Below are 60,948 nucleotides of genomic sequence, written 5' to 3'. Positions count from 1 at the left end.
TGCATGTTCAGGCCCCGATCACACAAAATCTTTTTCACTCCATCTTTCCACCTCCAATTTGGTCTCCCACTTCTCCTCGTTCCCTCCACCTCCGACACATATATCCTCTTGGTCAATCTTTCCTCACTCATTCTCTCCATGTGCCCAAACCATTGCAAAACACCCTCTTCTGCTCTCTCAACCACGCTCTTTTTATTTCCACACATCTCTCTTACCCTCACGTTACTTACTCGATCAAACCACCTCACACCACACATTGTCCTCAAACATCTCATTTCCAGCACATCCATCCTCCTGTGCACAACTCTATCCATAGCCCATGCCTCGCAACCATACAACATTGTTGGAACCACTATTCCTTTAAACATACCCATTTTTGCTTTCCGAGATAATGTTCTCGACTTCCACACATTCTGCAAGGCTGCCAGGATTTTCGCCCCCTCCCCCACCCTATGATCTACTTCCACTTCCATGGTTCCATCCGCTGCCAGATCCACTCCAAGATATCTAAAACACTTTACTTCCTCCAGTTTTTCTCCATTCAAACTTACCTCCCAATTGACTTGACCCTCAACCCTACTGTACCTAATAACCTTGCTCTTATTCACATTTACTCTTAACTTTCTTCTTTCACACACTTAACCAAACTCAGTCACCAGCTTCTGCAGTTTCTCCCATGAATCAGCCACCAGTGCTGTATCATCAGCGAACAACAACTGACTCACTTCTAAAGCTCTCTCATCCCCAACAGACTTCATACTTGCCCCTCTTTCCAAAACTCTTGCATTTACCTCCCTAACATCCCCATCCATAAACAAATTAAACAGCCATGGAGACATCACACACCCCTGCCGCAAACCTACATTCACTGAGAACCAATCACTTTCCTCTCTTCCTACACGTACACATGCCTTACATCCTCGATAAAAACTTTTCACTGCTTCTAACAACTTGCCTCCCACACCATATATTCTTAATACCTCCCACAGAGCATCTCTATCAACTCTATCATATGCCTTCTCCAGATCCATAAATGCTACATACAAATCCATTTGCTTTTCTAAGTATTTCTCACATACATTCTTCAAAGCAAACACCTGATCCACACATCCTCTACCACTTCTGAAAATATTTGGACGATTTTTGCAGGGAAAAAATGCAATTGAGTGGGAGATGTATAAAAGAAAGAGACAGGAGGTCAAGAGAAAGGTGCAAGAGGTGAAAAAGAGGGCAAATGAGAGTTGGGGTGAGAGAGTATCATTAAATTTTAGGGAGAATAAAAAGATGTTCTGGAAGGAAGTAAATAAAGTGCATAAGACAAGGGAGCAAATAGGAACTTCAGTGAAGGGCGCAAATGGGGAGGTGATAACAAGTAGTGGTGATGTGAGAAGGAGATGGGGTGAGTATTTTGAAGGTTTGTTGAATGTGTTTGATGATAGAGTGGCAGATATAGGGTGTTTTGGTCGAGGTGGTGTGCAAAGTGAGAGGGTTAGGGAAAATGATTTGGTAAACAGAGAAGAGGTAGTAAAAGCTTTGCAGAAGATGAAAGCCAGCAAGGCAGCAGGTTTGGATGGTATTGCAGTGGAATTTATTAAAAAAGGGGGTGACTGTATTGTTGACTGGTTGGTAAGGTTATTTAATGTATGTATGACTCATGGTGAGGTGCCTGAGGATTGGCGGAATGCGTGCATAGTGCCATTGTTCAAAGGCAAAGGGGATAAGAGTGAGTGCTCAAATTACAGAGGTATAAGTTTGTTGAGTATTCCTGGTAAATTATATGGGAGGGTATTGATTGAGAGGGTGAAGGCATGTACAAAGCATCAGATTGGGGAAGAGCAGTGTGGTTTCAGAAGTGGTAGAGGATGTGTGGATCAGGTGTTTGCTTTGAAGAATGTATGTGAGAAATACTTAGAAAAGCAAATGGATTTGTATGGAGCATTTATGGATCTGGAGAAGGCATATGATAGAGTTGATAGAGATGCTCTGTGGAAGGTATTAAGAATATATGGTGTGGGAGGAAAGTTGTTAGAAGCAGTGAAAAGTTTTTATCGAGGATGTAAGGCATGTGTACGTGTAGGAAGAGAGGAAAGTGATTGGTTCTCAGTGAATGTAGGTTTGTGGCAGGGGTGTGTGATGTCTCCATGGTTGTTTAATTTGTTTATGGATGGGGTTGTTAGGGAGGTAAATGCAAGAGTTTTGGAAAGAGGGGCAAGTATGAAGTCTTTTGGGGATGAGAGAGCTTGGGAAGTGAGTCAGTTGTTGTTCGCTGATGATACAGCGCTGGTGGCTGATTCATGTGAGAAACTGCAGAAGCTGGTGACTGAGTTTGGTAAAGTGTGTGAAAGAAGAAAGTTAAGAGTAAATGTGAATAAGAGCAAGGTTATTAGGTACAGTAGGGTTGAGGGTCAAGTCAACTGGGAGGTAAGTTTGAATGGAGAAAAATTGGAGGAAGTAAAGTGTTTTAGATATCTGGGAGTGGATCTGGCAGTGGATGGAACCATGGAAGCGGAAGTGAATCATAGGGTGGGGGAGGGGGCGAAAATCCTGGGAGCATTGAAGAATGTGTGGAAGTCGAGAACATTATCTCGGAAAGCAAAAATGGGTATGTTTGAAGGAATGGTGGTTCTAACAATGTTGTATGGTTGCGAGGCGTGGGCTATGGATAGAGTTGTGCGCAGGAGGGTGGATGTGCTGGAAATGAGATGTTTGAGGACAATGTGTGGTGTGAGGTGGTTTGATCGAGTAAGTAATGCAAGGGTAAGAGAGATGTGTGGAAACAAAAAGAGCGTGGTTGAGAGAGCAGAAGAGGGTGTTTTGAAATGGTTTGGGCACATGGAGAGAATGAGTGAGGAAAGATTGACCAAGAGAATGTATGTGTCGGAGGTGGAGGGAACGAGGAGAAGTGGGAGACCAAATTGGAGGTGGAAAGATGGAGTGAAAAAGATTTTGAGTGATCGGGGCCTGAACATGCAGGAGGGTGAAAGGCGGGCAAGGAATAGAGTGAATTGGATCGATGTGGTATACCGGGGTTGACGTGCTGTCAGTGGATTGAATCAGGGCATGTGAAGTGTCTGGGGTAAACCATGGAAAGTTGTGTGGGGCCTGGATGTGGAAAGGGAGCTGTGGTTTCGGGCATTACTGCATGACAGCTGGAGACTGAGTGTGAACGAATGGGGCCTTTGTTATCTTTTCCTAGCGCTACCTCGCTCACATGAGGGGGAGGGGGATGGTATTCCATGTGTGGCGAGGTGGCGATGGGAATGAATAAAGGCAGGCAGTGTGAATTGTGTGCATGGGTATATATGTATGTGTCTGTGTGTGTATATATACGTGTACATTGAGATGTATGGGTGTGTAGGTTTGCGTGTGTGGACGTGTGTGTATATACATGTGTATGGGGGTGGGTTGGGCCATTTCTTTCTTCTGTTTCCTTGCGCTACCTCGCAAATGCTGGAGACAGCGACAAAGCAAAATAATAATAAAAAAAAATAAAGTGATTGGTTCTCAGTGAATGTACTTTTGCGGCTGGGGTGTGTGATGTCTCCATGGTTGTTTAATTTGTTTATGGATGGAGTTGTTAGGGAGGTGAATGCAAGAGTTTTGGAAAGAGGGGCAAGTATGAAGTCTGTTGTGGATGAGAGAGCTTGGGAAGTGAGTCAGTTGTTGTTCGCTGATGATACAGCGCTGGTGGCTGATTCATGTGAGAAACAGCAGAAGCTGGTGACTGAGTTTGGTAAAGTGTGTGAAAGAAGAAAGTTAAGAGTAAATGTGAATAAGAGCAAGTTTATTAGGTACAGTAGGGTTGAGGGTCAAGTCAATTGGGAGGTAAGTTTGAATGGAGAAAAACTGGAGGAAGTAAAGTGTTTTAGATATCTGGGAGTGGATCTGGCAGCGGATGGAACCATGGAAGAGGAAGTGAATCATAGGGTGGGGGAGGGGGCGAAAATCCTGGGAGCCTTGAAGAATGTGTGGAAGTCGAGAACATTATCTCGGAAAGCAAAAATGGGTATGTTTGAAGGAATAGTGGTTCTAACAATGTTGTATGGTTGCGAGGCGTGGGCTATGGATAGAGTTGTGCGCAGGAGGGTGGATGTGCTGGAAATGAGATGTTTGAGGACAATGTGTGGTGTGAGGTGGTTTGATCGAGTAAGTAATGTAAGGGTAAGAGAGATGTGTGGAAATAAAAAGAGCGTGGTTGAGAGAGCAGAAGAGGGTGTTTTGAAATGGTTTGGGCACATGGAGAGAATGAGTGAGGAAAGATTGACCAAGAGGATATATGTGTCGGAGGTGGAGGGAACGAGGAGAAGTGGGAGACCAAATTGGAGGTGGAAAGATGAAGTGAAAAAGATTTTGTGTGATCGCGGCCTGAACATGCAGGAGGGTGAAAGGAGGGCAAGGAATAGAGTACATTGGATTGATGTGGTATACCGGGGTTGACGTGCTGTCAGTGGATTGAATCAGGGCATGTGAAGCGTCTGGGGTAAACCATGGAAAGTTGTGTGGGGCCTGGATGTGGAAAGGGAACTGTGGTTTCGGGCATTATTGCACGACAGCTAGAGACTGAGTGTGAATGAATGGGGCCTTTGTTGTCTTTTCCTAGTGCTACCTCACACACATGAGGGGGGAGGGGGATGGTATTCCATGTGTGGCGAGGTGGCGATGGGAATGAATAAGGGCGGACAGTGTGAACTGTGTGCATGGGTATATATGTATGTGTCTGTGTGTGTATATATATGTGTACACTGAGATGTATAGGTATGTATATTTGCGTGTATGGACGTGTATGTATATACATTGTGTATGAGGGTGGGTTGGGCCATTTCTTTTGTCTGTTTCCTTGTGCTACCTCGCTAATGCGGAAGACAGCGACAAAGCAAAATAGAAAATAAATAATAATAAATATATATGTTATCCCAGGGGATGGGGAGAAAGAATACTTCCCATGTATTTCCTACATGTCAAAGAAGGCGACTAAATGGAGAGCGAGTGGGGAGCTGGAAATCCTCCCCTCCTGTCTTTTAAATTTCCAAAAGAAGGAACAGAGAAGGGGGATAAGTGAGGATATTCCCCTCCTAAGGCCAGTCCTCTGTTGTTAATGCTACCTCGCTAATGTGGGAAATGGTGAATATGTATGAAAAAAATATATATCTAAAGGATAATAAAAAATTCTAAATACATAACATTTCTCTTGCAATGAGGCAGAGGCCAGGACAACAAACATCCATTTTATTTACTTTACCAACACTGTGGAAGGCTTCGTAGGAACCTTCTCTTTATATCCTTATTTTCTTGCAAATAGCCTTCCCTTGCTCTTGCTTGTCTCTATGCCCTTTTCCATTATTAATGTTTGCTTTACTCTTCCCCTTAATATCAATAACATAAATTCCAAAATCATGGTTATTTTCTTCATTATTTCCATCATACATCTATTCCTCACACTGTACTTTCTTGTCATGAACATATTTCCTCTCTCTGTTTGAAACTGTGTAGCATCTTGAAGTAAGGAAGCAGTAACCTTAATAAATCTAACCCTCAAGGGACAAGTTATAGTATCTAACCTCTACCTATGACTTCAATGCCCATTCCCTAATGGACCTCCCACAAAGAGGATGGCTACTTGAATGATTTACAGTGTTGGTACTCAAGCCATACTTACATAATTTACCTCTTTTTGCCCTCATTTACATTGAAGAGTGCACTTTATAAGTATGCAGAGATGCTTAATGTCACAAGCAACTACAATTAACACCAGAATTAAATCTAGAAGTGTCAGTTACTCATCTAACACAATGGAACAGTGCTGGTGCTTATATGGTTTACTTTTTCCTGCCCTCATGTAAACAGGAAGGTATGCTTTACTGGTATGTAGAGCTGCCTTAAGTCACAAAGAACTATACCTGGCACAGGGAAAGAATCCTTGAAAGTCAGTTATCCATGTAACACGATGGGGGAAGGTATGACCCTGCTGTATGTGCTTTGTATGCCCTAAGCAAAATGGTGATGTCTTTTGGGCACAACTGATAATGACAATTTAGATGATCAAATATCAGTTGTTGGAAAATTACCATTTTGGAATTCCACCTATTTGTGATAGAAATGAAAGTATGAATCATTCAAAAGACATCACGAACCACTGGTAAACAATTTCAACCAAATCCTAATCTAACAAAATTCGCTTGATATCTGAAATGGTAATATACCAAGTTGTCTGTGTATCAGCTACCTCTTGAAGAAGAAATGAAGATGAAAGTGTCACCAAACCACCAATGATCCGAGCAGATGTACAAGACTAGGGAAATACTTTCACAGCTTCAATATAGCCCATTAGGATTAAAAATTAAATCTTTATTACAAAGCTTTCAATGTTCCACTGCAATTAGAGACATTACATGTATTTACAAAACGTACAAGAGCACTAAAGTAACCACAATTGTACCCTAAAGTAAACATGAGGTGTGGCAAAGCTAAATGAAATTATCTAAACTCTGTTCTAAGAAGGAATATTACTGATACTAAACTCACAAAAGTTGCTTACATCTCTTTTGTTAGCTGATTCAATGAATCAATATATCTTTTATACCTATGGAGTTCAGACACCAGAAATATTGCAACTAAAACATTTTACTTTCTCAAAAATTTCATGGCCTTTTCATTTATCTTGAAACTCATAAAGGATTCCAATCTACTTTAAGCAATAAAAAATTCTGCTACTGGCTATGATAACAGCTCTTTACACTCTAATCTAATAATAATGCAGCCTTCTATCAGTATACATCTTAATAGGTTTTCTTGGATACATTTTTACAAAGTTTAGGATCGCTACAAGTTAACTACACTGAATTAGCCATGATATGTCAGGGATAAGTGGAGACCCTTTGGCTTTGGCCACCCCCTTGATGGGAGTTCCTGGACGGAACAGGCATCAAAGACAGACGTAGACAAAACCACCTAAAGAATCCATTCCTAATATTCATCAGATAGGATGGCATCCAATGGCAAATGCTTTTCAGAAAATGGGGTTAATATATCCAAATCATATTCTAAGACTATTCAATAGTCCCAATTTATATGGATTATAATTACCACTATGAATTTGGAATTCAATGTGGCAGTGTCATAAAATTCATATTCCACTGGAACGAAAAAGAGTATTGAGAAAAAAAAATCTTTCCTTTTCAACTTTTTACAAATTTCTAGTAGCGTATACCTCTGAACCCCTGGAAGAGTGTATGCCTTCAGCATGCACTAATGGGATGAAAAAAAAGTTGATTTCACTTGCACAAAAATTTTGAAAAACAGCTGCTTGTGTCTTGGTGAAGTGAAATTCTGTGAAGCTATGGATTTTCCTCCAGTTGAAGTTGAGGTATACATGTTGCTATTTGACATCCCACCATGCACAAGATGATCACACTGAGGTTACACCATACTGGAATGGGCTGAGTCTACTGGAAAGATGGCTGAGGAAGGCAATTGAAAAATTACACTATATTCACATCAAATATGTATGCAAGACTATAGTAAAAAAACATACAAGTATATGAGAATAAAAAAAAAATCAGAAACTAGACTCCTCATCAGTTCCACAAGCAATGCTTACACTTATTATCAAACGTTTGTAAACATTTTATAGTCTTTTTACAGTAACTAACTGCTTTTGAGATTTCTTTTTTATTTCTCGACTTATCAAATATGACTGCAATCATATATATCTGGGAAAATGTTGGATTAACTTACAAGACGGTAATACACTTACAAATATCAAAAGAACCTCTATAAACCTCACCTAGTTGCTGACATGATAGTATAAATATATCATTAAATTCTTCTAGGCATCGTATGGCTGCTAGCTGTTCGTAGATTGGGATAAATGTGACTATAAAACTAAAACTTACGATAAATCTTGACTACCAGGTAGATAGATGAAATTTTCAAAGGCTCTGTGTTTAACTTCAATGCCTACTCTTACCTTAATAACCACAATTGTTTTTCCTGATCTTCGCTGTAAAAATGGAACAGTGCTGAAATGAGTGGACTAGTACTATCGCCTTATTTATCTTTATTAATGATATATAATGATTCACATTATGCTCCACATGTTACTGTATCTGTAGAAAAATCATGGAATATAAGACCTTCATTAGCGCTGCGGAGTCATTGTAAACAATGTAATTAACGTTAATCTTATTATTTCTTACCTTTCCAATACAGGTCCTTTGCTGCCCACCCTTACTTAACTCAAGATCTGTCAAAGTTTAACAATGCAATCTAAATATCAAAGACTTTAAAATAATAATACCTCCAAACGCCAAAATGTTCAAACACTAACAACTCATCACATATATATAGTTTTCAGATTGGTTTACCATCCACTACATCATTAATCACATATTGTTGCTATGCTGAATTATACAATGGAAGTAGATAACTATACCCTCAACAAATAGAACTGTAGTCAACTAAAAGCTGGACTTAGCTGGTGAAGAAGTTGAAGGAGACAACCCTATAAATGCATTTCCTAGGAAGAATCAACATTTATTTAGCTCCTTCTACTTCATTTTGTCAACAAACAAAGTATAGTAAGAAGTCGTATTCAAGGGCAATCGTGATCAAACGCAATGCATATACACCAAAGAGATGTAACTACTTTATATTTTCTTTATGTTTGATATGATGTCATTTGGGCAATAAATGCCATTTACCATGTTACACCAAGATTGGAATACTTAAGAACTCATCACAGAAAATGGCAGAGATTTTCTACTGACAAAAAACGGTCTTAGTCTAGGGGTAACTATACCTAAAGCATGCATTTACAGTGGTGATTAGATTTTAGCATGTGTAAGCAGTAATAGCTAAATATATGATAATTTCAAATACTATAGTTCATTATGATGTACAGATTAATTCTATCACGGGTAATCTACAAATCTTGTCGCAGTCCCTGTAGTTCTTATTGAGGTAATATATGGAACAGCAAGGCATAGCCCGAAGCGGCAGAATGGGAAAATATTAAGTATAAAAATACACAAAAATTACGTATTGTGAAGCTTACAATGGCTTACTGCTTCTTTCATTATGATTATTTTTGACTCGCTTGGGCAAAGAAAACCTTTTTATCATTTCAATATTTTACAAAGCTAAAGCTAAGGAGACAACCCTCAGATCCCACCTTTAAGACTCTCTCTGGGGTCTAAATAACACTTAGTAATATGTATCAGTTTTACTCAACTGAGGCTCACAGAGCCAGATCCTCCGGGTAGAATTGTCAATAATGCTATTTAGCGCTCAGAACATAACCTTTACACTGAGATATGTGGATTTTCTCTCGTCTTTATTGCGGTGATTACACCCGCGTAGTTCCCTACTTACTGATCATCTATGATCGTCCAGTGGCTTCAGAAAACCTGACACAGCAACATGAGCTATTCTTCGACCCGTCTTTGACAGTGGCTGTGTATCAGAAGACAAACCCTGGTTGGTGGCAACATTATTAAATGGATTTTGCTTGTTGTCTTGCCTACTACATCACCATCATAGGTTGTTTGTGAGCACAAAACTGACAAGAACAAGTCATCGGGACGACTCAAATCATCTTTGCTATTCATTGCACTAACAATATCATTAAAACATAAACGTGATTTCATAAGTTACATCATATCTGAGCTGCTTTTCACTGGGTGAAAAGGTGAGATGGTCCATCCTGACAGAAGGGACCCACACACACATGTGCTAGTTCGTCCAGTCCCCAAACTACACAACACAAACAATTCGAAATTCACAATGTCAAAGGATGCTGAGGCGGGGTGCCTAGTAGGCTACCCGGATGCTGTCCTCAGTTTGTTTTTCTTCCTCCTGTGTGTGTGTGTGTGTGTGTGTGTGTGTGTGTGTGTGTGTGTATGTGTGTGTGTGTGTGTGTGTGTATGTGTGTGTGTGTGTTAGATTCTGATAAGTTCTGGTAATAAGCCTTCGCCACAGTGGATCAAAACCATAAACATGGTCGAGTGGTTTGAAAAACTATCTTAAGTTAGTGATTGATGAGTGTAAGAGGTGACCTTACTTATATGATGGCGCTCAGTTCTTCATTTGTAATACAAACACAAACTTGGATTTCATTACGTTATGTATCAATCCAACTTAATATATTGTTCAATATACATAACATTATATTCCTTTATAACAATTTTTGTTATAATGGCAAATTCATTAATTGGAAGGCTCAAAGGAATACTTCAGCATTATTGATATCATTTAGGAAATTTATGTTTTATATTATTATTGCAAATATGTGCCTCCATATTTGGTATAGTTTGTGTACCAGTTAGTCGTGATAAAACATTTGACAGTTTCAGTTTTTCAAAATTCCTTTACTAGTTGATGGCTCCCAGGACTACATGTGTTGACATCCTATTGTACCAGGATTGTGAGCTGCGTGATATCGACCAGTCCTAGTTGTAGTGAGGAAATGGTGAGTCCAGGACAAAAGTATCATACTCTATCACCATCATCATCATCACCATCATCATCACCATCATCATCATCATCATCACCATCATCATCATCATCATCATCATCATCGTCATCATCGTCATCATCATCTCACTTTATGAGACTGGTGTCAGGTGTTGTTAATCCTTTGCTGCTTCAAGATGTTCTTCGTCGAAGGTCATCACTCGTTTAGCAACCTTGTGTTTGGTCGTTTATATGTACATTCTTCTCTTGCTATTCCTCACTACTCGGTTTCTTTAGCTTCTAGTTACTCTTTTCATCCATGCTTTTTATGCTTCTAGTTACTCTTTTCATCCATGCTTTTATTATGTGACTTTCTCAGACTCAGTCTATGATTATTGTGATTATTCTGTCTTCGTCCATCATCTCTACCTTGTGACTCTCTATATGTCGTACAACATGATTTCTTACACAAATGTTAGGGCACACAGCGACCCCGTCCTTACCTCCTGTTTCTCTTCAGTTCTGCTTCTCCTTCCGACCATGTCTCGACCCTTCCTTCCTCTCCGCCAGCTTGGGTGCACCAGAGCATTGTGTGGTGGCCGCCTGCACCCTGGGGTAACATGAAATTAGAGCAGTTTACGAGCTCCAGGGAGGACGGTATAGTACGTGTTGCGCGGCCCCTGGGGTGCCTAAGTCCGGGCAGGTAAATTGCTCCCCTATACCTTGTACACCCCTGCTGGGTGGGTGTTTGGGTAGGTAAGCTGCTGGGTGGGTGTTTGGGTAGGTGAGCTGCTGGGTGGGTGTTTGGGTGGGTGGGTGAGTGGCTGCAAGCTTGGCTGTCTCTCTGCTGGCGGGTTGTCGGTTTGTCTGCATGTTTACATCTTCTTTTCACTCTCCCTTCTTGCCGATGTATATTTTGCTCTTACCTTCATTCTCATTGTTTCCATGTATACGTCATAATGTCGGGATTTTCTGTTACCTTTTTATTCACATTTCGTTATCTGTTGCTTTATTCTTTGTATTCAACACTCGTCTCGTCCAGGTACTTTCACCTCCTAACGTTACGTCAGCGGGTTTCTGATGTTTCCCCTGTGGCTTTACAATACATTGTCACTATATTCTTATTCATTTTCGAGGACTTTATCTACCGCAGAAGATTATAAGCAACAGTAAAGGACTTAAAGATCTGGAGAGATTGTACAAATATGGAAATAGAGGTCTTAGCGATGATATTCGTGATGACGGATATGGAGCTGTGTTTGTACCAATACATACGGGATGGTATGGCTTCAATGATTGTAATGGTGATATGCAACTCAGGGACGAGGGATTTCGGAAGGTAGGAGGTGAAGATGGCGAGGAAGTAGCTCAGCTCTTGATGATAACGGAGTGCCTGGACCAGTGAATGTTTGCTGGTCCAAAATTTGACATGACAGAGTAATTGGTTGTGTGAGGATTAGCTGGTCTGAGCCTTGATGTAACAGAGTGTTTGACAATGTGCGATAACTGGTTCAGGGCTTGGCATGGCAGAGTGTCTGGTTCCGTGTCTGCCGCAGCGAACAATAGTTTTGTTTGTCTGGTCCACTTGAGGGGTTGAGACGGGCATAATCCGTAGAGAGACTCCTGTATTATGTTGAACTGAACTTAAGGTCACTCAAGGTCTAACAAGGTGGGTTTGCAGACGGCAGAAGACACAGTTGCTGGAAAAATGTGAAATATATTTATTCCCAGAAGGCAGTGGTCAACATCTCTGCTGCTGTGAGTTTACAAGACAGTCAACCATCCAGTGGTATGAGCTTAGTTCCCAGTAAAACTCTCAAATTCTGTGAGACGTTTGTCAAGTGCTTTGTTCTTGTGACGTACGACAAGCATATCCCCTTTACTTGTGAGCTTAGGGAACCAAATTCCGCTTCCCTCCAATATTGCAGACTTACTACACAGATGATCCCTTCAATGTTGTGTCAGCTGGCGACACAACACGTCCCACTCCAGTCCCATTCTGTGCGGCCCCTCAGCACAGCGGCGGGCGGAATGCAGATGAAGACTGTGTCCACAGATAAACATTTCTACACACCCCTCAGACTCCAGTCTACACGATGGCACGACGGTACGACCCTTGACCACGACGGTACGTTCATTAAGCACGACGGTACGACCCTTGAGCACGACGGTGCAACCCTTGAGCACGAAGGTACGACCCTTGAGCACGAAGGTACGACACTCAAGCACGAGGGTATAACCTTTTGGATATAACGGCCTGGCCTTTGACCAAACCCTTCTAGGTTAAGGCGTAGGCCGGGCTATCATATACAAGGATGGTACCATCGTGCTCCAGGTTTGTACTGTTGTTCTCAAAGGCTTCAACTGGTTCTGTCTCTCATGCCAGTGGATCATAACGCACGACCAAACCACGTGAGAACACTGGAAACTTAACCATAAAGTAAAATACAAGCACATGACTGGCATCACAACATAAGACCACATATAACACCAACATTACCCTCAACCTGTGTTCACAACCTGAGGATACAAATTGTTTGTTCCTTCAGCAATTCATCATCAAGTATTACCAGTCATTCATTAAAGCATTTCACAGTGACTTCTCAAATTTGCTGACACTGTACCACAATTGTATCGTACTAAGAGATTGATTGGTTCCATGTTAGACAGAGGGAAAGAGAGAGAGAGAGAGAGAGAGAGAGAGAGAGAGAGAGAGAGAGAGAGAGAGAGAGAGAGAGAGAGAGAGATGTTTCTTGTCATCTAGATAATCATATCACTTCAAATATAACTCCACCAACGTTCTTCCCATTGACACCCGCAGTAAAGTTTTGATTTATAGAGGCTTGCCTCCTCGACACCCTCATCTCAGCGGCGCTCCTGCTGGGCACGACGTGTGTGTGTGTGTGTGTGTGTGTGTGTGTGTGTGTGTCCTGAGGAACAATACCTGAGCCTTAGCCATAACCTCACATTATAATCTCATTTTCAGAACTTTTCTTCTCGACCAGTAGTTTCCTACCCTCATAACACCTAAGTCGTTCCAAAATCAGCAAAAGTTTTCCATTGCATTACGTGACCCAAGTGCCCACCCGAGCTCTGCCTTAGGTCATGGAGTTTGTCGTCAAATTGTCTGTTACATCTTGAGAGGAGAGGTTACCTGCCCGCTCACAGTATGGGTCACACTCCAAACATTCCGCTGCAGATCTTCCTTCCCTCACTCACAACTTGCACTCTGCTCTTGACAACTTTGTCGAATCTTTTCTTGTTGCTCGGGATATCCCCAAGACCCCTCGACAAAGTTTGACATCAGGGTTCTCTTCAAGTTTCCTTCGTATGGCCTTAAAACTTTTCTCATCTCCCGAATTTCCTTCTGGTTATCCAGGTGCGACCTTTATCAGGTACGGGACCTGCCGCTCTCCACCGTCTTTTTCCATCGGTGTTGAAGTGTCTCGGGTCCTTGTTGTTGTCTCTCCGCTCTTTCTTTTGCGTATTGTTAACCTTTTCCATACTTCCACCATGCACGAAGGCTCGAACATAGCCGACAGATCAAAAGATGAGGAGTAACTTCAGAAATTGAATCCTTTCCCTTGAGAGACCCAGCGTCCATAGACAACAAATCGTGCGAGGGTTGCGCCATATGGATGATCAAAGAAAATGATTTCACAAAGTGTAACAGAAAATGAGCGCTGGGGTAACTTAAGTAAATGGTGTATAAGGTTACATGCAGGATAATCATAGTTCTACAAATACGTTAAGAAAAAGGAAAAAATAAAGATACTCTAGCCTCATTATTTGAATTAAGAAACATCATCATTATGCTGCAGCAAAACTGTATGCATTAACTGTATCTTATATTCTAGTACACAAAAACGAATCAAGATAAGTCCGAAAGTCAAACCCAAACATAACTTATGCACAAAATACCTGATGTACGGTTCGAGAAGGACTTAGGTGACACTGAGTCGTACAACGAGGGTCTTCTGCCACCAACCACATCGTCAGGTGCACGGAACCAATCTTGTTGTGAGCATGTGTGAAGCTGAAGCAGTAGTGACTGGCGTTGTGTTTGCCTGCCTCTGACCGAAGTGATCGACCCCACGAATGAAGCTCGCGATGAAACACTGAACAAATCACTCGAACCGTGTACGGCAGTGGGAGGGTGGAGTCTTTACTGCATGTCAACTGTCACCTATTTTCGTCAAAAGTTCCCTCTCTTAGCTATTCATCCTTATGAAAGCCACGTCCTTCATATATTTAATTGTTTGTAACTTTGTAAACGTGCGTTCCAGTCTCCCATGTAATCCAGCCAGAAGCTTTCTGTCCTGCTAGTGAAGCAGGTCTCATTTCCAGCCTTTTAACAGCTCGTTAGTTGTTCGGTATCGTGTCTTTCCTTCGCCGTGTTACTACAGTAGTTGGTCTTGTCAGGAGAGTGATTCCTTCACTCCATTTCTGTGACCCCAGAATCTACTTCAGGTTTCCCAGAGTATAACTCCAGAAATGACTTCAGATCTCCACACATGTGACCCCCAAAGCTGTATCATGTCTTCACCGCCTCTTTCCAGAAGTATTCAGATCCCAGATATTCCTACATTCTTCTCCTTTCAAACTTTATTCGTCGCACCGTCCGTCAGTGGAACACCTTTTCGTGAACGTTTTTTTCTTTTCTACATTATAACCATCATTGTTTTGGTTGCAGACTATACACACACTCGTCATCTTCAAGGAAAGATGATCCTATGATTGGCGAACGATGATCATGTATATGAGATGATGAGGACACATTACATCGTGGTAAACTGGAGGAACCTTCTGAACGGGAAGTTTCACAAGGGGAAGGTGACCATCCCTTCACTAGTGACTGGTGGAGGTCCAGTGGTTAGCTGGACGATATTATTACGGGAGAAAGTCATTGATTTCATCTGTATTCTGCTGCTTCTGATACATACATTCTCCTCATATTTACATACATCACTCTAGTTCACGAAGAAAAGTGTAGAAGTAAGAGATAGTGTGTGTGTGTATATGTGTGTGTGTGTGTGTGTGGACATCGTCACTAGCACTTCCCGGGGTATATTCACGTGAGGCTCACTAAATCTTGGCTTCGTTAAGGAAATTTATCTTTTATTCTTGTATGTTCCAGAAGGACATGGCAGAGGCGCTCTGGTGCACATACACAGGAGGCTCACAGTATATAACCGGATGTGATACATAGAAAGCACTTTGTAAGACTCCTCTCCTCTTTGCGCACCAGACTGCAAACTGAATAGCACTCCACAACTTTGATTTATGATTTTTGGAATTTCTCCACCCAGCCTGACCTTGCTGGTGTGACCAATAAAGATGTAAAGGTCACGTCAACAGACAGACACACGGACGGTCCTCCGCGTCCTGCCTCTGGCGGATCGTGTGGGACGTCCTCCCACTTAAAATTTTGTGTCACATGTTCTATATCTCATCTGTCTTGATAACAACACACGTCACAATTTTCAAAATTTGAAATTACTTACATGTTATGTGACCAACTCTAACAAACCGTTCAAAAATATATGAAACGTTAATGGAACATTGATGTAGATGGATGTAAAATTCATAAAACAAATTTTCTTTTGACTTTGCCTACCGTCACGTAACTGGTGCGTCTCAGCTGGCGTTCCAATACTCCGCCAAGATGAGATGAATATCCAATCTTTTTCGGAGACTGGCGAGGTTGACGTTGACTGAGGAAGGAAATAAATAATCCAAAAATTTTGCCCACGTATGTTTTGCATCAGAGTTTAGCGGGATGGGATTTGAGAATCATTATATTATCCGAGAATATTCCATAAAATGACGTTTCCCTTCTCGAAATCCATATTTTGAGAAGCTGGGCCTAGGAGACTAGATGGAGGCGCTGAGGTACAGAATGGTCACCTTGACGAGTGTGGTCCGTCCGGTACTGCAAAAAAAGATGGTCAGAAAGCAAGTGGATGATTACCTGCAGAGACGAAGCTATCTGGGAGAGAGATAGAGACAGTACGGTGTTAAGGCAAGGACATCATGCATTGCGAACCTCAAAGATTTCTACGAAAGAGTGAGCTCTGTTGTAGAGACAAGAGAAGGCTGGCTGGATGGTCTATACAGACTTTGAACAGCCAGAAAACACTCGACGCTGTACCACACAGGAGGCTGGCGAAGAAACTGGATCTTCAAGCAGGAATAACAGGGAAGGTTTGGCCACCACAGTGACGTAAGGCACTGCATGAACCACCCCGGAAAGTTATGTCTCGACGTCTCAAAAAATGACGTAGGAAATTCTGGGTTATTTAAGGTCAGGTCAGAGGTCGCGGGGAAGTTTGGGAATACCAAAATATTTGCGAAATACTTGATACCTGGTAGTGTTCAACCTCTCCTTCTTTTTCGTTTTATAGTGTGTACAGTATTGTGCTTGCTACAGACTTAGGTCAGAATACTGATGAAATTTTAATTTTTGTTTGAAAATGTTCTGTGGTACGCGAGGTTGTTCACAGTTTTGTTGATGTGGCTCAAACGATTTTCAACCTTCTTTACAAATGATTCTGAATTTTCTTTTTTTACAGATAATTTCAACCGATTTACAAATCATTTTCAAACGTCTTTACATAATATTCTTAACCTTCTTTAAAGTTAGTCATCCGGAACGTCAAAGCCAGCACCTCGCCCGTGATGTCCTCAGACATCAGTCCTGCTACACAGCACATTAAGCCAGGCACAAACACCCTAACAAGGAGGACCGAGCCAGCTGTGGGCCAGCCTTTTGAGAAGACTTTAATGATGTCTCAAAAAATAAACAGGGAACAGAAACCATTTTCTTTGGAATACTTTACCTCTATCTCTCAAAAGAAATTTAAAAAGAATCCTTTTTTTCAGTCATTGTAAAATGGATGTCAGGAATACTGGTTAAAAAAAAAAAACGTATAGAAGTACATGAGAAGTATGGCCAACAGGAGGATTGATTGTGTATGACAGGGTTGTATGGAGGAGAGCAGTTCTAAGTCCCTATCATGTACATGTAGAGACGGGATAGAGAAGCAGAAATAGTGATATAGAATAAATGCTTTCCCGATGTCCTTCAGTTATAGAACTGATGTGGGTGGGTGCAGTGAAGCTCTCGATGGTGAAGGAAGGTCTTAGTAGGTGAGGAGCGAGAAGGCGTACCTAAGGTTATGATGAATAAGTGGGTAACTGATGAATAAGAAATTAGCAGTGAGGCTCATGTTCCCCCTAGAGGTCTAGAGCTCCAGGCCGGTGTGGGGTTGTGGTTACCAGTGACTAAAACCATCAGCAGTGAAGGTGAGGATTGTTGTATACAACATGGTGGATGTTAAGCAAGGACTCGGATTTTCATATCATCAGTGATACAAACTTTTATGAAATGTCAAACATAAACATAACGAGAATCATACTTTGTTGAGGGCTATGCTGGTCAGCTTGAGGCAGAATCCTTGCTGCTCAAGCTTAACTGAGGCAGACAATAACGCACCAGCTACTCAAGCTTTCCTGAGGCAGACCTGACGCACAAACTGCTCAAATCAAGCTCGCCAATAAATGCATGTGCCACTCGAGCCGGCCACTGAACACATGTTGCTGCTCAAGTTGGTCAACGAACATGTCTGCAGCTCAACTTACCTACAGTTTCTCCTCCACCTCGACCATGTAACGCAGGGCAGAATGTGAAACTGATTTAGTGTGAATGTCCTACGTTGTAGTGTAGCTGGTGTTGGCTTCTGGTAGACCCGTTGTTATCTGGGAGGACTCAGATGGGCAGTGAGTTATGTGGCATTGCTTGGCGGACTCACTGCTGTCGCGGGGGACCGAGTTAGGGAAACCTATCGTCGTCGACCTGTGCAGTCAAGTGAACAAGACACGACTCTGATAAAGGGTCGTAACGCTAGGGAAAGGAGACTGGATTAATGATAGGCATTCTGATCGCATCATCTCTTAGGTATTATCACGACGTTGACATTACTGTGTTGGTAATATATTGTTTAATGTAACTTCTATTTCTCTTGTGTTTTCATCAGCTACTCATGCTTAACTTTTTCCAGCTTTCTTATGTATCTATATCTAAATCGACATCTATCTATCCATTCATCTATCTGAATATATATATATATATATATATATATATATATATATAAATATATATATATATATATATATATATATATATATATATATATATATATATATATATATATATATATACATATATATATATTATATATATATATATATATATATATATATATATATATATATATATATATATATATATATATATATATATATATATATATATATATATATATATATATATATATATATATATATATATATATATATATATATATATATATATATATATATATATATATATATATATATATATATATATATATATATATATATATATATATATATATATATATATTCTGCAAGTGCTACTTGAAATTAAGTCTTTCACTTGGATTTCCAGCAAAAAGTGCAAAGTGTGTTTATATAGTAAGCAGTTTGCTGCCACACGAGGCCTCTCTTGTCTCTTTAAACTTCAGCTTCACTTTCCAGAAAATAACGAGTCTTCAGTGCAACAAGTATGTCTGTTTTCCATTAACTGTGTAGCGTAAAATGCTGTTCTAAGAAACATTTTCACATACTCTTTCCAAGTCTTTCAAATCTCACAAATTGGGATATTGCTGTACTTTAGAAATGTGTATGTGTGTGTGTGTGTGTGTGTGTGTGTGTGTGTGTGTGTGTGTTAATAGATGAAGTATGAGAACAACGCAGGCTGTAGACTACTCAGATAATGGTATGACTGGAACTCTCTGTAGACAAGAGAGCATCGCGTCTAATTTTCGTTATGTGACGTATGCGATAACTACAATACTTTGTGTGAGTTTCTTCCGTCTTGATTACATGAAGCAGATGAGACTGGAATGTGGCTTTACTACCTGGAAGTCATATAGCGTCGTAGTAATAGCTTCCTGACTGCATGGAAATGATACAGACACGCAGTTAACACAATGAAAAGAACGTATTTACTTGGTCAAATGATAAACTGACGTTCTTCGCAGTTGCCTGATGGCTGGACACTGTATAATCTGATTCAACAAGAACACCATGACCATAACGGAAGCAGCCAGCAGACTGTATCACGTTACAGAATACAGTCATATGAAACCTGGAAACATGATTCGAACCCGGTCGTACAGGGTGTGACAGTTAGACCACACAAGGATGTTGAGGAATGTTTATGTGTAGCTTGTCATTTCTTAAACTTGGAACGTATGGGAGGGAGAGATGACAGGAGATGTGATGGTCCAGCTTGAGGTTTTCTGGAATCTTAAATTTAACCTTGAGAGAAAGATGTTAGGAAAGCAGAAGGCATCTCCCCTTCCACCTCTTCTGGCTCAACTCTGCAGCTGGTATAAGAACTAAAATAATGATAATACTAATAATAGAAAAAAAGGAATGGGAGAAACACCATGTAGTGTGTAGATGTATACTACCGTGGAAGTTATAGAGGAAAGTGTGAATGAGAAAAGTTATCTGTTCCAAATCATAGCAGCCTCGCTGTGGTGGAGTCGGAAAAAGTAGAATTGTAATCATAATTGTTTACCAATAACAGATATCAAGATACCTTTCCATCATTCTAGAAATTCGGGTGACGACATAATGGATAAAGGGTAATAGATTCGGGGAAATGTTTGTTTGGAACCAGATGAAACATATAAGACCTGGATGATGATGGACACTGTGGCAGTGCAGGTAACTGTATTGTTAACCTTCAGCTGCCTGCCTGACTGACTGGCCCAGGGACTGGTCCACTTACTGTACACTCTCCTGTGTTGTGAGGTCTGGACACAACACTGCAGGGACTGGTGTGGTGTTGTAGGGTCAGGATATAGTACTGGAGGAGATAGTGTGGTGTTGTGGAGTCAGGACACAGTATGAATAAAGAAAAGGAAATATGAAAGAAGTAAAGAAAGAGTGTGTATTAGGTGACATTTGGAGACTAAAGTTAATGTGAAATGAAGATAAAAGGGGAAAATCTCTCTCTCTCTCTCTCTCTCTCTCTCTCTCTCTCTCTCTCTCTCTCTCTCTCTCTCTCTCGAGAATGCTTTCCCATTGTTATGAAGATTGCCACCAGTAATACCCTTCCTCCTTTGTCTTCATGCCAACACCGTCCTCCTGCCAACACCGTCCTCCTGCCAACACCGTCCTCTAGTACTGATAATCTTACCATTAGTTGTTGATTCATTCCTGCGGGTTTATACAGGGGAAGTAATAGTGTCTTGGTTGTGATGTTGAGATGGTTCATGGCTGGCAGGCTGGCTGGGGTGCCTCCCTCACAGTTCAGGATCTTAACACAGTAGATACTGATGAATCATAAAACCAGTAACGGTCTAAGTATTCTGCTGGGTAAAGACGGCTTCGTAATGTATTTCTTACATCCATATTTAATGATACTGATGAACCACTGATGGTGAGTGGCCTAGAAATGTCAATAGGTCATAGTAATGTTACAGATACGCAGCTTTGGTTCACATGAAACAAATGAAGGCTGAAGGATCCATCTGCCATCTATTACTTGGCACACAAGGAATTCCACCCAATATGCCTCACCAGTTGACCCTGACAATATCATATACAGCAACTAATTGGCAACTGCGCTTGTGTGTGGGTATAAAGTCCAGTCATCAGTTGATGGAGCCAGACAACTCTGACCAGTGGTGGAGGAGAAGCACGATGACTCTTCTAGCCATAAGTAAGGAGCAACTGACCCGTATCTTTCCATACATCTGTGCAAATATATAGTTACACACACACCCATATATATGTATATATATATATATATATATATATATATATATATATATATATATATATATATATATATATATATATATATATATATATATATATATATATATATATATATATATATATATATATATATATGTATATATATATATATACATTTTAAAGCTGTAGGATTTTCTTTGTCCAGGAATGTTTAGGAGGATATCTTGTTTTCCCACAGTGTTCAGGAGCACGATACGTTTCTCCACATTGTTCAGTAACATATCTTGTTCCCTCACAGGTACTTTGCTGGCGATGGCCACAGCCCAAACGCTCCTGACTCAACCAGCAAATTTGGTTCTTAGAAGAAATCAGAATAAAGCCATCTTGACGTTCAACCAGCAGCAGGTCCTCAAGTCTGCCTCCTTCCCCAGCCAAGGCAGCCGTTCCCACCAGCGATACAGTGGCTCCCAGCAGATCTCCCTTCATGGACCTACAGACTCCCAGCGAAGTTCTTTTGGTTCTCAGCAAACACTTACCGGTTCACAGCTGGGAACCAATAGTTTCCACAAGGGTTCCAGTGGCTCTCAGTTAGGATTCGCAAGCTTCCAGCAGAAACTTAATGATTTCCATCAAGGGTTCGGAGAGTCTCGGCGACAATCCTCAAGCTCCCACCAGAGATCTAACGAATTCCAGCAAGATTCCAGTGGTCCCCAACGAAAGCTCACCAGTTCTTCTTATCAGATAAGTGGTAGAACCCAACAAAGTTCCAGTAGCTCTCAGCCTGGACTCCAGAGCCCTCAACAGAGACCTACTGCTTTTCAGCAAGGTTCCAGCCTCTCCCAGCATGAATTAACCAGATCTCAGAAAGGTTTTGGTAACTCTCAGGAAAGTTTCAGTGCCTTTCAGCCAGAGTCTGCAAGCTCCCAACAGGGGCTGCGCGGGTTCCAGCAAATTTCCAGAGACTCTCAACAAGAATTCTCAAGCTACCGACAGAAGCCCGTTGACGTCCAGCAAAGTTCCAGCGGTTCTCATTCAGGATTTACCAGCCCACAACGGAGAAATGGCAACCTTCAACAAGTTTCCAGTGCCTCCCAGCAAGAAGTCACTGGCGAGCATAAAAAAGTTGGTAGCTCCCCGCAAAGTTCCAGTGGTTCTCAACCAGGACTCGCCAGCTCCCAGCAGAGATATAGAACCTCCAAGCAAAGTTCCACTGTTTCTCCTTCAGAAATTACTAGCTCCCAGCAGAGACCTGGAACGTCTCAACGAAGCTCCATTGGTTCTCAACCAGGATTCACCATCTCCCAGCAGAAACTTGAAACCTCCCAGCAACGTTCTCGTGGTTCTCCACCAGAGCTCACCAGCTTTCAGCGGAAAACCTCCCAACAGAGTTCCAGTGGTTCTCAACCAGGATTCACCAGCTCCCAGAAGGGGTTTGATATCTTCCGACAAGGTTCCACTGGTTCTCAACCAGGATTCACAAGCTCCCAGCAAGGGTCTTCGCAAGAATCTTCCACGTCCCACCAGAGGCCCGGAAGCTTCCAGCAAGGTTTCACTGCTATTCAGGAAGACATCAACAGCTTCAAGCAGCTTCCTGGTAGCCCTCATCAAGGATCCGATGGATCACAGCAACAATTGACTATAACCCAGCAGAGACCTAGAGAATCCCAGCAAGGCTTCAGTGTTTCTCAGGTAGCATCTCTCACCTCTCAGCAGGGGCGGGTCAACCTCCAGCAAGGTTCCACTGGTTTCGAGAGAAAATCTACCAGCTCCCAGGAGAAACCTAGAAGCTCCCAACAAAGTTTCATTGGTTCTCAACATGGACTCACCAGATCCCAGCCGAAATTGGGTAATTTCCAGAAAATCGACAGCAGCTCTCAGCAAGTATTCGCCGATAATCAGAGAGAGTCCAGCAGACCTTTGGAAGTGTCAGAAGCATCTGAAGCAATACTTGGAGTAAACCAACAGACTTCTTATAATTCACAGCGACGTCCTGCCACATCTAAGGAAGATTTCGGTGAAAATCAGCAACTCCCCAGAAGAATCTCACAGACTTCAGCAGGGTCTCAGCAAGGAAATACTTTCCAGCAAGCTGGTAGTACAGTCCAGTCCAACAACCAGAGGGAAGACAGCTCGCAACAGGGTTTTGCAGAATTCCAGTCACGCGATGGACAGACGTCTGTGGACCAATTCCAGCAGGACAGCAGGAGACAGCCTTATCGGGGAAGCCGCCCCCGGACCTCAGTTGATCTTCAGCTTGGCAGTAACCCGCTGCTACACTCAGGAAAGTATTATTTCGGTGAGAACCTGGACCAAGTGAGTGGCGTGTTTGAGCCGCTGAACCTTCCCTCCGGCGCCACGCTCCTGCTGGGGGACATCTCCACTTCCTTCAGCTGTGTGAACGAGCCTTACGGGTACTACGCCGACCAACAGAACTCCTGCAGAATCTTCCACGTGTGCTACCCTGCGCTCTTCTCCAACGGCCGCGTCGAAACCTACCAATACAGGTAATGACACCTTCCATTACAGGCGAGTAACTTGTAGATACCTACATTACAGGTGAGTGCCTGATGACGCCTATCATTGCAGGTGGTTACAGTGCCATCTTCACCATTTAGTGTCTTTTCACATGGCTCTAATAAAAGAGACATATTCTCAACATCTCAGTTAGGAATATCCCACTTTAAATTTGCTTATATATGTGTTCTGTATCTCCTCAGCTTCATGTGTGGTGAGGGGTCGGTGTTCGACCAGAAGGAGATGACCTGCGTCCAGGCGAGGGATGCCATCCCCTGCAGCGCCTCCTCTCATTACTACTTCAGGAACGCCCAGTTTGGACTGCCACAGGAGCGGACTGCACACTGGACAACTACTTAAGACTGCTTTTGAGAATGTATATAGGGTATTAGACTGGACTAATATTTGTTTTACCAGTGGAAGTTCTTGGCGCATAGACTGTTGTATTGCTGAAGACCCGTGTTTGTGTCAGTGATAAGCAAATAAAGGTATTCACTTTCTTCCTTCGACTATCATTTCTCCAACAAGTACAAGGACAAGTTACAGGTCGTAGGTCTTCAGAGGTGAGTCAGGGGGAGCCCGAGGCTGTGACTGGGGTCATGACAACAGCTCCTGCACTCTTCCATTCATGACGAGTTAAAAAACAGTCAGACGCAACCCATCCTTTGTTTAGTGACCCACCAGCTGCTGTTTTTTCTTCTTTTTTTTTGGTTATTCTGGGATATCTGGTTGCTCGTTAGTGGCGGAGCAGCAACAGTTTTTGTGCAAGCGAGGGACGTGGGTTCTGGTGCTGCCTAGGGCGGCATGCGTCATGCTGAATGGAGAGTTTAGTTTGCTTCACCTGACGGACGCCCAGGCCGACCAACCCTCTGGCTGGGGCGTAAAACGATTGATGTTTTTCGAACTGATGCAAAAATCAGCGTACGTATTAACATGACAGATATATTAGTCAAATACTCACTGCAAGAGATAATGCAACAGTCTTCAGTACTATATGAGGACAGTGTATTTAGAAATATCTTGAACAAGGACGTAGCCAGGTACAAGGTAATGGTGTGGAAAACGACAATACCTCAGCGTTATCCGCAGACTTTACTAGTACTTGGATGTAGCCTTTATCATCCTTGACTGTCACCACACAGGGAGCCTGGTTCTCTTGTCTGCCCTAATCCATACCTTAAGAAACCCTAATCTTATACAAAGGAATTCAAACTCTTACCAGAAATTACTTGATGTCCTCTGACATCTATCCTTTATTTACTGGGAGGCACTGGAACCTTGGCAGAAGTGTCCAGATCTATGCTGGAATCTTGGGTATTCTTGCAGGGAGTTACTGGAACCTTGTTGCAATCCCTCAGTTTCCAGCTGGGTGCTGGTAGGTCTGGACTCGTAACCTCTGGCATCTTCCTAGGAGCTGCCAAGTTTCTGATTATGAACTAATGAATTCTTGCTGAGAGTCACAGGAGCCTTTGTGGAAACTCCTGTAATCCAAATATACAAGAGCTTGCTGGGAACCACACCGACCTTTCTTGGAAGTTTGCAAGGTTTTACTGGGACGTCTTGTTGGGGCTACTGGAACTCTGTTGTGAAAGGCCGCCTTGTTTGGAAGAAGAGAGTAGCTGGAGGGCCTCCTGGCTGAGTGCAAGACGACCTTGTTATGTTTTCGGCTGAGACTCAAGTTTGCTTGTTGGTCCAGGAATGTCTGGGCTGTAGCTGCCGACAGTACGATAACTACTGGAGAACAAGATATGCTCCTGAACACTGTGAAGGAACAACAAATACACCTGAACACTGTGAAGGAAGAAAAACTACTGAGAATCTTTTGTTTCCATATGCTGCTGAAGACCAAATTAAAATCTTAGATAAGAAACATTTCCTGAGAAGCATGTAAGATTGCATGCAGTTATCTGGATGTTTGAATAACGCAGGACTTCTCTGGCAGGCAGTATGTATAATGTATGCTAATCCTTGCATCAATCACGATTCGTAGGAATCATTGACGCAGTTTTGTGTATTAGTTCACATCCATTAAATAGTATTTATCTTAAGATTTAGGAAGATATTCACATGAATAATAGATATGTCTCATACAGGAAGGTGATCGGTAAGTATCCTAAAGTCAGCAGCTCTATTGAAAAGAGTGAGTAATGTTCTACATCCGTCCGTATATGACCAGAGAAATTATCTGTAGTGTACAGGTGTCACCAGGCCAGGTGCGTCGTCCTGTGTATCCTGGGAGAGAGATTTCCGTTGACCATGACCTGTCGTGACGTGATAGAGAGCCTGTGACGTAGCCCATGACCTGCCTTGACCTGGAAAAGAGCCAGAGGACGGCCGCTGGTCCCTGCCATTCCTGGTGTACAACAAGGTCTCCCGTGATCACTGTACCATCTGGGTCATGATGGGTATTACCGACGGTCGTGCTCGGTGTTTAACGAGCGTCATGTTGGATATACAGCCGGGGGTCGTGGTGGGTGGGTCACCCTACACCTCACCTTTATATCAAGACCAAGTTAGCAGCAACCGTGGGAGTCTGGGAAAACTTTCTAATGAAATAAGTTTTTCCAACTTGTTCACTGGAACTTAATTAGCGATACCCTTCTCCTCCGGCAGTGCCAGGTGTATATGGCACAGCCACAGTGCCAGGTATATCCTGATCCTTACAGTGCCAGGTGAGGTGGGTGATTTCTAGTAGTATGTGAGGTGTGGAAGTGTGTGGCAGGGTATGGCTCACCATGATACCTCATACAGGGACTAGACACAAGTATCAGCTGACCCCATACTTCCTATATCATGCTACTCACTATATACCAGTGTTGTAACAGCTACACTTCCTACTTCATATTTTTCTCGCCTGGACCAGACACGAGCATGTCCAGAGACACAAGTCTTGTCTGATTCTAGTCATATTGAGGTCTAAGTGCCAGTATGTTCACATCTACCCTAGCCCTACCTTAACTCATTCTGGTCACACTAGAACCAGACACACGTATGCTCACACCCACACTCCTTCCTTCACCTTCTTTATACTACGACCAGACACGAATGAAAACGTCTATCCTTCCCCAGCATTTGCCTGATTATCATCTTTTTTCTTTCTTTATTCCTTCACCCGAATTTGCTTTGAGCAGGACAAGTATTGCCCTCGTCATGTCCGTCACTAGAGGTAAAATACTCCCGTAAGCTGGTATCATAATCCATCAAAGTCTACCAGTTTCAAGTCTGGCATTATAAACATTTCCTTCGTCTTCACCCTTGATATTACTGCAAATTGGATTGACCTAATGATCACTTTTGCCATTCTCACCCCTTATCTCAATATTGGTAATTGATTTACTTTGTTTGACCCAACAAGATCCACGAAATCATATAGTATATTCCACCACTGCCAGTGTTACCAACTATCATTCATTTCCTGGAGTTTCTCTTGTGATTCAGGTGTGCCAAGGTTCAGTCTCGACCCCAGTTGTATTAGTCAACCTTACATGACCTGGGTTGACCTGAGGTGCCCACCTGACCCAGGAAGCTCTCTTGGCCCTACTGTAGGTACACACACACACACACACACACACACACACACACACACACACCAAAGTATTACCAAAGAAAATGGGGGCGTCATTCCACTCTATCTTGTCTCGCTGATAAACGCATATTGAATTCTGAACACATTTCTAAATCCAGGACGTACGATGGCGCTTCCTCTGTAACATTGGAAGGAAGTAAAGGGAAGCTCTGGCCACCACTAGAGGTAGTAAGGTGCGTCATTATACCTCAGCCTCTCTGGCCAGCCACCACCAGCGACCACAGTGTGTGGAGAGGAGCAAGATGACTCGTCACAGTAACAAGGAAAAACGTTTGATGAGTCGGTCTTGATGTGGCTGCTGAGCCCCGCCCCTGGTGGACAGTCTGGACAGACGCTCTGCCCAAAGTGGACAGCTTGCCCTAGTCGTGGGCAGAACAATTACTGCTTCAAACAGTTTAGTGGCCTGGCGTGAAGCTGTCCATCCTCTTTGGCAATATTTCAGACACGAGCCTCACTGGCAACACTGCAAGCATGATCCTCACAATATGTGAAATTATTCATGATTTCATTTCAGGTTTTTGTAAAGTTAACTGGACCAGGTAATCTACTACTGACTGTATCATCCATCGTCCTCACCTAGAGAGTCCATAGACAAGTTACACTAACCTGTTGTACACAACGTGGTTGGTTATGGTGTTGTGGTGGTGTTGAACGTCGTGTTGTTGATTCCTGGAAGACAGTGAAGATATACGCTTGTGTTTCTTCTTATCTTCAACTTGTGAGAGCCAGTGAGAGCTGCTAGAGGGACGCACTCGGCTGACCAGAACAGTTTAAAGTATCAAGAGGAGGCAGTTGTCTGGGGAAGGGGTTCGGGGAGAGAAGACCCTTGTGAATACAGGAACGGTGACGAGGTTGTGTCTGGCCTCTGTGTCTGGCCTCTGGGTCGCCTCAGACCCTGGACAACTGCAGGGCCGCGGAACACCTCTGGCCAACGGGCCACCCTGGGCCTGGGGATCCCCTTACAGCCGTGGGCCACCTCAGGCCCGTGGGCCGTCCCACGCCTGGGGCCAGGGCTCACTTTTCATAAATATTGGAGCTACATCAACCGGAGCCCAGCTGCTCACCCAGGCTGACCTTGACCTCTTACCTTAACACAGTTAGGCTACAAAAGTAACGTGTCGCTAAAAGGTCGTGACCTCTCTCAATGTACACGCCTTGTCAGTGCCCACTCAGTCCACCGCCTCTGTTCAAATGATTTTCACCTTTGACCTTCTCACCTCATATCAGTTCCCTGACCATGCATATCTACACGACCATTTGTTCTTAATCTTAAGTGCTGACTAGATGTATAGAAAGAAGACGATGGCAATGACTGCAATACGAACGCTCGTTGGCACACAAGAACTACACAAAGTATTCTCAGGTTCCATCCTTTCCACCCGGCCCAGCACCCACGGTTGGGTGATTGTACTCGTCACAAACACCTTCTCAAAGAAATGTTTGTTGTCGTATTCACCTTGATTTGATTCCCCTGAGAGTCACCACACGTCTCTCCGCTGCTCATGTCTGGTTGTTTGGTACCCAGTTATCAGATATCTTATCTTGGAAAATTGCTGTGTGTTGCTCCAGACCAGTTACCAGACAGTCAGTCAGTCCTTGTGAGAGCACACGTACCCTGGCTCACTCGCTATGTGCCTCACTGCTGGTTTTGAATCTGTGGCGCAATATTACGTGAGACATCAAACTAGTGAACACTATATGGATACGTCAGACTTAGATTGAAGATGGAGAGTGACACATGATGGAAGATGAGAGTTGAAAGACACAGCTAAACTACTGAGCTGGAAAGATTCGACCTGATGACACAGGTCGTTGGACTCTATTTTTGTTCTGGAATGTTGTTGGATTCGAAACAAAGTATATGATGCTCGTGTTTTTATATAGTAAAGATTACAATGTCATCATGATGATGCAATATTAGGATGTAGAATAATCAAGATCCTTCGTGCATTCTCCTGTTCCTCGTCAGTCTTGATTCACATCCACGGTTGTTTTCTTCATGTCTAAGACTCGAGATGACCAGTAGATTAAGAGAGTAGAGGAGCTGTGCTTCACAGAGCCACGATATCCTCTGTTAGTCCAAAGTCCTCGTTTCTGGAGTAGTACTGGGAGGAGGCGCTGCAGGGGATGGCGTCGGCCGCTTGGACGCAGGTCAGCTCCTTTTGGTCGAACACCGTCCCTTCTCCACACATGAAGCTGTGGATCCAGCAAGAGTTGGGTAAGACAGAACATGTGATGTAGATGTACATCATGTTAATATCTGCGACGTTCTAAGCTCAAAACAGTTGTATGAAGTTGAACGAAATTACTTGTTAAAAAATGCCAGGAGATTGTTACATAAACCTTCACGTATCATTGGCTGAGAATGTTTTCATCCTAATGTACAAACAAGACCAAAGCTCCTGATGCATTCTACATGTCTGTTCCGAAGCTCCACATTCTGCCACCGTTCTCACGCAAATCCTTAAAATGTTAATGGATCTTTGTTCCATGTTTTCAGGTTTTACTTACAAGATACATGTAAAATATTTACTTAATTCATATTTAGTATAAGTAACTTGAAAATCGTAAGGTGGAAAAGTCGAGAGACTTGGAAAACAGCCCAAGTTCTGTCCTTTAAGGTTTCATGAGAGCAGAACTTCCTCTAAAATGTTATGCCACAAAACGTACTTCCCTGTGATGGTAGTTGTCACTATGTACTCACCTGCAATGGCACCAGTTACCAGGTACTTCCCTTCAATGTAGGTGTCACTAGGTACTCACCTGTAATGGTAGGTGTCGTAAGGTACTCACCTGTAATGGTAGGTGTCACTAGATGCTAACCTGTCATTGTAGGTCAACAGGTACTCAGCAATAACGGTGTCATTACCTGTATTGGTAGGTCTCGATTCGACCGCTGGAGAAGAGCGCAGGGTAGCACACGTGGAAGATTCTGCAAGAGTTCTGCTGGTCGGCGTAGTACCCGTAAGGCTCGTCCACACAGCTGAAGGATGTAGAGATGTCCCCTAGCAGGAGCCTGGCGCCGGAGGGCAGGTTCAGAGGCTCCAACACCTCACTCACTCCTTCCAGGTTCTCTGTGAGAGCTGACAGCCCTGACTGTAGCAGCTGATTGTTCGCAAGCTGAAAGTCAGATGAGGCCTTGATGCCGTTTCTCTGCGGAAATTGTCTTTCGGTACCTCGTTGGAGCTGGCTCAGCGATGCTTGTCCAGTTTGTTCCTGAAGACTTGTGGAATCTTCCTGGAAGTTATCTTGTACTGGGTTGTTGCTGAGTTGTAAGCGGGGTGTAGTGGGACGTTCCTGAAATCTGTTTCCTCCTTGGAAACCTCTGTAACTCTGAGTGTTTCCGCTAGATCCTATCTGGCGTCCAGTAGAGGTTTGCTGCGATGCTACGGAATCTTGTTGAAAAGCATTTGAATCCTGTTTTTTGATGTTCAGGAGTGAGCTTGACTCAGACTTTAACTGGCTGGATGAAGCAGATGCTTGTTGAAGGCCACTCACGGTCTCTTTAGATGCCGCTGGACCGCTGGAACCTTGCTGAGTGCTACTGAACTGCTGCTGAGAGCCACTGGAACCTTGCTGGTTGCTATTGAGTGATTGCTGAGAGCTGATGAATTCTTGCTGGGAGACGCTGGAACCTCTCTGGATCCCGCTTGCTCTCTCCTGGAAGCTGGTTGAGTCTTGAAGAGAATCACTAGAACCTTGCTGGATTCCTCTGATTCCTTTCTCGGAACTGCTTGATTCCTGCAGAGTTCCACTGGAACTCTGCTGGACGTTGCTAACTCTTTGCTGGGAAGACTCTTGAGACCCAGCAAAGCTTTGCTTAGGGCTGTTTTCCCGGCCAGATGATGAAGCAAGCTGCAGGTCGCCCAGGATATCCTTGTTGTCTTTCTGGAGAAGAACCAACTGCGCAGGTTGGCCCACCAGAGACTGGGCGGTTGCCACCGTCAAAAAAGCACCTGTCGATAAGTTATGGATCGTCAGACATGTTTTATTCGTAACAACAGAGAGGTGATCCTGAAGGGATATAGGACAATTGTATAAAATATAATCAATTAATCTAGAAACTTTACGTAAGACAGAGTATGTGGCTCACTGATCAAGAGGAGTTTCATCCTGTGTTATCTTCAGAGGAAGTGTACCTCTGACTGACCTGCTCAACCGTCTTATATATTCACGTTCGACACAGTTGTCGGTTAGTAGGATTATATTTCTTCTCTTTCACAGTCAACTGGCGTTACAGGGTTGATGGAATTCTATATATCTATATAATGACAAGATGATCAGCCATGGTGGAGTGTGTTTGACACTTTCGATCTTCAGATGTTTGTTTAATCTTATTCATCATTGCTCCAAGACTAATTTCTAAGAAGAGCTTTGGAATCACCCAAGATCTCTTTCGAAAGATCCTGCATTCCATGGCTGTGCTACATCCTGCAGCAGGGATATGTAGACTCCTTTAGAGAGAGAAGTTCTTAAACAAGGCTGTACTACAAACCAAAGGTGATTATCTACTTACGTGATACATTACCTTGCCTGCTTTGTGGTTACGTCGCGAGTAAGTCACCTTCGGCGAGGCTGTAAATCGTCTGTTGATTAAAGACAGCAGAATCTCGACGAGGAACTTTTTACTGTAAAGGAGCTCATCATTTCCCTACCACTGGAGGTAGCGCAGCCTTGAAGCTGCAGCAGCTCCTTCAGTGAATGACGTCCTGGAGTTGTATGATGATAATAAAAATGATATCATTTATACGTATATAGGATCAAAGTTGTGCCCAAGACAAATTGTGTTATATACTAACTCATATAGTCTGTCTGTTCAGAGAAAGCAGATGCAGACAAGTAAACGTAATAGATTCTAAATAATCAGAAAAAAGTAAATTGTTTTACAAGATTCGTGCGATGTTATCCAAGTGTGAGTTATATTATGACTGTTGGAGAGGCAATCACAGGGAAGAGGAGGAGAGTGGGAGGCAACACGGGGTAACCAGAGTGTTGACACAGAGGAAGAGCGAGATGAGATGAAAACGGGGGAAGGGAAGGAGGTGTACAAATCCTCTCATGCAAAATTTATTACATTTTGATGTGGAGTGGCGTGACCAGGGCTGGGCGGACGCTGTACTGATGTGATTATGTGGAGGGGGAAGTGTAAAGTTGTGTGTAATATCAACAGTGGAAGTGTTACGCCAAGTGCTGGAGGAAGGGTGTGTGCCAGGAGACAGGAGGGAGTCTTGTAATTACTATTAGTATAATTAGTTACGAAACAAGAGGTGATCTATGGAGGAGGAATGTGTACATACGTGAGGGAGATGGTTCCACAAGCATGACTGATAATCAAGATAATATTGGACACCAGGAATCTTTTGTAGACAAATGTAGATATTGTTAAAGAGATCAAGGAGCGATGCTTACACTGTGAGGAGAAGAGGTGGGCTGGGGACGCTGGCGGGAGTGGATGATGTCGTCAGGACTGGTGGTGATGGAGTGGACGTGTGGTACGAGAATTCCAGGCATTCATTCCAACATTTGTTACTGATTACCAGATGTAAATGATGTTGTCTTGTAAAGGTGATGACTCTTTGATAGATGAAGCATTAAATAAACTGACCTGTAACTAAAGAAAATATAGGTAAGTAATATACTGTCTGGATGCTTGCAAGGAACATATTTGAATGTCATACCTCGGCTGACCAGCAGTTGAAAAAGGAATCAGTTGTTCAGATTACTGTGAACTCATTACACTGTGGTTGGGTGGGGTGAGGTGGGGTGGGGTAGGGGTTCAGGATGGTCAGGAGTGGCATCTGAGACGTGTCATGTGGAGGTAAATGTGTCAAATGTGACGTTATGACATATATCTCTCTTCGTAAACATTATGAACGTGAACTTAATTACTTTGATCGTCATGAATTCTTAAGAAATTGTAGGCTGGATTTTCTTGATTTCTTATTCAAGAAAACAGGTACATGATGGACAGCTGCTGTTGTTGTTAAGGACTGGTCGGGGCCTTAGCTTGGCTCCAGCAACTTCTCTTTTGGCGGCCAATGGACTGTGCTGAGACATTAGTTATGGCAGTCCACAGCGAGGAAGTGTTAGAGCAGCTCACACAATAACACTAAAGCCAAAGCAACGTCTCTGAGAATGTAATATGGTGAGCATGTACAGCATGTACAGTCCTTGTGTAGCTTGTAGTGTGATCAACGCGGAAATTATTGCGTGTTTCCTCCGTGTTCAATCTCTCTTACAGGTTCCTTACAGACGCGTCTTCATGTAGGTGACTCCAACGTATTGTTCATGAAACAACGCCTGGGTGAGCGGCCAGAGTCGAAGTATACGTATGCTCAGTGGTCTTGGGAGAATAAATTTTTTGACGACAGTCCAGGCAAAAATGTGAGGGATTCCGAAGGCAAAAAATCTGCCATCTTTGCGTATGTTGTAGAGTTATATAAGTCTATCAAAATAATTGACAATAACCGAGAAAACTGGCCGTTATAATGAGGAGATCCAGATATAGTTTGTCAGATCTCGAAGATAACTGGATAGTGGAGGTTAGAATAAGGTGAAGCCACTATTGCATCCCTCACCCACTCCTACCTCTGTTCCTCAGGTGCTCCTGTAGCATTTTCTTCGTTAGCTTTTCTACTAATGTTCCACTGACCCAAGGTAGATCTGGAAGCTATACTGATAGTGTCGGGCGAATCCAGGATTTATATCATCAAAGAAAATGTTACTCACATTAAGATAGATACTTCGTTTACCGTCATATAGCTCGTATATCTGACTTAATGTCGACGTGGACGAAGATCTTTGTGAAGCATCTTCACACTGGCTGTGACGACCGTCATTACGATAGGAGAAGGTGTTTAGTCACGGGTTCCTCGACGTTGCGTGTCGGTAGTACACTAAAGCAGGCGCGGTGGGTTCAGGCTCAGGGGCGGCTGGAAACAGTCGTCGAGATATCAGGTCAGCCAGTGAATTGGTCGTCTCCAGTGTCAGTATCGGTAACCTGTCCAGGGGTGAGTGTTTGACTTGAATAACACCTACCCTTTCACAATTATCTTTCGACGCAGAAAGCGTACATGGAGCAGAGTCATCTTGTGGACGTGACTCATATTTCGACCATATTCTGACAGCAACACTAACTTCAGGTATTCAGACAGAGGATTTGAGAGGGTAACAGCGGAATCTGTGCTTCATGAAGGATCCTTTAGATAAGTCGATTCCAGGTTTAAGTTCTAAATCACGACAACTAGACGATCCTGTCAACCAGGAATTCAAGTGGTTTAAGGAGCCAGTGAATGTGAGCAGAGATTTCCCAATATTTGGTCCGAATCAGGGTTCAGGACGCATGAAAGTCCATCACTTCGTCGAGTTGCACCTGTTGTGTGGGAACATAAGTTCTGAAAATTGATTGGGAAATATATACAAAGATTCGCAGCTCGGACCTTGGGATTGGAAGTGGGTACTATACAACAGCAAATATACTGTGTCGATTCTGATGAACGGCTCTTGATTCCGATGAACGGCTGTTTTAGCGAATGCAAAGCAAAAGGAAGAAAAATAATCTTGTTCTGGATTCTTGCCTTGACTCCACCTCTCAAATCGTGAGAAGGAGGATGGAAAATTTTGCTGTGGGTTGATTGTACTGTTGCGTGTCCTGGATAAGTTAATTTTCAGTCCTTGTGTGTGGGTGTCATGTACCTGCTCGAGAACTCGACCACAGAGAGAAAGAGAGGCTTCCCGAATCTACAATGTAATCCACCTTCGTGTAGTTTTCATGGTACAGATTTCACCTCACTGGCACAGAACTGAAAATCATTAGGTGAGAAGCGAGACGCTGACTGTGTGTTGTGAGACCAAGTGCATTCAGTAAGGTCATGACCTAATAACTACACGTAACTTTTGTATTCTGTATTAGGGTCAGATGTCAAGGTCAACACGGGTGAGCACCTGGGCTAAGTTTAGTGTAGCTTCAGTATTCATGAGAGGTGAGCGTCGACCCCCGGGTGGGCGATGTCCTCACGTGTCAAACGAAATATCTCATTTCTGCAAACTAAGTGACTTTTCGCAACGCGTCAAATAAGTGACTTGTCGCAACGCGTCAGATAATTAGCGTGATTTGCTGGACAGGACATGACCCCTACCTACGCGCAGCCTGTGTAAGACCTCGTGCACTTGTCCTACATTCATTGATTTTGTGGATCAGAAATTTCGCTTGACACTGAGCCTGAGGCAGCCTACGGCTCCTGCGGCGGTTCTTGGGACTGAGGTGTTCCCCAGGCCACACACAACCCTGTCGCTGCTCCCATATTCACCAGGGTCTTGCCTTTCACCCCCCCCCCCGCAGCCTGCTTGTATGTGGTCGTAGTCGGGGTCAGCTACATACCAGGGTCACCTTCCTCCTTGAGAGCAGGATCACATTCCACATTACAGTCAGGATTTATATATCAATTACTAATGGTTCATTCGAAGTCACATTGACCTATCACGTAGCTCGCTACTGCTCCGTACCTGCTGATTGGCTGAGAGGCTTCTTTTAAACGCATCTGGGAAACAGAAGCAAAAAGAGAAAGAGAAAAAATATTGTAATGCAACTGAAATATTAATGAAAACGCGATAGCTCGTTTTTCCACAAAGTTAATATGAGTTGGTAGCTGCAAAATTACTATTATGAACAACATGAATATTTTAAATGTTTAGGCTCAATTATGTTACAGAGTTTAACGTGTTATACGATGGAGGTAGATCTCCCTAATCATATCCACGTGTGTTTATGGAAAATTCATCACAATGTGTTTCTCCTCTTACCCTACCCGCTGGGTTAATCATCACAATGTGTTTCTCCTCTTACCCTACCCGCTTGCTTAATCAAAGTCAAATGTTTACATATGTTAATAATTATATCAAATGTTCGAATTGTCTATATACTGTGGATATAGTGAACAGTGAACACCCACAGCACCGGCAGTGAACACCTCTAGTGGGTGGTTGGTGACGGAGTTACACTGGTTATTTATGTGATAATTGTGTTGATATACAGTTTGAATTAATTTCCGTATTTTTTTTTTTAATTAGCGCAGTGAATATTGGAGGGAAATTTGACCTAAACGAAAATCATATATTTTTGCACATTCAAAATTATATTTATATCTATTTACTTATCTATCTGCATGTTGGCTGGTAGTTCCTTCCTTGTTCATGTTTGGAAGGTAACCCAAGAAACTCCAGGAAGGACTAGGGATGATCGTACCTGGATATCATACTTACATCTGGATCAGATATCAAAGACCTAGCTACAGTCTGGGACTTGGGACAAATGTTTACCAGAATGACTGTAACCTTGATGTGTTGACCGGTCATGCTTCATGATCCATGCATGACATCCTCTGAGGGTATGTACCATGCAGTTGTCAACACAACAATAAGGAGGACATCTGAACGTAGGTATTACATGTCTGTGACGGTGGCATTCTGTACCTTACAACACCAACCCCGTTGTTGCTGCCCTGTACTACTACCTGATATGGACAATGTCTAGCGTCTCTGTCGTGTAATCTGGCGACACTTGGCTGATGAAGCAGACCCTCGCACGGTCACTACCTCGCACACGACTATATCATCACACTGACTCCAGTTCATGGCTGCTGATTCTTGATCATGTTCCTTCCCTTGACCCTCCACCCTGCTCACAGGGCCTGCGTGTGGTGCCATGAGTGTTGGGACGGGTCTGGACTGATGACTTGGATAATGTCATGTTATCAGTAAGAGCAAGTGGTGGCCTCTTTGTCTCAGGTTTATCTAAGACTGTTCACTCCGGCTTGTCTGAGTCTGTCTCCACAGTGTGAGGAGCAGCAGATTCCCCTGTAAAGACTAAGGCAACTTGACGTGAACCTTGATGCCACGTTTCTCTTTTCTGACTGGAAGGCCACGTACACCAACACGAAATCTCAAACGAACAATTGATAAGACAAAACTTGGGCAGTCAAGAACAGGTATAATGGAGTCAAAATAGACGTATACGTAATTCATATCACCAGCAAAATGAATCACCGTGGCGTATATCAAAGGGTTTATTTCACCACGGTTCAGTTAACTGGAATATGATGTGATATCGTCAAAAGTTATTAATTTATCAGTTTGTATAATGAAAATATTAGGTCATGAAGATAATGTCCTGCTGGTTATATTTATGAAAAGTCAAAGGACGGCTCCGTCACGTGATGATAAGCCTGGTGGAAGCGATCCTTCCCCGGTCTGTGTCCTGTGGGAGACGATGGGTTGTGACGATGAAGACTTCACCATGAGCGTTGCACCAAAACACGTCATCACCGGTGTTACACAGGTCAACTCACGTTACCAGTCGTCGCCTAGTGACACATTCCTTGGATTCCCGGTCCATCCCTTTGGATAAGACGAAGGCATGTCACTGGTAACGTCACAGCTCCCTGGGCAGGACGTCACTCTTCCTCGAAAATCAGCAATCCCACCAAAGACCAGGCGTGGTTACTCACGGTGGCTTGTGATTGGATGGAGGCAGTCAACATCAATCCTGACGTCACGCACCCAGAGCCTCAGGGGCGTTGAGCTTCGTCGACAAAATTCAGCATAGCGGGTGGAGTTTTACTGGACCACAAGGGAGGTGAGGAGTCTCTGACACTGCCAAGCTCAAAATACACAGCGCACTCAGTTAACATGCTTCAGGCTCGGTTATACAGACGAGCCTTACATAGGATATCCTGATTTACGAAAATCTGAAAGAAAAATCCCAAGAATGAAAGGCGAGCACCACTGTAAGCCTCTGTCAGCCCCTTCAGTCAGCAGAGTTTCCCCAGTAGAAACTGTCAACAGTTATAACTTCAGTACACGAGGATAGATGTGGGCTAACAGCAAACACTGGTAGCAGACTGTGGTATTCCGTCTGAAAAATTGTGGCTGTTTCCACCAATATAAAGTCTCTAACACTACAGTGCAGCTTCCCCCAGCTGCTGTCTTGATTCAGCTGGTCACCATGCAGCTCCCAGAGGATGGCAACACTGATGATTGCTTTAACCATCAGTTTTGTCTTCATCATGTGACTAACTGGCCGCTTCTGACCACTTTACACCTATGTTGTTACACACACAGTGTTACTACACTTATGGCGATACACTTCCACCCATGGTTAACCTTCAAAATTATGACATGATGATAGTACTTATGATGTTACGATTATACTTATGTTGCCGCAGTTATGGTGTCACCTAACTGCACTGTTAAACTTATAATTATGGATACTTATGGCGTCACCCTCGAACGTGTAGTATCCCATATAAACTTGTGATATTGGTTTCTGTACGTTCTCTTGGTCGAGTTTAAGCGTCTCGACAAGCTGCTAAATACAGATTTTACGACGAAGTGTGACCTGCCCGCAAGGTGAGGCCAGCCTCCCATGTCTCTACCTTGTAATGGCTGGCTTTTCCCCGGCAGCTACGTACCTTGGGCAAGAAAACGATGAATTTGAGATTCGATTTTTATTCGTCATAGAGATATAAAGATACATCTGAAGAGAGAGATAGAAACTAAAGATGGAAAAGGTTATTTTAGAGAAAAGAAAAGTTAAAAAAAAGTTAATTTCTTACGGGAGGAAGTAATTCTTTGTGTTTAATGCCTAAACCTTTGCACTCTCCCAACAAAGCTGTGTATACCTAGATCTTGAAACAGAGTCTGCAATGCAAGATCTAAGACAGAATGCTCTCCACGAAATTAGTCAGACGAGCAGTGGATCTGGGAACTGTAGCCGTCCTTTCACAGAAGCAGTGTGAAGTTCCTTTTCGATTCAGTTAAACAGTGCAATCCGCTCTTCAGGCAGTCCAAACTCGGCGTTCCTGGAGTAGTATTCGGAGGAGGCGCTGCAGGGGATGGCATCGCTTGCCTGGACGCAGGTCATCTCCTTCTGGTCGAACACCGACCCCTCACCACACATGAAGCTGAGGAATGAGATACACATAGATTCTAGAAACAGTCCTTCATACAAGACTTAGAACATACAGGCAGGCCTGAGCTTATTCTCCAGTGACGGGAGTGGTTGAGAATATAACTTTTCTTACTGGGAAACCAAATTTTATTACTGTATTTAATGTAATCCACCGACTTCGATTTATTTCTTTTGAAGATAATTTCTTTAAATCGATTCTGTTATCATGATGAGTTTGTTACAATTTGCGTTCGATGGGAATTGCTTTTCTGATAACCTATATATGAATAACCTTTCCCTTCTGCACTGGTTTATAACATCGTATCATAAGGGTGAATTACCCTGCCATAAAATATTACTCTCTGAAAGTTATCACATTACTTTTGTTCCGTACATATAAACATTCTTTGCCTGGAAGAAGGCAGTGCGAGCGCACCGAGACTCGTCTCTGTAATCATCCAGAGTCCGATTTACAAGTTGTCTTCCAGCAGATTTCAATGAATTCAAAGCCAGTTATTCGTCTTTAAGATAATCGTTAGGAAATATTCCCCGCAGGTGAAAGTGACAGATGATTGCCTATAATGGAAGTTATTGAGAAGTTACGTACTTAAACAGGCATCAGAAGATACTAGTCATCAACAACACCTGTCAACAGGTACTGACGTAACGGTGTCACCAGGTACTCACCTGTACTGGTAGGTCTCGACGCGGCCGCTGGAGAAGAGCGCAGGGTAGCACACGTGGAAGATTCTGCAGGAGTTCTGCTGGTCGGCGTAGTACCCGTAAGGCTCGTCCACACAACTGAAGGAAGTAGAGATGTCCCCCAGCAGGATCCTGGCGCCGGAGGGAAGGTTCAGCGGCTCCAAAACTTCTCTCACTTCTTCCAGGCTCTCACCAATAGCTGATAGTCCTGACCGTAGGAGTCTACCATCACTAATTTGAAGATCAGCTGAGGTCTGGAAGCCACTTCCCTGAGAGGACTGTCTTCTGGTGGCCTGCTGGAACTGATTCAGCAACGTTTGTCCACTCTGTGATCGGAGGGCTGCAGCATCCTGCTGGAGACGCTGGTTGGTGTTGAGCTGCTGCTGCTGCTGCTGCTGCTGCTGCTGAAGTGTGCCAGGAACCTGCTGGAAGGTGCTTCTTTGTTGGAATCCACTTGAGCTCTGAGAAATTCCATCAAAAGCTTGTTGGCTGTCGTCGAATCCTCCTTGTCTTAGAGTTGAGGAACTTTGTTGGGGTCTATCAGAACGTTGTTGGTTTTCCAGGAATAAGTTCTGAGTTGCACCAGACACTTGCTGAAGTCTACTGAGACCTTGCTGAGTGCTGGATAATCTTTGCTGAGAGCTACTTACTTCATCCTGGAGGCCACGAGTTCCCTGGTTGGAGCTGGTGAATTCCTGCTGAGAGTTCCTGGAACGTTGCTGGAAACTCTGTTGAGAGCTGATGAAAGGTGATTGAGAATCACTTAAACCTTGCTGGAAACCGTCGACTCTCGGCCGCGAAGGTTGTTGGGAACCAGTGAAGGTGTTCTGGAAGGCGCCATCTTGTCTGGAAGATGATTCCAACTGGAAGGCAGCCTGGTTCAGGTTGAGGATGGCTTTGTTCTGGCCGCGGCGCAGAACCAATTGTGCTGGTTGACCCAGAAAGGTCTGGGCAGCGGCCGCCGACAACACAACACCTGCCGGGAAACATGGTTTACATAAAACATCTGAGAATGAACGAGGAAGGTGTGTATTTTTTTTTTTGACACGTAAGTTCATGGTCTATGGGCACCACAACGGGAGATATTCAAACTCGACTGTCTATGGTCAGTAGAATCATCCTTCCCAGACATGAACATTGAACTAACCTGACCTCACTAGTATACATTTCTGGTGTCACCACTGCACTAACGCAACAGACAAACGTATGTCATCTACTGACTCGTATATATTCCTTGTTGTGGTTGTGTGGCTTGGTTGGGTTAGGGCAGAATCTTTGCATCAGAGTTGGTATGTGGTCAGAGGAGAGGTCGTGTTATGTGCTACTGGTAACTCGTATGTGCAGTGCTGGTGGGCAAAAACTAATGCCAGGTGAGATCGGCTGCTGAAAGTCATGGGTTAGGAGTCTGGTTGGCTGGTTACGCTGGTTAAGGATGTTGAGAGGATAATCTGCCAGTAGTGCTCCTCGGGGATCGTGGAAGTGAGCCAAGCAGGACGATGGGCGTTGAAATCTCCATATAAATAGATACTGGCAGTGTTGGTCAGGTTCTGCATTTCAGAATATATATATATATATATATATATATATATATATATATATATATATATATATATATATATATATATATATATATATATATATATATATATATATATATATATATATATATATTCTGAAATGTTTTTCAAACTATTACTTACACAGGACGAGAAGTTTCATCTTGTGTGTTTGGAGCACAGCCAGGGAGGTTGTGGCTAGCGACTCACTCTTAAACCTGCTTTTATACACAGGTGTCATAATGGTTGCCAACTGGGCTATTGTGTGACGACGCCGGCCACCTGGTGTCAGGTCTGAGCTGGGCGGAAGTGATGGTTTGGTAATCCTCTTCAGTATCACGTTACAGCAGTTAACTTGTTGTAATTGTGAGTGAACTGGCAACTATGGTTACAAACAGCGACGATGAAATCAATCTGTATTGAAAGAGAAAATTTAGGGTGAGGAAAAAATGTATGCGTGTGTATGTGTAATGTGTGAGCGTGTATGCGTGTGTATGTGTAATGTGTTGGCGTGTATGCGTGTGTGTGTGTGTAATGTGTTGGCGTGTATGCGTGTGTATGTGTAATGTGTTGGCGTGTATGCGTGTGTATGTGTAATGTGTTGGTGTGTATGCGTGTGTGTGTGTAATGTGTGTGTGGTAATTTCATGACAATAGCTCGTCACCGACAGTCAGAATGAATGAAGGATCAGTGCGATAAGAGTAAGGCAGCTGTAGTAAAGACAAGAGTTCAAAAATGTGATTGGTGTACATAAGGAAAAGATTTTAGGTCCAGCCAGGTCCACCCATGTCCAGCTAGGTCCAGCCAGGTCCAGCCAGGTCCAGCCAGGTAGCTTAGTTGCAGCGTGTTAAGACAGTCGACCAGTAATCTTAACAGATGGTGAGTTGGATGATTGTAGGCGTCACTTCAGCGCTCCGTAATCAAGACGGTATAATTTCCCTGAGCGGCTGCTGTCAGTAACTTACGTGCTATACACAAGAAATAAACTGCAGGATTATATGTGTGAGACGAGGGACCTGGGAGTCAACAGTGTAATAAATCGGTCGCCAGAGTCCTGCCTGAGGAAAACAGCAGAGACAACCTGTTTGCTGGTGTATGTTAGAGTCGCTTGGCAAATGTTCAGCAAACTCGTACACAGCGAATATCAGGCCAAAACCAAATGATGCATCTCAAGTTAGGTCATCACACTTAACCAGTCACGTGATGTAGAAGGTGAAAAGAGAGCAACCATAGACCACAACAACAAAAATTAGCAAGAAACTTGTTAGAAAAGACGTTCATAAGTACTTATGCGGCATGAGCAGTGGATTAATGAGTTAAGGAAACTGATGAAATTGTGAATGTTTACAATATGGTAAAGAAATTTCAAGAGGTAGGCCACACTAGTGAAGAAATTCCTCCCCGTACTACACAAATCACATATATGATTAACACATACAATAATATCACTTTCTCTCACGTGTCTGAGTTAAACATTCCTCTTGCTGAGGTACTCAGTGACTGACTGTCGCTGGTTCTGGGAAAACGTCTCTCTTCTCTTCTCTATCACGTCCTGAAGTGTTCGGTGACTGACCTGTCGCCCACTGCGGTAATCCTCAGTGGATCATGTTCTCCACCGTTATATTGTAGGGGGAAAATAGGTAACTTGCTGGACGACATATGACTCAGTGAGCAGAAAGACCTTGGACACACGCCTCCACCAGGCCTGGACACAAGGACGCGGGACACATGATACAGCCTCGTCTTCACGCTTGGCGAGGCCACTTCGGGTGAAACCAGTTATGTGCGTAATGTGACCATCTGTTTCTTCGATCAGGAACCCTCAGGGTCCTATATAGTCCTCTGTAAGTGTGTGTGTGTGTGTGTGTGTGTGTGTGTGTGTGTGTGTGTGTGTGTGTGTGTGTATTTATTTATTTATTTATTTTGCTTTGTCGCTGTCTCCCGCGTTTGCGAGGTAGCGCACGGAAACAGACGAAAGAAATATATATATACATATATATATATATATATATATATATATATATATATATATATATATATATATATATATATATATATATATATATATATATATATATATATATAGAGAGAGAGAGAGAGAGAGAGAGAGAGAGAGAGAGAGAGAGAGGACAGGTAACTCAGTGAATCTAGAGGTGAAAGTAGCCATATTTCATCGAAAAATGATAATTTGAATACATTAAAGTTCTGTATTACTTTCGAAATATAAGATTGTGACCAACACTCAGGCATGTCTGTCTCTCCACCTGTGAGGCGCAGCAGTTTCAGTGTACATCGACGTCCTGGTTGTTGTGGGTGAGGCACGGTACACATGTCCAGTATAGTGTTAGTAAAAACGTTGCCAGACACTGCTGTAAGCTCAGCACGCTGTCTGTGTTCACTCATTCACACCAAAACATTATTCATTGTGGAGTTATTCATGATGAACCGTTGTTCGTAGGTGATGTATGAGCTGACTCGGCCGTGAGGACCTGCCTGAGGGAGGGAAATGCTGGTGGTCGTTCAGGCTCCTGCCCCTGCCGTCACTAGGTCCTACGACTTGTCCGTCACTAGGTCCTCTAGCCGTGCCCTGCCTCCAGGTCGTCTGACTCACCCCACCATCAGCAGGTCTTTCGACTCGCCTGCTCACTGAGTCGTTTGGCTTGTCTCGCCACCAGGTCCTGTGGCTCGTCTCGCAACCAGGTCCTTCGACTCGTACCTCTTCCAGGTCCTCCGACCGTGCCCTGCCTGCCTCAATATTAGGCCATAAATCCTGGGGCTGCAGGAGGGGAGGCCAGGCAACACGAGAGCTTCATCAAGCAGCTCACCCTCATAATTCCTGCCTGACAGAGTTCCAACGGCATGCATCTGCTGCTTCAGAGAACCCTGACGCTTCAACCTACTGCTTCGAGGATTTCGGGTGTTCAGCTTTACTGTCCTCTGGAGTCCTTTTGTTGCTAAAGCTTGCCGACTCAGACGTGGACTATATTGGAAGTTACTCCTCCTACAGAACTCTGTCTCATGAGAGTTCTGGCAGGGAAACACGCAACCCCCAAAAGCTCCCGTGGGCAGAATTACCGGTTCCGATACTCGAGGCATCGACAATATCTGCTCCAGGATTATTTTTCCGTCTCATCTCGCTGCTTCGAAAATCTTAATGCTATGAGCTTATGTCTCCGTCGCAGGGGCTTAAAGCAGAGGTTCTCAGAGGATCTGACAGATGTAGCGCCGTTAACAACACGTCTGCCGTCAGATCTTAGTACACCAGGACCCCTGGTACCGCCTTAGGACGGGCAGAGTGAGTGGCTGAGGAGCGCCTGTAATGGTTCCCTGAAACATGAGCTGCTCAGAGAAGCAGCAGGTGTATCTTTCAAAGAAAATGTGTGTACTAACGTATTGGTGTGCGCGCGTGTGTGTATGTGTGTGTGTGTGGTGTACACACACACACACACACACACACACACACACACACATCCTGCAGTGCCTAACAGAGTATAAACATGACCTTGACTGACCACATATAATACAAAATCTGTCGCAAGTCTGAGCGTACGACACACGCAGCGCTGCTGCCCTGCCAGAAGGACGAAAGGGCAAGCAGGTGCTTGGCAAAGGGCGGGAAAAGTCATGGTGGACGACCTTTGTTTCTTCAAAAACATTTCGTCTCAATTTTCGTCGCCTGTTCCCTGCTGCTAACTGCCTGGCTCTCCCTTTCATTCAACCACTTTTTATTTTTTTTGTTCCACTACATTTTTCTTATTTTTTCATTTTGGCTTTTTTATTTTTTTTGGCTTTTGTTTACAAGCTTGGGTTTAACGGGATTTGGACAAAAAATGTATTTTTCCAGCTGGGTGTCTGGTTTTTATTTTGGTTCTCGACACTGCACACTGGAAAATGTCAAAGTCAATTTGCTTTTGAAAGGAACAGGTGTATAGTACTGACAGTATATAATTGAGATGATTTATTAACGTATACAGCTGTTGAATTCCACACAGACAGACAGACATATATATATATATATATATATATATATATATATATATATATATATATATATATATATATATGTCTCATTTTTTTTTAATTTTCCAAAAGAAGGGACAGAGAAGGGGGCCAGGTGAGGATATTCCCTTAAAGGTCCAGTCCTCTGTTCTTAACGCTACCTCGCTAACGCGGGAAATGGCGAATAGTTTGAAAGAAAGAAAGAAAATATATATTTATATATATTTTAGACCTAAGGGCCGTGTAGTCGTGCCCATGATCTTCATTGCCCCCACACTACATGACTCACCCTACACCGCTACCTACTCTTACACCTCCTCTCTCACCACCACCGTAAACATCCCCCAGGTGGTACTGGTAACACCTGAGGAGCTCAAGTACCCGTCAGGTTAAGGGTCATGTAAGGTCAGGTCAGGTCAGGTCAGGTCAGGTGTGGTCCAAGAGAAGAGGTTTGTTCCCAGGGGACCCGCTATACCAAACCTGTATCCAAGGACGACTCTCACCCGACCTGCTACAACCTAGCAAGGTCGTCTGGTTCCCTGGCGACGCGTTGGCCCGACACCTGATCACTTACCGGACGTGGAGCAACGGTCGCTGCCAGCAAGACTACAACTTACTGATGAAGTTGATACAAAGTCGTTGGTGAAAGAATTTCACCACAGCAATCTTACACACACACACACACATTATATATATATATATATATATATATATATATATATATATATATATATATATATATATATATATATATATATATATATATATATATATATATAAATAGGTAGATAGATAGATAGATAGATAGAGAGAGTTTAAAGATCTCGCCACCTGGCCTCTGGTATACACCAACCAAGACAAGGTAATTACCGAAGTATAATACCCGAGGTGATTACAACCCCCTTCCCTCTTTCTCCCCACCCCCCTTTGTGGCTTAATAAGTTTCCCTAATCCCACTATAGCGGCATCTGATCCCCTCCAGCGCACCTGTAATTTACTCGAGCCTTTGGCAAGAGGATCTCGCCAAGCTTCAACCCTTCCCTCTAATTACACGTGAGAGTCAAATTAACCACCTAGTTTGTGGGGTTTAAACTTCGCAAAACAAACCTCTGATGAAGGTCTTTAATTTTCGCGATGCTTTTGACAGGGCAGGAAAGTTTCACAAGGGGTCATTCATTAATCAATCTAAGGTCATAACACTGGTATTTAACGGGTGGCAAAGGGTTGTGACCTCTATGGAGACGGAAGTCATTTACACCCCAATTAAAGAGAATAATTACATTCCTCTATGGCCCAGGGGAAGGTGGTCTGGCCTCTTGCTGTGTTCGGGACTATTTGAGACAAGTTTGGCAACAATTATGGTAGGCAGATGTTCCTTTAGGGCTGGTGGGAGGAACGGGATTGGCTTTGGCTACTTGGGGGGAGGGGTGTACGTGGTTGGTCGTGGTTACAAGTGGGGTGGCGGTGAAGTGGTTGATCGTAGTTTGACTATACCAAGACCCACAGACTTTGCATCATATCCACATTAGTGCTATTGACAAGGGCTAGCATCCATTTTATATATATATATATATATATATATATATATATATATATATATATATATATATATATATATATATATATATATATATATATATATATATATATATATATATATATATATATATATATATATATATAATATATATATATATATATATATATATATATATATATATATATATATATATATATATATATATATATATATATATATATATATATATATATATATATATATATCTTTTTCAGATATATAATGATATGATATGCTGTTTGCTGAAATATTTATCAGGACATTCAATTTGTCTCAGTGAGTTCGTATTTGCTTAACATTTTCTCATTTACAACATTCCTTGTGGACCTGCGCTCTCCTACTGACACGTAAATCATTTACAGGGTCATAAATAGAGCCAGCTGTAAACGCGGCTTAAAAATGAACCTAACATTATTCATCTTCCAGAGTTCATTAGGTAATTCTGAAGATTAATTACACAGGTGGTGAGGTGCTCAGTCCTGGGGCAAATCTCACAGAGGAATATCACAGATGCCAACAACTCCTCCTCCTCCTCCTCATCCTCCTTCCTCTCGTATTCCTCCTCCTCCTCCTCCTCATCCTCCTTCCTCTCGTATTCCTCCTTCTCCTCCTCCTTTTCCTCTTCCCCTCCAAGATCTCGTTCAGTATCATCTCTGGTACGTGCAGTATCTGCAGTGTGGGTATCTGGTACGTGCAGTATCTGCAGTGTGGGTATCTGGTACGTGCAGTATCTGCAGTGTGGGTATCTGGTACGTGCAGTATCTGCAGTGTGGGTATCTGGTACGTGCAGTATCTGCAGTGTGGGTATCTGGTACGTGCAGTATCTGCAGTGTGGGTATCTGGTACGTGCAGTACCTGCAGTGTGGGTATCTGGTACGTGCAGTATCTTCAGTGTGGGTATCTGGTACGTGCAGTATCTGCAGTGTGGGTATCTGGTACGTGCAGTACCTGCAGTGTGGGTATCTGGATGCATCTGTTCAAGGTATTTGGCTTGAGTGTATAAAAGCCTGAAGCATGACAACATTGGAGCCAGACACCTCCACACTATCGGCTCCGGTTCTCCTCCTGGGGGAGGTTATGATATCCTCACGGGGATATGGTTCTGGCGTCCTGACAGGGGTGGCTCTTGTGTCCTGTCAGGGTGACTCTGGTGTACTGCCGGGTGTGGCTCCCATATCCTATTAAGGGTGGCTCTGGTGTCCTATCAAGGGTGGCTCTGGTATCCTGCCAGGGGTGGCTCTGGTGTCCTATCAAGGGTGGCTCTGGTATCCTGCCAGGGGTGGCTCTGGTGTCCTATCAAGGGTGGCTCTGGTATCCTGCCAGGGGTGGCTCTGGTATCCTGCCAGGGGTGGCTCTGGTATCCTGCCAGGGGTGGCTCTGGTATCCTGCCAGGGGTGGCTCTGGTATCCTGCCAGGGGTGGTTCTGGTATCCTGCCAGGGGTGGCTCTGGTATCCTGCCAGGGGTGGCTCTGGTATCCTGCCAGGGGTGGTTCTGGTATCCTGCCAGGGGTGGCTCTGGTGCTATAGTTGTGGGGAGGCTCCGGCAGTCAGACGAGTCTCAAGCTCACCCATTTTCCAATTTTCACCAATATCTGGAAGTGAACGGGAGACGGGGAATGGCGCACACTGACGTCCCGAGTTGGGTGAGAGCAGGGATGTGGATGGGTGGGATGTGACTAAGTAGGGGTGTGGCTGGGTGGAGGTACAGTTGGGCGGGAGTATGGCTAGACGGTGGTTTGCCTGGTCGAGGATGTGGCTTGAGGGAGGTATGGCTTGTGTGTGGGTGTGGAGTGTGGGTTGTGGGTGGGAGTAGTAGGATGGTGCCACGTGGTGTTTCCCAGTCCTCAGCAGGGGACCTTGAGGTAGCAGATCATCCTACCTGCCACGCCTTCCTCCTTTCCCATGCCACCCACAACCCTCACACGTCCGCACATACTTGGCCTACTTCCATTCTCCTCCCACCACGCCTCCCCCTACCTGCGATAACTGGTACTGGCATGTGACCTGGCCTGACATGCTATTTGACCTCGAAAAGCATTATGATATCCTGGAAAGAATTTGTGATTAAAAAAAGAAGAAAATCTGTCATACGTCCGACACTAGAATATGAGCGATTGACTAAGGAGGCGCGTGCTTTCCAAGCACGAGCCGGGAGGTTATCACCACAATGGAAGACGCAAGCACCAGGCAGGCAGAAAACCCAGCTGGGCAGGACTTGTAGAGTTTGCGAGAGAGAAATTGTGTCCAACACCTGAAGGAATTTCTTGCGTTAAAGCTCTGTTGGTTTGTTAGTTATACCTTGACGGTGAGAGCCTTAACGACCAGCCTATAGCACAGATAACCATCCAACTTGCGCAGACATGGTTCACTTCAGATGCAAGTGTAGCATCGACCACAAACTATCGCATATGATATATCCAGCTCACGTCTTCCAGCAATACGTAAAGAACTGGCGTAAAAGTGTTCCAGTTATGAGGTCCCGTCCTGGTTATGACCCTCAGCCAAACACACATCACTGGACGACCGTCTCAGCAGATGTTATTGATGAAAAGGTCCAACAGCTCCACGAAACGGCCGCCAACAGTGAGATGTGTGGAGGATGAAGGTATCCTTCACTTCCTGTCACTCACGTGTCGGTCTGTGTGTGTGTGTGATTACCTATGTGTGTAATTACTGTGAGGTCAGCAAGTATTACACTCGTGGGACTGTATGTGTTTGTGTGTGTGTGTGTGTGTGTGTGTGTGTGTGTGTGTGTGTGTGTGTGTGTGTGTGTGTGTGTGTGTGTGTGTGTGTGTGTGTGTGTGTGTGTGTGTGTGTGTGTGTGTGTGTGTGTGTGTGTGTGTGTGTGTGTGTGCGTGATTCACTGTACAAGTAATCATCTTTTCATATGAATATTGCATTTGGAAATCTGATGACCATGTGGTATTTTGATGTACTGATATGCTCTAGTGCTCTCATAATGTTATTGAAATAATAATTAATCACGTGCCTTAATTATTGGTTGCCACATTGTGAATATTAATATCGCCTGATTATGAGAGAGTTATGAGAGGTCGCTAAAAGATGAGGGAATAATCGTTTGCCAGATGAACCATGATAATGAGACCTGCATTTGTTCCCCGCGCAGGTGGCCATGTCAACAATGAATATGTTCGATATCATTACTGAAAAGAATCTGGGAACTAAGAAAAACTCTGGAACATCGCTCGAAGAAATTAACCAAAGTGGCAACCCCAGTGGGTGTGAGCAACCAACCAGGTGAGGTTTTCCAACAGTGACAATCTTTGAGCACTGTTGGATAATCATTTCGTTTATTTGTGAAATATTTCGACTTTGTAGACGAGCGATACACCTCATTCAAGGCTGACAAAAAGCAAGTGAAGACGTGTAGACGTACACAAGTACCCGTAGTACTTGTGTATGAAATATAGAGGAAAAATACAGCCCCAAACAGATCACTGGAGTGTGATGATAACTCAGGCCTTGCAAAACATTTACTCCTAAATACAAAACAAAGTATTGGAAAACTATAAATCAGAACCTGAAAACATGTAGTTCTAAATGAGAAACAGGACATATAAATGCTATAATTCAAAGTGTGAATATATTCACACACACACACACACACACACACACACACACACACACACACACACACACACACACACACACACACACACACACAGACACACACACATTATCAAAAACAGGCCCATGTCCTTGTTAAAAACATTCAAACCAGGCCCTACGATCTTGTTAAAAACATTTCAGTCAGGACCACGACATTGTTTAAAACGTTTGAGCCAGGGGTCTCTCTCTCTCTCTCTCTCTCTCTCTCTCTCTCTCTCTCTCTCTCTCTCTCTCTCTCTCTCTCTCTCTCTCTCTCTCTCTCTCTCTCTCTCTCTGTCTGTCTGTCTGTCTGTCTGTCTCTCTCTCTCTCTCTCTCTCTCTCTCTCTCTCTCTCTCTCTCTCTCTCTCTCTCTCTCTCTCTCTCTCTCTCTCTCTCTCTTTCTTGGCAACTAGTGCCGTCGCGACGCCTTTGTATCTGCGTGTCTGAACGTTTTAACCAAACGTTTGTTTGAAGTCTGTATGGAAAATAGAACCCGTCTGATGTATAATATTTTTTTCCATGTCTCTCTTTTTAATGAATTTCCGACTACTTTGTTTGCTCGTTTGATGTTTATATTCAGGAAAAGCGTCGGTGTGGTGGCAGCATATATCGTACGTTCAACTATAAATGTTTTAGCTTTGATTAATTCATTGTCGATGTTATGTGGAATTTCTATGCGTGGAATATTTCCATGTCTATAATTTCGGTGTGATAACCGACCATACTACTGTGTGTTAGAAATAAAAATTATTGCCTGATACTTGAGTTTTGATTTAGGGTAACAATGCTAAACTAGGAAGAGAATAGGTTATACAGAACTAGATAACCGTTGAAAAAGTTTCATTCTTTATGATTAATGTTGGTAGTTAGGGAGGCTGAGGACTATTAATGATTAATGTTGGTAGTTAGGGAGGCTGAGGACTATTTATGAGCACACAACTGAGTTCAAAGGTCAGGAATGTTAAGGCTGACAGGGACCCACGCAAACTGGTGTAGTTTCATGATGGAAACGAAATTAGTTCTGTGTTGTAATTGGTTCTGCATTGTGATTAGGCCTGTGTTGTAATTAAACGTGCCTTGTGAGTAGGCCTCTAGGCCCACGTAGTAATTAGACGTGCTTCGCAATGAGGCCTGAGATTGTAATTAGACCTGGGTTGTAATCACGACTTCATATTGATAAAGCTTGCGTTGTGGTGTCCATACCCCAGATTAAGAGATCATGTACCAGTGTCCGTAGACTCGACTCTCGCTGTTTATCACGTCAAAGTGAGCTGGTCGTGTTGGTTTGGGAATCATAGACGTCACTGTCAGACATAAGGCCAAGGGCTTTCACTTATACACACTCGAAATGTTCTCAGAGCTTCTCTCTCTCTCTCTCTCTCTCTCTCTCTCTCTCTCTCTCTCTCTCTCTCTCTCTCTCTCTCTCTCTCTCTCTCTCTCTCTCTCTCTCTCTCTCTCTCTCTCTCTCTGTCTCTCTCTCTGTCTCTCTCTCTCTCTCTCTCTCTCTCTCTCTCTCTCTCTCTCTCTCAGTCCATAAAGCAGACAGGTCTCTCACTTCTATAGTATGTGTGGTATGATGGGAAACACTAGGCCGGCATTGTGGCCACTTCAACCGTACACTATACAGTTTTGTGTGAGCCATTTGGCCGGATACTGGATACCAGATTGAAGCAGTGAACCAGTTCCATAATATAAGATAGATTTCCCCTTTTTCAAGTTCCGTCACTCGAGACAGACAGTGTGAATATAAGCGTATGATCAGGTCCCTCTCGAAGCTCCCATACTTTCCTCTGCCTCGCCACCGCCGAGAAAGTCTACGGTTGCTCCCACCCACGTTTCACTGTGTCGACGGCGCTTTCTCACTACTGAGGTACACTGTAGCAGATGCACGGGTGTTCCTACCCTCCACACAGACAATTCCTCGGGGATACCATGTAGAATTATGCTGCTCTGAAGTTGTAGATTCGATGCTCTTTTCTTTCAATAGATATGATGCTCTCTATAACCAATAGATGTCACTCTTCTCCCGAGCTACATTGTGCTGTGGATGTAGACGTAATGTTCCTCTTCACCAGTGTGTAAAGGTATTAAAAAAGTATATCATAAGCAATTTAGCACTGAATTTAGGCATTATAGAAGAATATCATGGGCATTTAAGCGGTGTATTAACGCTTTAGTGCAGGAATTATAGTCATAATTGCAGTGTAATATGTTACCAGAGCAGCTATCGTGAACACAATTACTATACATTAATACATTATTGATGCATGTTATGAGCATTATAGCGGCGTATCAAGGTGGTATAGTATCAAGTCATAGTTATGATATCACAATATAATGAATATTATAACGACATGTTACACGCATCATGTCAACATAGAAGCATTATAACAACATGATTATCATAACAGCACAGTACAAACATGTAGTAGTATACTAGATGAGTTAAGCGGTATGTCATGAAGATATAGCATCATCTCTGGATATGATAAGGACATTTAGGGGCGTTTTACCAGCATATCAGGGACGATACATTGGCATATTAGATGTGTGACGTGTGATGTCATCATGAGGTTCCTGGGGACGTCCGCTGTTATGAACTCCAGTCAAAGACACAGCTTCTGTGTGATGTCGACTATCATCTATTGTACATTCGACGTCGACTGGGCTCATAGTCGATGGTTTTCCTCAACTTATCATATTCGATGATCACTTCCTTCGTCTTCATATTCGACGGTGAACCTCAAGACCCATTCATTCCAAAATCGACCCATGACAACATCAGTCCTCACATCCGGTATTTGACACCATCTTTCCTAATGATTGAGCTCTGACATCCACCCTTATCTTCGACCTTAACTTGTTCGACACATGCTCAACACCTACCTACAATCCTTCTGATCATCGACGCTTTACTTGAATTCCTCTAAAATTCGACGTACGTCTCTGTTCAGTAAGTCGACGGCCAGCCCAACCGTTCTGGCACTCGACCATTGATGTCGAATCACCCACTGGTCCCTCCTTGAGGATTAGAACTTGGAAGTTATGCTAATTATAGTCTTGCCATTAGTCGTCAGGTTTACAAGCTATTAATTGCACCAATCATCTGCGCATTACGCCCCTCCCCAACTCCCGTAACTACATGGATCAGGAAGAGACGATGTATTAGGTGATTAGGGGAAGTTTGTGTCTCAGCTGTGGACTGTATACTGTACACGTTCATACAGTTGCAGTCCACAATTATATCACAAGGGGTACGACTGTGAAAAACACTAACTGTATGTCTAACTGATACGTTTCATAATCAAAGACATAAAGAGATTAAAACTGCGTCATCTAATCCTCTTCTCCTTCGTTACGGTTAATCCAATCTTCTTTTCCTCGTCATTAGACTAATCTCTGTGATAATGATGGCCATAATCTTCTTGCTCATGGGATTAATATAATCCTGCTTGCTGATGGTTGATCAAACGATTTTCTTCCCATAACTCCTTTCTTCTACCACCGTTTTCTTATCATATTTTTTTTAGTCCCTTGTAATTTTGTAGTTCTGTACTCTAATTCTTCCAGACTTCCCTATTTCATTGCTTCCGTTATCCTCTACATTCTCGTTGCATTCACATAAATCTTTCTCCTCCCCCCAGTGTTTATTCTCCCTTCCTGTATCTCCATCTCTTTATCTCTCTAACTCTCTATATATCTCTATCAATCTCTGAGTCTCCTGGCTCCTCCCGCTAATCACTCTGGGATCAGGAAAGTAATCTCGCCCACCACTGGTCAGGTAACCACCATATTTCAAAGTTAACAGCCAGTCAGCGGCCAGGACGGTAATGGCTCACTCACGGTTGTGTAAACCGCTCGAGAGAGAGAGAGAGAGAGAGAGAGAGAGAGAGAGAGAGAGAGAGAGAGAGAGAGAGAGAGAGAGAGAGAGAGAGAGAGAGAGAGAGAGAGAGAGAGAGAGAGAGAGAGAGAGAGAGAGAGAGAGAGAGAGAGAGAGAGAGAGAGAGAGAGAGAGAGAGAGGACTAATGTGATATATGAAGTGATATATCAGTATGGTGATATTCCTGAAGATTTCTACACTCATCCCCTCAGGCGGTCACTGTGTTCACTTGATTTTCTGTTATTAATTTTCTTCCCTACCACACATTTTCTATGTTCCCGCCGAGGATCCAACAGGTCTGTGGGATCCTCACTGATTCTTATTCTCTACATATATTCTATATAATTCCCAGACAAACTCAGGCGTGGTCGTGCCTCATGTCACGGCCTGTGAGCGCGCCTCATGTTATGTGGGAGATCGTGCTGTCTGCAGGAGGATCTTGAAACTATTGATGAGGAATTGAACATGTGAGTCTTGGTGCGCCGATATCATCCTCCAGTGAGAATTTGATCGGGTAATGACGACGCATTTTGCGCTAATTTCGTCTAACGCGATTCTAATATTTCTAAAGGTTACCATTGCATGTCAGATTGTTCCTAACCATCAATATCCTATTAGACCCAGGAGTTGGGTACAGTCTGCCACAGACCGAGAGAAAATATGTCTACGTTTTGAATCTTTCTACAGACTTTCATGTGGAAAATGTCTGTCCAGACACAACACGTTATTGTGTGACATTCAAGTTTCAACAGTTCACAGTAAGTACATGTGACTGCCTCGTTAGTCGTCACCACTACCATCATCACCTAACTTCAGATGCTGTACGAGGGTCGCACGTCATTAGAGGTCAACGACCCAACAAAAGTGGAAATAAAGAGTCAGGTGAGATCTGGCAAGCAATAACTAGGCCTCAGGCCTCACAAGTGCCTGTGGCGATAAGGGCAATAACACCTTGAAGCTACATGGGGAAATCAACCTTTGAGAATAGTGTTGGTAGCCACTCTAATGCTCCCTCTTGAACAATAGGATGAATAACAGTGTGTGTGCCAGGTGCAGGCAGCAACTACAGGGCAATACGGCCATTTTTACACCTGGGGTTTGTGGGTATTTGCTTGAGAATTACTTGCGTGTAATAGTGTGTTTCCCTGCAGGGTTTCCTCAGCGCTGATGTTATGGCCTCGGGTAAGTCTTGTTGCTGTGTGTAGCATCTACTGTAGAAGGAGGCTTTCCATGGCTCCCGAGAGAGAGAGAGAGAGAGAGAGAGAGAGAGAGAGAGAGAGAGAGAGAGAGAGAGAGAGAGAGAGAGAGAGAGAGAGAGAGAGAGAGAGAGAGAGAGAGAGAGAGAGAGAGAGAGAGAGAGAGAGAGAGAGAGAGAGAGAGAGAGAGAGAGAGAGAGAGAGAGAGAGAGAGAGAGAGAGAGAGAGAGAGAGAGAGAGAGGTACCCCAGTATCTCACCTTGCTCGTGGGTTAGTTCCCTGGTCTCCGTTGGCTCACTTTTACCACAGTTTCCGGGCAGTGTGAGGGGAGGTCATCAGTTATTGTGGGGTCCCATCCTCACCCTCTGGCGTGGCGGGTCTTACCTTTTTTTTTTCGCTTGCTGACCATGTCAGCGACACCCAGTGGCTCGCCTCTTGTTCTAATTCTTTTTAAAACAAACACAAGCACAAACAGACAGGTAGACAGACAGACAGACAGGCAGACACACACACACACACACACACACACACACACTTTGAACATATCACGAACATATACTTCGAAAAAACCACAAATTGGCAGTCACATCTGTAGAACAACTAAATGTGTAACGCAAATTTCTGCAGGGAAAAAATGAATCATTCAATGTTAGCAGTAAGTAATCAGGAGTCGAACTTGTTGCCATACAACATATTTAGTAGAAGTATGAATAGATTTCATAGATTATTACGATATATCTGATAGACTAGATACAGCAAATGCTATAGATTACATCTGGTATATCTTCGTGATGATGAAAATAGTACCATTCAAGATGGGAACCAAACAGTCCATCATTTATCATCGTGTCGGTTCTATGAGGAACTGAAATTTTTCCTTTCTATGTTTCGTTCCTGTACCTTCCAGTTACAGTGGATGACTGTAACTCAGTAGCCATGAGACCAACTGTACTGCAGCGTCACACGGGTCAGTTATGGCGGATGTAAAGCAACGAGGACGACAGGTTGGCCCGGGATGCAACTGACTGGAATGTGATGGTGCATAATGTGCTTCATTTTGCATGTAATTTGCATATATATTATACATCCATAGCTTGCTATGAGTATGAGGGTCTCCCTCTGCCTCTCTCTCTCTCTCTCTCTCTCTCTCTCTCTCTCTCTCTCTCTCTCTCTCTCTCTCTCTCTCTCTCTCTCTCTCTCTCTCTCTCTCTCTCTCTACATATATGTCAGTTCAGCAACAGGCAACATCTCGTCGTAGTTAGTTAGTTAGTTAGTTAGTTAGTTAGTATCTATATTGCCTTCTTAAAACTATTTCTCCTTTCCACTTTGGATAAAATATATTCAAACTAGGAGAATAAATGTTTACCCAAGAGAATCCTGGGGTTTGAAAATGTGCAGGAGACGTCACACACTAGGCAGCAGTAGGAGGCCTGACATCAACGAGGTATAGTCCTACACCAGACATCATGAGGTGAAGCCTGCCATCGCCAGGGTTATGTCACACACCTGATAACAGTCATCATAATGACGTCATGCACCAACCATCAGAAAGATTCAGGAAGTGATGCCTGACGTCACCGGACGGTGGGGGAGAATAATTCCCAGCACGAAGCCTTACCAGGGAAGGGCTGGGTCGTTGGGGACATTCCTGACGAAAGACTGTGACTGGAATCTTTCTCCATCCAGCGAGAATAATGGCCTGGAAACATTTTCCAGTGTGACCCATGGTGGCCAATTCCTCATAGGTTCTTGGTTCCCCGTCTCATACTTCTGTGTACTCACAACTTGCTGTTGAACACAGTAACTTATACAAAAAAGATTTTTATTGATTTGTGCCTTCCAGTGCTACTATGTGTGAGACAAGGTTTCTGGAGTAATCAATTAAGGCTTCCAGTAGAGAATGTTACTCCTTTTGTCATGGCTGTAATTGTATAGAGAGATGAAAATACTGTCATGAGATTAGAACTCTGGATCTAGTTTCACAGGTTATGAGATCTTCTTGTAATCAGACATAGTAAAGCATTAAAGTCCTGCACCAACACCAGGAAGATATAAAATGATTTAAGTCATTTCCAGATACAAAGAGGCTACGGTTTTTCCAGGTATAACCACAATCTAGATGACTGGAAATAAAATAACTGATGATTGTGGAATAAACCATTGGAGTTTGTAACGTATTCTGGAGATAAGTGGCTACTGGGGGACTGGAATATCCGGAATAAGGTCATTTGAACAAGTTTCACTGTTTGAACGTGAAACTGGGTACAGTACATCATAGAGATCCTTGTTGTTAGAAACTGAGACGCGCGAACATCTGCCCCCAACCAGAAACTGGATCCTGGAAATGTTTGGTAAAATGTGAAGGTTAGGAAGTGCATTGCCTGACACAAATTGGTTTCCAGACAATGGCACCTTAGAACAGGCCTCATGCTCTCCAAGGCCATGTCTCTGTAAGAGGAATGTCTTCTGCAAGATGAGTCTCTTGTAACACTACATGTATTGGATCTTGTAACACTACATGTATTGGATCTTGTAACACTACATGTATTGGATGCTGAATGTCTCCTGCAAAATTGTACACACAGGAAGTCATTCTTTTTTCCCCTGAGATTTCCAGGAAAATGGTTACTGAAATGAGAATTCTCGAGAATACAGTATCAAAATAATAGCATTAATCGAAAAGCAATTTGTAGTTTATAGAAGTCGATAAAATGATGGTTGTTGGCTAGAAGCCACCTGGAAGATAATGGAAGGGTGGATTGTGAACCGAATACTGGAAGTCGAGAGGGAGGAATTGTGTAGTATAGACTCCAAGAAAAAGTGGCTGGAGATGGAACAGAGAATAAAGAGCATCTATTGGAAGAAGGATCACTATGAAATAGTGACCGAAAGACAATGGATTCCTGGCACATAGAAAACGGATCCTATAAACAAAGGACAACTGGAAAGAGAACGTTGCTGGGGTAAAAACTGTGGTGGATATCGCCGGACGCAGCGCCATGATGGATCCTCGCTATCTCCCTCCACCTGAATGAGAGTCGGCGTCTCTGGAAATATTCTTGTGCTCTTTTTCTTTCTTCCTTTTACTCTCATTGCTGTTGCTGATTGTGGTGTTGTCAGTGCTGGCATTGCGTCAGCTGTTACCCGTTTACATTGTTCTATCTTTCTTTTTGTCCGTAAATATTAATTATTACTGGAAGACAAGCTTGAGGTACGGAGTGGTGTTGGTTCCAGAGGAGTCTGGGTATAACCCTTGGAAGGCAAGACCAATAGAGCTAAACTTGTGGCAATTAGAAAAAATTACTTTGGAGCAACTTGATACCTGTAAAGAAGAAGGCCTTGGTGCAACTAATGGTCACCAGAAGTATCCAGAGAAATAAAACGGTAAAATTGAAACGTAGAATGACCTTTGCCGCTTCTTCGATATTCTGTCAACTGTATATCAGTCTCAATCATAAGCTGTCTTAATATTCTCATGTCAGGACACTCTATAGCAAGGACAAACAGGTCTAAATCCTATCATACATGGTCCAATACTCCTTCCTCAACCAACAACCTGAATTCAAGAGGAAGGTCCAGTGGCTCTTGTGTCCTATAAGCACCAGGAGGTGATTGTCTCTGAGTGTTGTGCTGTGTTGGAGGTCCTGTTAGATGTCTGGCTTCATCCGTTCATCAAACATGCCACGTGTTCAATATTCATTTCGTGTTTCATTGTGGACCAGTTCCCTTCGACTTTCACCAAAACTTGCAAACTGAATGATCTTTTTGAGACCAATGGGAAGAAATGATAATAGATAATAGCATAGAAATTCAATGGAATGATTTTTACAAGTTTTACAATTTTTACAAGTTTTACCGGGGAAAAACGAGGGACTAAAGTGATGTAGTCTAATATGACTGTTTTAGTGAGATGTTCCTCCAATAAGGAACTTCTCTTACCAGTTAAAGTATTCTGCTGCTTATGCTATGGTGGAATCCTCTTCATTCTTCTTTAGTTTATTATCTTTTTCATCGTATATCTTTTTGTATTCCGTAGGAGAAATACTGATGTGGGAGGCACACACACACACACACACACACACACACACACACACACACACACACACACACAAACTGGTCCATACTCATTACAGGATGGCTGCCGCTTCGATGACAAATTATCCGTTTTCTATACCAGGCCAGAGATAATTAGAAAATATCGTCCATCATTTTAGAATAAATCGTTACTTCGTTTAGTGAGGTAAATTAACTTTAAATATGTTTATGATGGTAACATGGGTAATAAATAGGGCTATTTTGTGTGATGACGGGACAACCTACGCGCTTAAATAACAAGAAGATGAACTCATAGTTTACGACTCTCCAGTAGTTAGGAAAGATAGCTTTATCCACAGTAAGTCTTAATGTTTGCCCGTTTCTAAGTGTGTCAGTTTATGTTTTGCTTTTCTGTCTTTTATTCTATGGCAATGTTGCAACATTCCTGTCTTCTTGCAGTTACACACTTTTCCAGACTTATATTTTTCCAGAAGTTAATAACTTTTCTAGTGTCATATCTTTCCAGCAGTCAACTCCTCTTTTAGAATCATTTCCTTTCAGAGACGAGAAGCTCCTTCGTAATATTTCCTCCTTACAACCAGCTACTCTTTCAGTTATTTCCTTCCAGCAGCCAGCCAATCTTCCAGAGCCATTTCCTCCCGGTAGCCAACTACTTTTCCAGAGATCTACTTTCCAGCAGACATTGCCCAGAATGATTCCTTCCCCGAACCAGCAGCTCCGTCAGTCATTCCTTCTAGCAGTCAACTACTCTTTGAAAGCCCTTCCTTTCCAGAAGCCATCTACTCTTCCAGAGTGATTTTCTTCCAATGTCTATCTACTCTTCCAGAATACTTTTCCTCCAGCTGACTGTTCTCTTTTTAGTTATTTGATACCAGAGAGTAGCTTCGAAGAGGTTCTGTGTTTTTCACTGTATGTGATTCATATTATTCATGTCATATATGTATCGTCATTCAACAGCCAACACTTGTGGGGATATGCCAACAGACAGTGCCCCAGACATTCATTATCGAACAGACTCCATTATATACTAAGAATAATCCTCCATTAACCTGTCT

General features: G+C 43.2%; 2 protein-coding genes and 1 long non-coding RNA gene across 3 annotated transcripts; 1 reads left to right on the top strand and 2 right to left on the bottom strand.

Annotated features, from left to right (window-relative positions):
- Positions 1-5,698: 5,698 nt before the first annotated feature.
- On the bottom strand, positions 5,699-14,514 carry LOC139759824 (uncharacterized). Its single transcript, XR_011715159.1, has 2 exons — positions 14,371-14,514; positions 5,699-7,457 (listed from the first exon to the last, which is right to left on the bottom strand). It is a non-coding gene; the product is annotated as an uncharacterized lncRNA (long non-coding RNA).
- A 6,659-nt stretch (positions 14,515-21,173) lies between these two features.
- LOC139760024 (uncharacterized) lies at positions 21,174-24,275 on the top strand. Its single transcript, XM_071682761.1, has 3 exons — positions 21,174-21,229; positions 21,566-23,771; positions 23,985-24,275. Exons 1-3 carry the CDS (start codon positions 21,211-21,213, stop codon positions 24,139-24,141), a joined length of 2,382 nt encoding a protein of 793 aa, XP_071538862.1. The 5' UTR covers positions 21,174-21,210; the 3' UTR covers positions 24,142-24,275.
- A 4,960-nt stretch (positions 24,276-29,235) lies between these two features.
- On the bottom strand, positions 29,236-41,846 carry LOC139759996 (uncharacterized). Its single transcript, XM_071682741.1, has 5 exons — positions 41,717-41,846; positions 40,002-40,992; positions 39,183-39,327; positions 30,237-31,381; positions 29,236-29,563 (listed from the first exon to the last, which is right to left on the bottom strand). Exons 1-5 carry the CDS (start codon positions 41,811-41,813, stop codon positions 29,419-29,421), a joined length of 2,523 nt encoding a protein of 840 aa, XP_071538842.1. The 5' UTR covers positions 41,814-41,846; the 3' UTR covers positions 29,236-29,418.
- Between the last annotated feature and the right edge of the window lie 19,102 nt (positions 41,847-60,948).

Source organism: Panulirus ornatus, chromosome 34 (assembly GCF_036320965.1).
Source record: "Panulirus ornatus isolate Po-2019 chromosome 34, ASM3632096v1, whole genome shotgun sequence".
Taxonomy (NCBI): domain Eukaryota; kingdom Metazoa; phylum Arthropoda; class Malacostraca; order Decapoda; family Palinuridae; genus Panulirus; species Panulirus ornatus.
The sequence above is the reverse complement of the archived record's forward strand: the minus strand, read 5'-3'. Positions and strand labels throughout refer to the sequence as shown.

Coding starts and splice junctions, on each gene's coding strand:
- LOC139760024 (XM_071682761.1), top strand. Junction 23,772..23,984: donor GTCGAAACCTACCAATACAG/GTAATGACACCT, acceptor GTATCTCCTCAG/CTTCATGTGTGGTGAGGGGT.
- LOC139759996 (XM_071682741.1), bottom strand. CDS start 41,813: ATGACACCTGTGTATAAAAGCAGGTTTAAGAGTGAGTCGCTAGCCACA. Junction 39,328..40,001: donor GTCGAGACCTACCAGTACAG/GTGAGTACCTGG, acceptor CTCATTCCTCAG/CTTCATGTGTGGTGAGGGGT. Junction 29,564..30,236: donor ATCGAGACCTACCAATACAG/GTAATGACACCG, acceptor CTGGATCCACAG/CTTCATGTGTGGAGAAGGGA.